The 70,255-nt window shown below is 54.4% G+C and overlaps 7 protein-coding genes across 8 annotated transcripts; 1 reads left to right on the plus strand and 6 right to left on the minus strand.

The window, feature by feature from the left end:
• Positions 1 to 13,497: 13,497 nt before the first annotated feature.
• LOC128680241 (uncharacterized) lies at positions 13,498 to 14,013 on the minus strand (the record flags this gene model as incomplete). The annotated part of the gene is made up of 1 exon (XM_053763263.1): positions 13,498 to 14,013. A coding segment is annotated over exon 1 (516 nt), but the record flags the coding sequence as incomplete, so codon positions are not given.
• Positions 14,014 to 16,962: 2,949 nt separating this feature from the next.
• Positions 16,963 to 17,478, minus strand: LOC128680240 (uncharacterized; the record flags this gene model as incomplete). The annotated part of the gene is made up of 1 exon (XM_053763261.1): positions 16,963 to 17,478. A coding segment is annotated over exon 1 (516 nt), but the record flags the coding sequence as incomplete, so codon positions are not given.
• A 13,354-nt stretch (positions 17,479 to 30,832) lies between these two features.
• On the minus strand, positions 30,833 to 31,348 carry LOC128680122 (uncharacterized; the record flags this gene model as incomplete). The annotated part of the gene is made up of 1 exon (XM_053762961.2): positions 30,833 to 31,348. A coding segment is annotated over exon 1 (516 nt), but the record flags the coding sequence as incomplete, so codon positions are not given.
• On the minus strand, positions 31,348 to 33,705 carry LOC128680123 (uncharacterized). Its single transcript, XM_053762962.2, has one exon. The coding sequence runs from the start codon at positions 33,703 to 33,705 to the stop codon at positions 31,348 to 31,350; it is 2,358 nt and encodes a 785-aa protein (XP_053618937.2).
• Positions 33,706 to 37,523: 3,818 nt separating this feature from the next.
• Positions 37,524 to 38,039, minus strand: LOC128680239 (uncharacterized; the record flags this gene model as incomplete). Its single annotated transcript, XM_053763260.1, has 1 exon — positions 37,524 to 38,039. A coding segment is annotated over exon 1 (516 nt), but the record flags the coding sequence as incomplete, so codon positions are not given.
• A 5,813-nt stretch (positions 38,040 to 43,852) lies between these two features.
• LOC128680125 (uncharacterized) lies at positions 43,853 to 46,117 on the minus strand. The gene has a single exon (XM_053762964.2). The coding sequence runs from the start codon at positions 46,115 to 46,117 to the stop codon at positions 43,853 to 43,855; it is 2,265 nt and encodes a 754-aa protein (XP_053618939.2).
• A 9,294-nt stretch (positions 46,118 to 55,411) lies between these two features.
• Positions 55,412 to 60,625, plus strand: LOC135309953 (uncharacterized). 2 transcript variants are annotated; one of them, XR_010370223.1, is made up of 4 exons: positions 55,412 to 55,470; positions 55,528 to 55,727; positions 55,819 to 60,473; positions 60,565 to 60,625. XR_010370223.1 is itself a non-coding variant. In XM_064436772.1 (2 exons), exon 2 carries the CDS (start codon positions 55,898 to 55,900, stop codon positions 57,020 to 57,022), a length of 1,125 nt encoding a protein of 374 aa, XP_064292842.1. In that variant the 5' UTR covers positions 55,492 to 55,727; positions 55,819 to 55,897; the 3' UTR covers positions 57,023 to 57,685. The 2 variants fall into 2 exon arrangements, 1 of the variants encoding a protein (XP_064292842.1); XM_064436772.1 differs by lacking the exons at positions 55,412 to 55,470; positions 60,565 to 60,625 and having other exon boundaries at positions 55,492 to 55,727; positions 55,819 to 57,685.
• The last annotated feature ends 9,630 nt before the right edge of the window (positions 60,626 to 70,255 follow it).

Genomic DNA, 70,255 nt, shown 5'->3' on the forward strand with positions numbered 1-70,255 from the left:
CCTAACCTAACCTAACCTAACCTAACCTAACCTAACCTAACCTAACCTAACCTAACCTAACCTAACCTAACCTAACCTAACCTAACCTAACCTAACCTAACCTAACCTAACCTAACCTAACCTAACCTAACCTAACCTAACCTAACCTAACCTAACCTAACCTAACCTAACCTAACCTAACCTAACCTAACCTAACCTAACCTAACCTAACCTAACCTAACCTAACCTAACCTAACCTAACCTAACCTAACCTAACCTAACCTAACCTAACCTAACCTAACCTAACCTAACCTAACCTAACCTAACCTAACCTAACCTAACCTAACCTAACCTAACCTAACCTAACCTAACCTAACCTAACCTAACCTAACCTAACCTAACCTAACCTAACCTAACCTAACCTAACCTAACCTAACCTAACCTAACCTAACCTAACCTAACCTAACCTAACCTAACCTAACCTAACCTAACCTAACCTAACCTAACCTAACCTAACCTAACCTAACCTAACCTAACCTAACCTAACCTAACCTAACCTAACCTAACCTAACCTAACCTAACCTAACCTAACCTAACCTAACCTAACCTAACCTAACCTAACCTAACCTAACCTAACCTAACCTAACCTAACCTAACCTAACCTAACCTAACCTAACCTAACCTAACCTAACCTAACCTAACCTAACCTAACCTAACCTAACCTAACCTAACCTAACCTAACCTAACCTAACCTAACCTAACCTAACCTAACCTAACCTAACCTAACCTAACCTAACCTAACCTAACCTAACCTAACCATATACCTATTTGTTCCCCTACATCCCAGTGAATTTTCTCTTTAGTGCATCTCGTGTATCCTTCAATATAACAAGTGTTTTCAGTGCAGTTTTCTCTATAATTTCTCTTTAAAAAATTCCTTTAGTTTCCGTGAACGCCATACTTAGGCGCTAACACTTAATAATTCTCTAAAACTTTTTCTCGCTATCCCTTGATCGTCTTTGGTTGTAGTTCTGTTTACTTACCTGTCTCCCGGCTCCCTGCGAAGTTTCGTCGCATTCCGTTGCAGTTTTCTTGCATTCTCACCTGTAACATAGAAATTTTTCATACAAATTTTAATAAAATCACACTTTTTCCCCTTTTTTCCAAATTTTTTCTATCGGACCCTCGCTAGCTTGTTACACCATCTTATCAGGCTAACGGAGGCGCATCTTTTGACGCCTCACACGTCTCGATAGGACCACCCATTTTTGAAATTTTCACCCACCACACCCGCCCAATTGTGTTCAGGTAGTAAAAGGGAATTCACTTGGGACACCCCATACCCAGATCTACTTCGCTTTTACCGCCACCTAGGGCCAAAAATTGTCACCTAAATTAACAGCTCCCTTAATAACAATAGATTAGGATTACTTTGCTAGTTCTACCCGTCCTCTACTTCGGAAAATTATCGCTTATTGTTACTCTCTCTTCTGTTGTTCTCCCTCGCCTCCTCAACTTTTACTTACATAGACGATATTCTAAAATTTTTTCATACTTTCTTCTAAACACTTTTCCGATTTAAGACAACATGGTCCTAGCCCATTCACCACCGCGTAAGGCGGCCAATACCCGCCCCCCAGACAGGAACCGCAGGAACCTCACCCGCATCTCCGAGACTCCTACGGACATTATAACACAGCAGAGTCCCCCGCCGCTACCCACCACCTCTAGAGCGGGGCATTCACGCTCTCACTCCCCGCGTATCTCCCCTCGGTCACCCCCGCCTAGGGGGAGGGCTCAAAGGCGATCGCCTCTACCCCCTCTGCCGCGAATAGATAGCAGATCCCCGACCGATCGGCAGCTGTCTACTCCTCCTCCGTCACCGTCTAGGGGGTGGATATCGCTTCCTAGCACCCCATCTAGCAGACAAAACTCACCTAACCCCCCACGCGGGGACGGAGAGGACGAGATCCCGGCTAGCTGGGAATCGCTCTCTCCTTCCTCGATGGCCACCCCCGCACTCGTGTACTCCCCACCCACGCTGATTCGTCGCTCTCCAAGCCCTACTACTGCACCAACGCCGGCAATTGCACCAACCCCAGAACCCGCCCCGGCCCCCCCGACCGCTCTTCAAACGGCGTTCATGCTCATCGTTGACTCCGCTAAGGAGATTATGGCCAAAATCTCGGAGGGGAAAAGCGTGACTAGCGCTAACAAGAAGCGCATCAAAGACCTCGCACAGAACATCATGGGCGCCGTAGAGATGGCCAAATACGACGAGCCGCCCGAACTCACCAAACCGGTATCTGACGCCGTCCTCCAAACGATCCGGGAAACCATCCGAGAGGAGCTCAAAGCGCAGGCCCCTCCCCTTCCCCCTCCAGCGCCTACTCCGGTGCCTCTTACAAAATCCTTCGCATCGGTGGCTGCAACCACCCCCCCACCCAAACGCCCCGCGCCGCGATCTCCCGTCCAACCGGCGATGATCATCAAAGCCAAGGCGACCGGCGAACATCAGCCGGTGGTCTACGACGAGTGGCGCAAAAAGATCACCTTCCGCAACAGCACTTTTGCGCCATCGCAAGTACGCACCCTGCGCAATAATACGGTAAAGGTGAATTTTGATAACGCCGCGCAAAGAGACGAAATTGTGGCAAGGGTGAACAGGATCCCGGGACTTGTGGCAGAGGAGTCAAGGCTCCGAAAGCCCCTCATCATACTGAAGGGGGTAAGCAAGGAAACGCCGAAAGAGGAGCTGCTGGATATAATCAGCAGCCAAAACCAGGTACCTGTCGACGACCTCCGTCTCTGCTTCCTTCTAAAGAACAGAAACGACAAATTCTACAATGTAGTCCTGGAAGTGGCACCGGCAGTTCGACGAACCTTCGTGGAGGAGGGCCGCGTCAACGTGGAGCATCAGAGGGTACACGTGGCGGACTTCAGCCGCTTCGTGCAGTGCCGGAAATGCCTACAGTTTGGGCACACCGGCAATAAATGCGAGGCGGAGTTCTACCCGTGCGCCCACTGCGGCTCCGCCGCGCACCATATCTCCACCTGCTCCCATAGAACCGACCCGACTAAAATGTGTTGCTACAACTGCAAACAAACAAACAGCACAAACACTAAACACTCCGCTCTTGACACTAAAGTTTGCCCAAAGATTCTGAAAGCCCAAAAATCCCTAAATGAATCAACCGACTATGGTTACTAACACAATAAACATCGTACAATGTAACCTTAACCGGTGCTATACATCCCAACAGGAATTTTTAGTGCACTTCCGCGATAACAACTTCGATGTGGCCTTGATATCGGAACCCTATGTGGGTAGTGGCCTAGAAGTCAGGCCCCCACCGGGAATTAACGTCTTCCAATTTTCAAATGGCTCCCGAGTCAGAGCTTGCATCCTTACCAAATCCACGGTGGCCGCCATTGGCGTCACGCAGCTATCCACCGCGAACCTGGCCGTCGCCCGCATCAACTTTGGTCCCAGATCCCTGGATGTCGCCTCAATTTATGTGGAACCCGACACAGACAAGGAATCCACACTGCCCAAATTAAACAACTTCTTGCGGACGACCAACTCCTCCTTGCGGCTGGTCGGCGGCGATGTCAATGGAAGCCATCAGGAATGGGGACATCGCGATGCGAATGACAGGGGAGAAGAAGTGGCCACCATCATGGCATCTAACAACATGGCAGTCTGCAATGTAGGCGATGAACCCACCTTTGAGGCGATAAGACATGGGAAACATTGTTCCTCCATTGTCGATGTTACCTACGCCTCACACAACCTTGCTGACAGTGTTAACAACTGGCGCGTCGACCGCGCGGTTTGCCCCTCCTCAGACCATAACGGCATCACCTACGTATTGAAACCGCCCCACAGAATGAACAAGTTAAAAAGTTCCTCGACTTTCAAATACTCCACCTATAGGGCGGACTGGAAACAATTCCGCGAGGAATTGGTGCCAGTCATGGCCCCGCTAGTGGGTCAAACAAACGTTGCCGCTCTCTCTGGGGAGGGGCTGGACCGCGTGGTGGACCAGCTTACCACCAACATTCAACGGGTCTGCAGCAGGGTTTTCCACCGAAACCGAAGCCCTAAATCCCACAACCCATGGTGGTCAGACGACCTCGAACATATGAAAAAGGAATGTATCCGCCTACATCACAGGCTACACTACTTAAAAAGAGCCAGCAGACCGCTCGGCGAAGCGATTATCAACTACCAGGAGGCAAAGAAGAACTACGCCCTGGCTATCTCGAAAGCGTCCACGGAACATTTCCGGAAATTCTGCGACACACAGGATAAAGAGGATGTATGGGCGGTCACCAACCGCATCATCAAAGAATCGCCTCTCAGAAGACCACCACAAACTTTAAAAATCAACAACACATACACAGACAATAGCCCCAACACCGCCCATGCACTTCTCAACCATTTTTACCCTGATGATACCCCGGATTCAACGAGCTGTCAAAGGGAAATGCGGAACAGAATGGATGACTTGCCGGACTCGGAGGATGACCTTCCGTTTACGGCCGAGGAGGTCCGGGAATGCCTGGCACATATCGGTCACAAGAAGGCCCCGGGAGGAGACCACTTGACCTCAGACATCTGCAAGGAGGTATTCGATGAGTATCCTGAAATTTTTACCAATCTGTACAATAGGTGCCTGGAACTGGGATACTTCCCGAAAACCTGGAAGAAGGCAGTGGTCAGGATCCTCCCGAAACCTGGCAAGACCGATATGGAGGAGCTCGGCTCCTATCGGCCTATAGGACTCATCCCCGTGTTCGGCAAGGTCCTAGAAAAGCTATTGATCAAACGGATCTCATACAAAGCGGAACGCGAAGAAACACTCTCCAATAGACAGTTCGGATTTAGAGAACAAACATCTACTACAGACGCTCTCGAGTTGGCCCTAAAGACTATAAACAACGCCAAGAATAACAAAAAGCAAGTTGTAGCAGTCTCGCTGGATATTAAAGCAGCGTTCGACAATGCTTGGTGGCCAGCACTCTTTCGGCGGCTTCGGCACATCAAATGCCCTAAGAACATCCACCGTATCGTCCGGAACTATGTTTCGAACAGGACCGTAACCCTGGACTACGCCGACAGCACGGCGTCCAAAGAGATGTCCAAGGGGTGCATCCAAGGGTCGGCCTGCGGACCAGTGTTTTGGAACATAGTCCTGGACGAACTCCTCACGTTGCCCCTACCTGACGGCGCACATATCCAAGCATTCGCGGATGATGTGTTGCTGATCGTCGAGGGACGAACACGTGAGGAGGTGGAAAAGATCTCCGAGCTATGTCTACAGGACATCCATTCCTGGGGCGAACGAGTCAAGCTACACTTTGGTCCCGACAAAACAAAACTCATTTCATTCACTAAACACACACAGACCGCCATCATCCGCATCAACAACACTCAAATACCAATCTCCGACACCATCAAACTTTTAGGAGTTATAATAGACAAGAGACTCACATTCATAAACCACACCAAATACATTATACACAAAGCGACCAAAGTGTACAAAAATCTCATACGGTTCGTTCGGCCCACATGGGGCGTCCACCCTGAAAATATCGACTGCATCTACAGACAGGTCGTGACCCCCATTATTACCTATGCGGCAGGGATATGGGGGTCCGCAACAAGATATCACCTGGTCCGCCGAGCGCTCCGGACATTTCAAAGGAAATTCGCGATCATGGCAATACGCGGATTTCATACAATATCTGCCGTCGCAGCCGACGCACTGGCACGATTTCCGCCCTTACACTTGGTGGTTGACGAGGTGCGTGAGACACACCGCATTAAACAGACCGGTATGTTGGACTCCCTCCCTGAGGACATTGGGCTGTACCGGCGTGTCCGGGTTAGGGACCTCCTGCATCCAGCCGAGCGGGTCACTATAGACTACAGCACGGCGACCACGCAGGAGGAAACCGACTACCTCATGAACCCGGAGGCACCCAATGTCTTCACGGACGGGAGCAAACACGACAATGGGGACACGGGGGCGGCATTTGTCATTGTCATGGAGGGACTGCCGGGGGGATCCGTGACCAGGAAATTTAAATTGTGCAGAACCGCTACTGTCTTCATGGCGGAACTGTACGCAATAGCCCAAGCCTTGGAGTGGCTTCGTCTTCGAGACCACTCCTCGGCCAAGATCTTTTCAGACTCACTATCCGCTATAAAGGCTATCCAGGACCACAGCAACACAGACTATCTCGTGAATCGTATTCACAGAGATCTGTTCTTGCTGCGGTCCAGGAACCAGGTGGTGGACTTTGTGTGGACGAAGGCTCACGTCGGGATAGTGGGAAACGAGATCGCGGACGCGACAGCCAAAGAGGCGGCATCTAAAAAGACAGCGTCCGAGGTCAATTTCTTCCCACTCTCCCACGCCAAGCGACTCCTAAAAGCGGCAACGCTCCAGGCTTGGCAGGCGGAGTACGAGTCGGCCACGCAGGGTGCCACCACCAAAGCCTTCTTCCCCTCATTAACAAACATCTTCTCCTTCCTTAGCACATTCAAAATCTCCTTTGCCCTTACGCAAATATTAACTGGTCACGGATACCATAAGGCGTACCTCCATCGCTTTAAGATCACAGACAATGACAAGTGCCCCTGCGACGACACTACAACGCAGGACGTACAACATATACTGATGAAGTGCCCAATATTCTCAAAAACACGTCACGATTACGTCGTGGCGTGCCAGAGCCATCAGATTGAGGAGTTCGATCTCCTACAATCAGCCCAAAAAGATGAAACAACGAAGACCCTCAATACTCATATAAATAAAATCATACAAAACCTAAAGACCATAAACGGGACATAAATAAACTCTTCTTCTTTCTCACCCCTACCTTGTATCACAAAACTTTTTCTTTGTAGTAAAACTGTACCATATAGCATTATTATTTTACATACCACATACTCTGTGGTGGGACTCCCTGCAAATTTTGTATCAATTAGCAAAAAAATAGCAGGGAGCCCAAACTGAGCCCATATATAAATGATACAAATATTTGACTATTATTCGCCCAATATATTAAATTCTAGCCTATGGAAAAAAAAAAAAAAAAACCTAACCTAACCTAACCTTTTTTTTTTTTTTTTTTTGTTTTCGCAGGGGAATGCATTTACGCACTGAGTGTGGGACTCCTGGGCCGCTATCCAGCCCAGACTACCCACTAAACCCCTGCGGGTGCCATCGGCCGCTTTACAGGGAGGCGCCTCGGATCTATCTAACACAAGACGCCTCAGCGACTGGCCGGTCTCTTTCGCCAGAGACCGGACTCACCATTCTCAGGGGCCCACCGACACCTGGTGGACCCCTGCCGTCGGGTGGGACTAGTCCCACCGATTTAGGGGGGCGCCTGCAGGCGCGCAAGGTAGCGCCTGCGTCGCACCCCCGTCCGCCTTCTGCGGATCGGCTCCGCGAGGGGGTGGTCCTCGCGGTTCCTTTCCTCGGCCTCCCTCTGTGACATAACAGTCTCACAGAAGGAGGCCACTGCCGCCCAGGCTCCGTCACTCCCGAGCATCGCATTGACGACACTCGGGAGCGACAGATCCACTCCACCGAGCACTGCCACCAGATCGTGGCGCTGCCGACTCCACCTGGGACACTGCTCTAGAACATGTTGAGCAGTGTCCCGAGCCTCGCCACAATCGTGGCAGACCGGCTCGGTCTCCCGCTGGGCCACGCGGTGCAAGTACTCACCGAAGCAGCCATGCCCGGTGAGCACCTGCGTCATGCGGAAGGTGAGAGGCTTGCGCCGCCTCAACATCCATCTCTCCAGGACCTGGCGCAGGGCCTCCACTGTGCGTACACCGTACGTTGCCCGCGCCAGGTCTGCCTCCCACCTCCGCATGAGTTCCGCTTGCCCTCGCAAGCGGACCCGCCGGACCATCTCAGGCGAGGGGTGCTCGCCGATTTCCCTCCTGTTCGCCACAAAGTGGTAAACCTCGGCGAGCACCTCCGCCACCAACTCCCACGGCGGGTCGCCCGCGAGGGCTGTGGCCGCAGAGAACGCCACTGTACGGTACCCCCGTATCGCCCTTACCGCGATCACCTTCTGCGCCTGCCGGAGAAGGCGCTTATTCTCCGCGGCAAGGGCGTCCACCCAAACGGGGGCGCCGTACATCGCCATACTCCGGCACACGCCGGAGTACAGCTTCCGTACAGCGTCGCTGGGCCCACCCAGATTGGGCAGGAGTCGGCCCAGCGACGCAGCCGTCCTGATGATCCTTTGCCCCAGCTCTCGGAAGTGGGGGACAAAGGACCATCTCCCGTCGAGGATGAGGCCCAGGTATTTCATCTGGGCACTCACCCTCAACTCCTCATGACCCACCTGGAGGCGCGCCCCTGGGGGAGGTCCTCGCGTCCGGGCCCCGCGGAAGAGGAGGACTTCGGTCTTATCCAGTCGGACCCGAAGCCCCAACCTCTCTATGCGGCCGACCAAAAGGGCGAGGCCCGTTTCGGCCAGCCGCGCCGCCTCACCGAAATTCGCACCCCGGGACGTGAAGAGAGTGTCATCCGCATAGCAGATGACACCCGTCCCGGGGGGAAGCCGGCACCGCAGGACCCAATCGTATGCGATGTCCCACAGGATAGGGCCGAGAATCGACCCCTGTGGGACACCGCACCCGACGCCCCGCCGGACCATTTGGCCTCCCCTGTCCTCGTACAGGACGACCCGCTCCTCCAGGTACGCCCCCAACAGCCCCCGCAGGTACGAGGGCACTCCGAAGTACCGGAGCGCCTCCCGTATTACACAGTGCGGGATACTGTTGAAGGCGTTGGCGATGTCTAACGACGTCGCCAGGGTCACCTCGCCTTCTCTGTCCGCCTCCTCCGTCACCGACCGCAGACGCCTGAGGGCGTCGATGGTGGACCTCTTGGCCCGGAATCCGTACTGCACGTCAGAGAGACGCGGTCCCGGGCCTTCCTCCACATGCCGAACGAGGCGAGAGGCCACAACACTCTCTAGGGCCTTCCCAGCCTCGCTCAGCAGGACCAGAGGTCGCACCGCCGAAGCCGAGTCCAAGGGCCGGCTCCCCTTCGGAATAAGGCAGAGCCGGCCCTCCTTCCATAATTTCGGGAACTGCCCCTCTCGCAGACAGCGGTTGAGCAGCCCCCGAAACTCCTCCCCGAGGTGCACGAGAATCAGCGCAAGCACTTTCCCGTGCACCCCGTCTGGACCCGGTGCCCTCTTCCTTGTCTGGAGGCGGTCGAGGACCACCTCCATTTCGACGTCGGTGACGGGAGGCGGATCCGCCTCCACCTCTTCTCCCTCCGCGTCAGGCGGCTGTCGGGCCATCCTCGGAGGAGAAAACCCTCGCGGATTGCCGGGGAATAGATCCCCGACAATCTCCCCCAGCAGAGCTGGCTGAAGGGTCTCCGTTAGCGGGGTCGCCTGTGGGCGCAATTTGTCTCGCGCCCACTTATACGGCCGGCCCCATGGGTCTCTTTCGATACCCTCCACCAGCTCCTCGAAGGCTTCCTCCTTGGCCCGACCGATGGCCAGCTGCAGCTCCTTACGGTTTTCCACATACACCGCATACAGCTGACCATCCCTCTCCTCGTCCCGGGGACTGCGCCGCCTGCTTCGACTATAGGCCCTTCGGGCCGCGTTGCAGGCGACGCGAAGGGCGGCAATCTCCGCCGACCACCAATAGACCGCCCGCCTAGGGGGGGCTCGACCTACGCTTGGCATGGCCGCCCGGCACACCGCTGTGAAAGCGTCGCCGAGACGGTCAGCCGCGTCGTCCACCCCCATTCCGTCTAGAGGCGGGAGGCTCCAGCGGCCGACGATGGCCGCCTCTTCCGCCAGCTCCCGGTCAAGCCGCGTAAGGGCCCAGCGCGGGAACCGGCTGCGCACCCGGGACGATGATGCCGCCTGACATTGGGGGGCGGCCGACACCTCGAACCGAATATACAAGTGGTCCGAGAGTGTCTCCACCCCCCCTTCCACCCTCCAGTCCGACACGGAGCGCGCGGCGGAGGGGGTGGCGAACGTCAGGTCCACCACCGATCTGCCCGTCCGTCGCACGCACGTGTGGGCTGTCCCCCTGTTTAGGAGAGACAGCCCCGCGGCCAGCGCCCACTCTTCCACCTTTCGCCCCTTGGGCTCCGTGGCCGGGTTCCCCCACGCCGTTGATTTGGCGTTGAAGTCACCGGCCACGAAGACCTTTAGGGGCGCTAACCGCCTTATTTCCGGCCCCAGAGCATCCAAGAACCGCTCCAGGGCCGGCAAATCCCGGTTCGGGGAGAAGTAAACACCAATTATGACGTACTCTCCCCGAACCGCCACCACAAAGCCGTTCCCTCTCTTCTTAATCGCGAGGGGAGGGGCGGCACCAGGCCTAGCCACGATGGCCACGAGGCCATCCAGATCCCCCGCCCAGTGGGGCAGGGAGGGAACCGCGTACGGCTCCGCGACCACCGCGACATCCAAATCCCACTCCGCCATGGATTGCAGGAGGAGATCCTGCGCCCTAGCGGAGTGGTTGAGGTTGGCCTGGAGGAAGGTGACCCCCATCACTCCTCCATAACCTAACCTAACCTTTTTTTTTTTTTTTTTGTTTTCGCAGGGGAATGCATTTACGCACTGAGTGTGGGACTCCTGGGCCGCTATCCAGCCCAGACTACCCACTAAACCCCTGCGGGTGCCATCGGCCGCTTTACAGGGAGGCGCCTCGGATCTATCTAACACAAGACGCCTCAGCGACTGGCCGGTCTCTTTCGCCAGAGACCGGACTCACCATTCTCAGGGGCCCAACCTAACCTAACCTAACCTTTTTTTTTTTTTTTTTTGTTTTCGCAGGGGAATGCATTTACGCACTGAGTGTGGGACTCCTGGGCAGATAATCGGCCCAGACTACCCACTAAACCCCTGCGGATGCCATCGGCCGCTTTACAAAGAGGCGCCTCGGATCTAACTAGCACAAGGCGCCTCAGCGACTGGCCGGTCTCTTTCACCAGAGACCGGACTCTCCACTCTCAGGGGCCCTCCGACATCTGGAGGACCCCTGCCGCCGGGTGGGACCTCTGTCCCACCGATTCAGGGGGGGCGCCCGCAGGCGCGCCCCCAACCACCAAGGCGAGCCGCACGCCATCCAGTCCGGAAGCAGACCGGAGGCAGCGGCTCTCCGTCTTATTCGGCCGCAGAGGATAGGGACAGCGGCGCACCGTAATACCGGCAGTCCTCCTCCTCTGCGGCCCCACCGACCACCATGCCTGCGCCATGGCCGCGCCTGGTCGCGGAGGATAGGGAGAGCGGCGCACCGTAATACCAACCCCTCCTCCTCCCCCGCGACCCCTACCACGGCTGTAAGAGTAGAGGGCTTAGCCCCCTTCTCTCACAGCCACTGAGCCAATTGGCTCTCCAACCTGGGTTACCCGACATGGGTAACCCACCACCAGTTGCCAGGACATTTGCCAACGGCTAACAAGACCCCTAAACGGGGAGTTATTAACCGTCACCCAGGGTGCACCAGCCCAATAACTTGTCAGCCGCCGCTATCACCGAATCAAAGATCAAGTGACAGAAGCAAACCTTCAAATCATCGAGCCAACGTGGAGGTTTCCTGACAGTAGCACCCCAACCTAACCTAACCTAACCTAACCTAACCTAACCTAACCTAACCTTTTTTTTTTTTTTTTTGTTTTCGCAGGGGAATGCATTTACGCACTGAGTGTGGGACTCCTGGGCCGCTATCCAGCCCAGACTACCCACTAAACCCCTGCGGGTGCCATCGGCCGCTTTACAGGGAGGCGCCTCGGATCTATCTAGCACAAGACGCCTCAGCGACTGGCCGGTCTCTTTCGCCAGAGACCGGACTCACCATTCTCAGGGGCCCACCGACACCTGGTGGACCCCTGCCGACGGGTGGGACTTTAGTCCCACCGATTACGGAGGCGCTTGCAAGCGCGCAAGGTAGCGCCTGCGTCGCACCCCCGTCCGCCTTCTGCGGATCGGCTCCGCGAGGGGGTGGTCCTCGCGGTTCCTTTCCTCGGCCTCCCTCTGTGACATAACAGTCTCACAGAAGGAGGCCACTGCCGCCCAGGCTCCGTCACTCCCGAGCATCGCATTGACGACACTCGGGAGCGACAGATCCACTCCACCGAGCACTGCCACCAGATCGTGGCGCTGCCGACTCCACCTGGGACACTGCTCTAGAACATGTTGAGCAGTGTCCCGAGCCTCGCCACAATCGTGGCAGACCGGCTCGGTCTCCCGCTGGGCCACGCGGTGCAGGTACTCACCGAAGCAGCCATGCCCGGTGAGCACCTGCGTCATGCGGAAGGTGAGAGGCTTGCGCCGCCTCAACATCCATCTCTCCAGGACCTGGCGCAGGGCCTCCACTGTGCGTACACCGTACGTTGCCCGCGCCAGGTCTGCCTCCCACCTCCGCATGAGTTCCGCTTGCCCTCGCAAGCGGACCCGCCGGACCATCTCAGGCGAGGGGTGCTCGCCGATTTCCCTCCTGTTCGCCACAAAGTGGTAAACCTCGGCGAGCACCTCCGCCACCAACTCCCACGGCGGGTCGCCCGCGAGGGCTGTGGCCGCAGAGAACGCCACTGTACGGTACCCCCGTATCGCCCTTACCGCGATCACCTTCTGCGCCTGCCGGAGAAGGCGCTTATTCTCCGCGGCAAGGGCGTCCACCCAAACGGGGGCGCCGTACATCGCCATACTCCGGCACACGCCGGAGTACAGCTTCCGTACAGCGTCGCTGGGCCCACCCAGATTGGGCAGGAGTCGGCCCAGCGACGCAGCCGTCCTGATGATCCTTTGCCCCAGCTCTCGGAAGTGGGGGACAAAGGACCATCTCCCGTCGAGGATGAGGCCCAGGTATTTCATCTGGGCACTCACCCTCAACTCCTCATGACCCACCTGGAGGCGCGCCCCTGGGGGAGGTCCTCGCGTCCGGGCCCCGCGGAAGAGGAGGACTTCGGTCTTATCCAGTCGGACCCGAAGCCCCAGCCTCTCTATGCGGCCGACCAAAAGGGCGAGGCCCGTTTCGGCCAGCCGCGCCGCCTCACCGAAATTCGCACCCCGGGACGTGAAGAGAGTGTCATCCGCATAGCAGATGACACCCGTCCCGGGGGGAAGCCGGCACCGCAGGACCCAATCGTATGCGATGTCCCACAGGATAGGGCCGAGAATCGACCCCTGCGGGACACCGCACCCGACGCCACGCCGGACCATTTGACCTCCCCTGTCCTCGTACAGGACGACCCGCTCCTCCAGGTACGCCCCCAACAGCCCCCGCAGGTACGAGGGCACTCCGAAGTACCGGTCAAGCCGCGTAAGGGCCCAGCGCGGGAACCGGCTGCGCACCCGGGACGATGATGCCGCCTGACATTGGGGGGCGGCCGACACCTCGAACCGAATATACAAGTGGTCCGAGAGTGTCTCCACCCCCCCTTCCACCCTCCAGTCCGACACGGAGCGCGCGGCGGAGGGGGTGGCGAACGTCAGGTCCACCACCGATCCGCCCGTCCGTCGCACGCACGTGTGGGCTGTCCCCCTGTTTAGGAGAGACAGCCCCGCGGCCAGCGCCCACTCTTCCACCTTTCGCCCCTTGGGCTCCGTGGCCGGGTTCCCCCACGCCGTTGATTTGGCGTTGAAGTCACCGGCCACGAAGACCTTTAGGGGCGCTAACCGCCTTATCTCCGGCCCCAGAGCATCCAAGAACCGCTCCAGGGCCGGCAAATCCCGGTTCGGGGAGAAGTAAACACCAATTATGGCGTACTCTCCCCGAACCGCCACCACAAAGCCGTTCCCTCTCTTCTTAATCGCGAGGGGAGGGGCGGCACCAGGCCTAGCCACGATGGCCACGAGGCCATCCAGATCCCCCGCCCAGTGGGGCAGGGAGGGAACCGCGTACGGCTCCGCGACCACCGCGACATCCAAATCCCACTCCGCCATGGATTGCAGGAGGAGATCCTGCGCCCTAGCGGAGTGGTTGAGGTTGGCCTGGAGGAAGGTGACCCCCATCACTCCTCCATAACCTAACCTAACCTTTTTTTTTTTTTTTTTGTTTTCGCAGGGGAATGCATTTACGCACTGAGTGTGGGACTCCTGGGCCGCTATCCAGCCCAGACTACCCACTAAACCCCTGCGGGTGCCATCGGCCGCTTTACAGGGAGGCGCCTCGGATCTATCTAACACAAGACGCCTCAGCGACTGGCCGGTCTCTTTCGCCAGAGACCGGACTCACCATTCTCAGGGGCCCAACCTAACCTAACCTAACCTTTTTTTTTTTTTTTTTTGTTTTCGCAGGGGAATGCATTTACGCACTGAGTGTGGGACTCCTGGGCAGATAATCGGCCCAGACTACCCACTAAACCCCTGCGGATGCCATCGGCCGCTTTACAAAGAGGCGCCTCGGATCTAACTAGCACAAGGCGCCTCAGCGACTGGCCGGTCTCTTTCACCAGAGACCGGACTCTCCACTCTCAGGGGCCCTCCGACATCTGGAGGACCCCTGCCGCCGGGTGGGACCTCTGTCCCACCGATTCAGGGGGGGCGCCCGCAGGCGCGCCCCCAACCACCAAGGCGAGCCGCACGCCATCCAGTCCGGAAGCAGACCGGAGGCAGCGGCTCTCCGTCTTATTCGGCCGCAGAGGATAGGGACAGCGGCGCACCGTAATACCGGCAGTCCTCCTCCTCTGCGGCCCCACCGACCACCATGCCTGCGCCATGGCCGCGCCTGGTCGCGGAGGATAGGGAGAGCGGCGCACCGTAATACCAACCCCTCCTCCTCCCCCGCGACCCCTACCACGGCTGTAAGAGTAGAGGGCTTAGCCCCCTTCTCTCACAGCCACTGAGCCAATTGGCTCTCCAACCTGGGTTACCCGACATGGGTAACCCACCACCAGTTGCCAGGACATTTGCCAACGGCTAACAAGACCCCTAAACGGGGAGTTATTAACCGTCGCCCAGGGTGCACCAGCCCAATAACTTGTCAGCCGCCGCTATCACCGAATCAAAGATCAAGTGACAGAAGCAAACCTTCAAATCATCGAGCCAACGTGGAGGTTTCCTGACAGTAGCACCCCAACCTAACCTAACCTAACCTAACCTAACCTAACCTAACCTAACCTTTTTTTTTTTTTTTTTGTTTTCGCAGGGGAATGCATTTACGCACTGAGTGTGGGACTCCTGGGCCGCTATCCAGCCCAGACTACCCACTAAACCCCTGCGGGTGCCATCGGCCGCTTTACAGGGAGGCGCCTCGGATCTATCTAGCACAAGACGCCTCAGCGACTGGCCGGTCTCTTTCGCCAGAGACCGGACTCACCATTCTCAGGGGCCCACCGACACCTGGTGGACCCCTGCCGACGGGTGGGACTTTAGTCCCACCGATTACGGAGGCGCTTGCAAGCGCGCAAGGTAGCGCCTGCGTCGCACCCCCGTCCGCCTTCTGCGGATCGGCTCCGCGAGGGGGTGGTCCTCGCGGTTCCTTTCCTCGGCCTCCCTCTGTGACATAACAGTCTCACAGAAGGAGGCCACTGCCGCCCAGGCTCCGTCACTCCCGAGCATCGCATTGACGACACTCGGGAGCGACAGATCCACTCCACCGAGCACTGCCACCAGATCGTGGCGCTGCCGACTCCACCTGGGACACTGCTCTAGAACATGTTGAGCAGTGTCCCGAGCCTCGCCACAATCGTGGCAGACCGGCTCGGTCTCCCGCTGGGCCACGCGGTGCAGGTACTCACCGAAGCAGCCATGCCCGGTGAGCACCTGCGTCATGCGGAAGGTGAGAGGCTTGCGCCGCCTCAACATCCATCTCTCCAGGACCTGGCGCAGGGCCTCCACTGTGCGTACACCGTACGTTGCCCGCGCCAGGTCTGCCTCCCACCTCCGCATGAGTTCCGCTTGCCCTCGCAAGCGGACCCGCCGGACCATCTCAGGCGAGGGGTGCTCGCCGATTTCCCTCCTGTTCGCCACAAAGTGGTAAACCTCGGCGAGCACCTCCGCCACCAACTCCCACGGCGGGTCGCCCGCGAGGGCTGTGGCCGCAGAGAACGCCACTGTACGGTACCCCCGTATCGCCCTTACCGCGATCACCTTCTGCGCCTGCCGGAGAAGGCGCTTATTCTCCGCGGCAAGGGCGTCCACCCAAACGGGGGCGCCGTACATCGCCATACTCCGGCACACGCCGGAGTACAGCTTCCGTACAGCGTCGCTGGGCCCACCCAGATTGGGCAGGAGTCGGCCCAGCGACGCAGCCGTCCTGATGATCCTTTGCCCCAGCTCTCGGAAGTGGGGGACAAAGGACCATCTCCCGTCGAGGATGAGGCCCAGGTATTTCATCTGGGCACTCACCCTCAACTCCTCATGACCCACCTGGAGGCGCGCCCCTGGGGGAGGTCCTCGCGTCCGGGCCCCGCGGAAGAGGAGGACTTCGGTCTTATCCAGTCGGACCCGAAGCCCCAGCCTCTCTATGCGGCCGACCAAAAGGGCGAGGCCCGTTTCGGCCAGCCGCGCCGCCTCACCGAAATTCGCACCCCGGGACGTGAAGAGAGTGTCATCCGCATAGCAGATGACACCCGTCCCGGGGGGAAGCCGGCACCGCAGGACCCAATCGTATGCGATGTCCCACAGGATAGGGCCGAGAATCGACCCCTGCGGGACACCGCACCCGACGCCACGCCGGACCATTTGACCTCCCCTGTCCTCGTACAGGACGACCCGCTCCTCCAGGTACGCCCCCAACAGCCCCCGCAGGTACGAGGGCACTCCGAAGTACCGGTCAAGCCGCGTAAGGGCCCAGCGCGGGAACCGGCTGCGCACCCGGGACGATGATGCCGCCTGACATTGGGGGGCGGCCGACACCTCGAACCGAATATACAAGTGGTCCGAGAGTGTCTCCACCCCCCCTTCCACCCTCCAGTCCGACACGGAGCGCGCGGCGGAGGGGGTGGCGAACGTCAGGTCCACCACCGATCCGCCCGTCCGTCGCACGCACGTGTGGGCTGTCCCCCTGTTTAGGAGAGACAGCCCCGCGGCCAGCGCCCACTCTTCCACCTTTCGCCCCTTGGGCTCCGTGGCCGGGTTCCCCCACGCCGTTGATTTGGCGTTGAAGTCACCGGCCACGAAGACCTTTAGGGGCGCTAACCGCCTTATCTCCGGCCCCAGAGCATCCAAGAACCGCTCCAGGGCCGGCAAATCCCGGTTCGGGGAGAAGTAAACACCAATTATGGCGTACTCTCCCCGAACCGCCACCACAAAGCCGTTCCCTCTCTTCTTAATCGCGAGGGGAGGGGCGGCACCAGGCCTAGCCACGATGGCCACGAGGCCATCCAGATCCCCCGCCCAGTGGGGCAGGGAGGGAACCGCGTACGGCTCCGCGACCACCGCGACATCCAAATCCCACTCCGCCATGGATTGCAGGAGGAGATCCTGCGCCTTAGCGGAGTGGTTGAGGTTGGCCTGGAGGAAGGTGACCCCCATCACTCCTCCATTTGGCCGATTGGCGCCTCCCCTTGCCTTCCCTCGCGCGGAGGAGGGGACGGTCCTTTCCCTCGTATCGGGGGTGGGTTGCAGGCCCTACCCCCCATCACGTGGCCCGCCGGCTTGCCGGCGTCGCGGCATACCGCGCAGCGGGGCTCCGCTGTGCAGGAGGCGGACAGATGCCCTGTCTCCCCGCACCTATAGCAGAGCCGGCTGCGGTCCGTCTGCGAGGGGCACAGCGATGCAGTGTGCCCCTTCCCCATGCACTTGTAGCAGTGCATGGGGCGCGCCTCCAGGTGCCGGAGCTGCACCCGGCTCCAGCCTACCGTGAGGCTGCCCGCCTCGATCAGCTTTTTGGCCGTCGTGACCGGGCAGCGCATCAGGGCAGAGCCAGAGCCCCGCCAGTCTGAGCGGATTTCACCCACCCAGACCTGGTCCTCCGTGCAGCTCCCGGCTTGCGCGACCGCAGCCTTTATCCGCTGCGCCGTTGCCGCATCATTCAGTCCCGTCACGCGGAAATCCGCAGTTTTGACGGGCCTGAAAACGTCCACGACGCCGGCCAGGGCCACCTTCAAGGCCGAAGCAAGTGCGTCCGCCTTGCCTGAGCTAGAGGAGCCGGGGACCTCAATTAATCTCGCTCCGGTCGCACTCGGGCGAATCCGAAGCGAGCCAATGCCCAGCTCCTCCAGGTTCACCTCTTGCTCGGCCTTGAGGAGGGCGGAACTGTATGTGGCCCCATTTTGCACTGCCTCCGGCTGTAACTTAAGAATTACAGCCGAGGAGCTAGGGGCCGACAGTTTTTTCACCACCCTCAGTGGCAGTCCTCAATGGCCGTCCTTGCAGCCCTCGCCACCTCGGAGTTGTCACCCGCCAGAGGTGGACGAGTGGCACTCCGAGGACACCCAGCCAGTCCTAGCGCTGCCAGACGGCCATCAATCAATCTGGCCATCCTCTGCTCCAGCTCATCCTCCACTGGAGCAGCCTGCCGCTGCACCGTCCGCGCAGCCTGAGCAGCCTCACGGCGAGCCTCCTCGAACCCCCGGCGGAGCGCAGCGACCTCAGCCTTCATAATGGCCACCTCCCTTTGGAGGCGACCATTATCGGCCTTAAGGCGTCGAACTTCGTCCGACTCGCTGCGCGCCACCAGGGTGTCCACGATATCCCTGATATCCGAGGAGGCCCGCATAATTTTGGAGCTGAAGCCCCCCTTGAGGGCGGCAGTCTTCCCGACGAGGCTGGTTATAATACCCAGCCTCTCCACCGCAGTGGCCATGAGTCCATCAGCACCCATGGCCCCAAAGTCCCGCGCATCAATGGGGGCCACCACCACATCATCGTCCCCACCATTCAGGGGTCCTCCCCTCCGGAAGGCCCGAGCCCCTAGAGAGGCCGAGAAGGAAGCCTCGGCATCCTCCTCCTGACTCCTCCTCGCTTCAGCCCGGGCCCTCGTCAGGTGCGAGGCACCCCGAGCCTTGCCCCTCTTCGCCACTGACTGTGCCCGTGGCACACCGACCTCAGTGTCGGTGCCGGAACCAGTCGCCACCTCAGAATAGAGGCGCTTGTTGCCCAGCACCGACTCCGACAACGAGGTGATGGAGCCCGCACTTCCCAACAGGCTCCCCATCCTCTCTTGGCCCACAGCGAGGCCACTCCCGTCAGTTTCCTCCCCAGCGGAATGTTCAGACCCTGAACATTCCATTTCCCCCCTTCCCTTTGTTTGGCCCTGAGAAGGGCCTTTTGGGTGGCCCTGAGAAGGGCCTTTTGGGTGGCCCTGAGAAGGGCCTTTTGGGTGGCCCTGAGAAGGGCCTTTTGGGTGGCCCTGAGAAGGGCCTTTTTTCAGGAAACGCCCGCGGGCGTCCCTCATTATTTGGTCATTAGACGACATTCTTCACAGTTCGCAAATTGCTCCTTCTGCACAGTGCACTTTAGCCGTCGGCCTAACCACTCCGTTACGGTGGTTAGGACGCGACGTTGCCCGGGGAACGCGACGTGGACGCAAGCACTGTGGGGTGGTTCCCCAACCTAACCTTTTTTTTTTTTTTTTGTTTTTTTTTTTGTTTTCGCAGGGGAATGCATTTACGCACTGAGTGTGGGACTCCTGGGCAGCTAATCAGCCCAGACTACCCACTAAACCCCTGCGGATGCCATCGGCCGCTTTACAAAGAGGCGCCTCGGATCTAACTAGCACAAGGCGCCTCAGCGACTGGCCGGTCTCTTTCACCAGAGACCGGACTCTCCACTCTCAGGGGCCCTCCGACATCTGGAGGACCCCTGCCGCCGGGTGGGACCTCTGTCCCACCGATTCAGGGGGGGCGCCCGCAGGCGCGCCCCCAACCACCAAGGCGAGCCGCACGCCATCCAGTCCGGAAGCAGACCGGAGGCAGCGGCTCTCCGTCTTATTCGGCCGCAGAGGATAGGGACAGCGGCGCACCGTAATACCGGCAGTCCTCCTCCTCTGCGGCCCCACCGACCACCATGCCTGCGCCATGGCCGCGCCTCATTCGGCCGCAGAGGATAGGGACAGCGGCGCACCGTAATACCGGCAGTCCTCCTCCTCTGCGGCCCCACCGATCACCATGTTTGCGCCATGGCCGCGCCTGGTCGCGGAGGATAGGGAGAGCGGCGCACCGTAATACCAACCCCTCCTCTTCCCCCGCGACCCCTACCACGGCTGTAAGAGTAGAGGGCTTAGCCCCCTTCTCTCACAGCCACTGAGCCAATTGGCTCTCCAACCTGGGTTACCCGACATGGGTAACCCACCACCAGTTGCCAGGACATTTGCCAACGGCTAACAAGACCCCTAAACGGGGAGTTATTAACCGTCGCCCAGGGTGCACCAGCCCAATAACTTGTCAGCCGCCGCTATCACCGAATCAAAGATCAAGTGACAGAAGCAAACCTTCAAATCATCGAGCCAACGTGGAGGTTTCCTGACAGTAGCACCCCTCCCCAACCTAACCTTTTTTTTTTTTTTTTGTTTTCGCAGGGGAATGCATTTACGCACTGAGTGTGGGACTCCTGGGCCGCTATCCAGCCCAGACTACCCACTAAACCCCTGCGGGTGCCATCGGCCGCTTTACAGGGAGGCGCCTCGGATCTATCTAACACAAGACGCCTCAGCGACTGGCCGGTCTCTTTCGCCAGAGACCGGACTCACCATTCTCAGGGGCCCACCGACACCTGGTGGACCCCTGCCGTCGGGTGGGACTAGTCCCACCGATTTAGGGGGGCGCCTGCAGGCGCGCAAGGTAGCGCCTGCGTCGCACCCCCGTCCGCCTTCTGCGGATCGGCTCCGCGAGGGGGTGGTCCTCGCGGTTCCTTTCCTCGGCCTCCCTCTGTGACATAACAGTCTCACAGAAGGAGGCCACTGCCGCCCAGGCTCCGTCACTCCCGAGCATCGCATTGACGACACTCGGGAGCGACAGATCCACTCCACCGAGCACTGCCACCAGATCGTGGCGCTGCCGACTCCACCTGGGACACTGCTCTAGAACATGTTGAGCAGTGTCCCGAGCCTCGCCACAATCGTGGCAGACCGGCTCGGTCTCCCGCTGGGCCACGCGGTGCAAGTACTCACCGAAGCAGCCATGCCCGGTGAGCACCTGCGTCATGCGGAAGGTGAGAGGCTTGCGCCGCCTCAACATCCATCTCTCCAGGACCTGGCGCAGGGCCTCCACTGTGCGTACACCGTACGTTGCCCGCGCCAGGTCTGCCTCCCACCTCCGCATGAGTTCCGCTTGCCCTCGCAAGCGGACCCGCCGGACCATCTCAGGCGAGGGGTGCTCGCCGAAACCTAACCTTTTTTTTTTTTTTTTTTTTTTTTGTTTTCGCAGGGGAATGCATTTACGCACTGAGTGTGGGACTCCTGGGCAAACGGCCCAGACTACCCACTAAACCCATGCGGATGCCATCGGCCGCTTTACAAAGAGGCGCCTCGGATCTAACTAGCACAAGGCGCCTCAGCGACTAGCCGGTCTCTTTCACCAGAGACCGGACTCTCCACTCTCAGGGGCCCTCCGACATCTGGAGGACCCCTGCCGCCGGGTGGGACCTCTGTCCCACCGATTCAGGGGGGGCGCCCGCAGGCGCGCCCCCAACCACCAAGGCGAGCCGCACGCCATCCAGTCCGGAAGCAGACCGGAGGCAGCGGCTCTCCGTCTTATTCGGCCGCAGAGGATAGGGACAGCGGCGCACCGTAATACCGGCAGTCCTCCTCCTCTGCGGCCCCACCGACCACCATGTCTGCGCCATGGCCGCGCCTCATTCGGCCGCAGAGGATAGGGACAGCGGCGCACCGTGATACCGGCAGTCCTCCTCCTCTGCGGCCCCACCGACCACCATGTTTGCGCCATGGCCGCGCCTGGTCGCGGAGGATAGGGAGAGCGGCGCACCGTAATACCAACCCCTCCTCTTCCCCCGCGACCCCTACCACGGCTGTAAGAGTAGAGGGCTTAGCCCCCTTCTCTCACAGCCACTGAGCCAATTGGCTCTCCAACCTGGGTTACCCGACATGGGTAACCCACCACCAGTTGCCAGGACATTTGCCAACGGCTAACAAGACCCCTAAACGGGGAGTTATTAACCGTCGCCCAGGGTGCACCAGCCCAATAACTTGTCAGCCGCCGCTATCACCGAATCAAAGATCAAGTGACAGAAGCAAACCTTCAAATCATCGAGCCAACGTGGAGGTTTCCTGACAGTAGCACCCCGCCGAAACCTAACCTAGTTAGGTTGGGTTGGGTTAGGTTAGGTTAGCCGAAACCTAACCTAACCTTTTTTTTTTTTTTTTTTGTTTTCGCAGGGGAATGCATTTACGCACTGAGTGTGGGACTCCTGGGCAGATAATCGGCCCAGACTACCCACTAAACCCCTGCGGATGCCATCGGCCGCTTTACAAAGAGGCGCCTCGGATCTAACTAGCACAAGGCGCCTCAGCGACTGGCCGGTCTCTTTCACCAGAGACCGGACTCTCCACTCTCAGGGGCCCTCCGACATCTGGAGGACCCCTGCCGCCGGGTGGGACCTCTGTCCCACCGATTCAGGGGGGGCGCCCGCAGGCGCGCCCCCAACCACCAAGGCGAGCCGCACGCCATCCAGTCCGGAAGCAGACCGGAGGCAGCGGCTCTCCGTCTTATTCGGCCGCAGAGGATAGGGACAGCGGCGCACCGTAATACCGGCAGTCCTCCTCCTCTGCGGCCCCACCGACCACCATGCCTGCGCCATGGCCGCGCCTCATTCGGCCGCAGAGGATAGGGACAACGGCGCACCGTAATACCGGCAGTCCTCCTCCTCTGCGGCCCCACCGACCACCATGTTTGCGCCATGGCCGCGCCTGGTCGCGGAGGATAGGGAGAGCGGCGCACCGTAATACCAACCCCTCCTCCTCCCCCGCGACCCCTACCACGGCTGTAAGAGTAGAGGGCTTAGCCCCCTTCTCTCACAGCCACTGAGCCAATTGGCTCTCCAACCTGGGTTACCCGACATGGGTAACCCACCACCAGTTGCCAGGACATTTGCCAACGGCTAACAAGACCCCTAAACGGGGAGTTATTAACCGTCGCCCAGGGTGCACCAGCCCAATAACTTGTCAGCCGCCGCTATCACCGAATCAAAGATCAAGTGACAGAAGCAAACCTTCAAATCATCGAGCCAACGTGGAGGTTTCCTGACAGTAGCACCCCAACCTAACCTAACCTAACCCAACCCAACCTAACCTAACCTTTTTTTTTTTTTTTTTTGTTTTCGCAGGGGAATGCATTTACGCACTGAGTGTGGGACTCCTGGGCAGCTAATCGGCCCAGACTACCCACTAAACCCCTGCGGATGCCATCGGCCGCTTTACAAAGAGGCGCCTCGGATCTAACTAGCACAAGGCGCCTCAGCGACTGGCCGGTCTCTTTCACCAGAGACCGGACTCTCCACTCTCAGGGGCCCTCCGACATCTGGAGGACCCCTGCCGCCGGGTGGGACCTCTGTCCCACCGATTCAGGGGGGGCGCCCGCAGGCGCGCCCCCAACCACCAAGGCGAGCCGCACGCCATCCAGTCCGGAAGCAGACCGGAGGCAGCGGCTCTCCGTCTTATTCGGCCGCAGAGGATAGGGACAGCGGCGCACCGTAATACCGGCAGTCCTCCTCCTCTGCGGCCCCACCGACCACCATGCCTGCGCCATGGCCGCGCCTCATTCGGCCGCAGAGGATAGGGACAGCGGCGCACCGTAATACCGGCAGTCCTCCTCCTCTGCGGCCCCACCGACCACCATGTTTGCGCCATGGCCGCGCCTGGTCGCGGAGGATAGGGAGAGCGGCGCACCGTAATACCAACCCCTCCTCTTCCCCCGCGACCCCTACCACGGCTGTAAGAGTAGAGGGCTTAGCCCCCTTCTCTCACAGCCACTGAGCCAATTGGCTCTCCAACCTGGGTTACCCGACATGGGTAACCCACCACCAGTTGCCAGGACATTTGCCAACGGCTAACAAGACCCCTAAACGGGGAGTTATTAACCGTCGCCCAGGGTGCACCAGCCCAATAACTTGTCAGCCGCCGCTATCACCGAATCAAAGATCAAGTGACAGAAGCAAACCTTCAAATCATCGAGCCAACGTGGAGGTTTCCTGACAGTAGCACCCCAACCTAACCTAACCTAACCTAACCTAACCTAACCTAACCTAACCTAACCTAACCTAACCTAACCTAACCTAACCTAACCTAACCTAACCTAACCTAACCTAACCTAACCTAACCTAACCTAACCTAACCTAACCTAACCTAACCTAACCTTTTTTTTTTTTTTTTGTTTTCGCAGGGGAATGCATTTACGCACTGAGTGTGGGACTCCTGGGCCGCTATCCAGCCCAGACTACCCACTAAACCCCTGCGGGTGCCATCGGCCGCTTTACAGGGAGGCGCCTCGGATCTATCTAACACAAGACGCCTCAGCGACTGGCCGGTCTCTTTCGCCAGAGACCGGACTCACCATTCTCAGGGGCCCACCGACACCTGGTGGACCCCTGCCGTCGGGTGGGACTAGTCCCACCGATTTAGGGGGGCGCCTGCAGGCGCGCAAGGTAGCGCCTGCGTCGCACCCCCGTCCGCCTTCTGCGGATCGGCTCCGCGAGGGGGTGGTCCTCGCGGTTCCTTTCCTCGGCCTCCCTCTGTGACATAACAGTCTCACAGAAGGAGGCCACTGCCGCCCAGGCTCCGTCACTCCCGAGCATCGCATTGACGACACTCGGGAGCGACAGATCCACTCCACCGAGCACTGCCACCAGATCGTGGCGCTGCCGACTCCACCTGGGACACTGCTCTAGAACATGTTGAGCAGTGTCCCGAGCCTCGCCACAATCGTGGCAGACCGGCTCGGTCTCCCGCTGGGCCACGCGGTGCAAGTACTCACCGAAGCAGCCATGCCCGGTGAGCACCTGCGTCATGCGGAAGGTGAGAGGCTTGCGCCGCCTCAACATCCATCTCTCCAGGACCTGGCGCAGGGCCTCCACTGTGCGTACACCGTACGTTGCCCGCGCCAGGTCTGCCTCCCACCTCCGCATGAGTTCCGCTTGCCCTCGCAAGCGGACCCGCCGGACCATCTCAGGCGAGGGGTGCTCGCCGATTTCCCTCCTGTTCGCCACAAAGTGGTAAACCTCGGCGAGCACCTCCGCCACCAACTCCCACGGCGGGTCGCCCGCGAGGGCTGTGGCCGCAGAGAACGCCACTGTACGGTACCCCCGTATCGCCCTTACCGCGATCACCTTCTGCGCCTGCCGGAGAAGGCGCTTATTCTCCGCGGCAAGGGCGTCCACCCAAACGGGGGCGCCGTACATCGCCATACTCCGGCACACGCCGGAGTACAGCTTCCGTACAGCGTCGCTGGGCCCACCCAGATTGGGCAGGAGTCGGCCCAGCGACGCAGCCGTCCTGACGATCCTTTGCCCCAGCTCTCGGAAGTGGGGGACAAAGGACCATCTCCCGTCGAGGATGAGGCCCAGGTATTTCATCTGGGCACTCACCCTCAACTCCTCATGACCCACCTGGAGGCGCGCCCCTGGGGGAGGTCCTCGCGTCCGGGCCCCGCGGAAGAGGAGGACTTCGGTCTTATCCAGTCGGACCCGAAGCCCCAGCCTCTCTATGCGGCCGACCAAAAGGGCGAGGCCCGTTTCGGCCAGCCGCGCCGCCTCACCGAAATTCGCACCCCGGGACGTGAAGAGAGTGTCATCCGCATAGCAGATGACACCCGTCCCGGGGGGAAGCCGGCACCGCAGGACCCAATCGTATGCGATGTCCCACAGGATAGGGCCGAGAATCGACCCCTGTGGCACACCGCATTCGACGCTCCGCCGAACCATACGACCCCCCCCGTCCTCGTACAGGACAACACGATCCTCCAGGTACACCCCCAACAGCCGCCGCAGGTACGAGGGCACCCCAAAGTACCGGAGTGCCTCCCGTATTACACTGTGCGGGATGCTGTTGAAGGCGTTGGCGACGTCTAAAGACGTCGCCAGGGTCACATCGCCTTCTCGATCCGCCTCCTCCGTCACCGACCGCAGACGCCTGAGGGCGTCGATGGTGGACCTCTTGGCCCGGAATCCGTACTGAACGTCAGAGAGACGCGGTCCCGGGCCTTCCTCCACATGCCGAACGAGGCGAGAGGCCACAACGCTCTCTAGGGCCTTCCCAGCCTCGCTCAGCAGGACCAGAGGTCGCACCGCCGAAGCCGAGTCCAAGGGCCGGCTCCCCTTCGGAATAAGGCAGAGCCGGCCCTCCTTCCATAATTTCGGGAACTGCCCCTCTCGCAGACAGCGGTTGAGCAGCCCCCGAAACTCCTCCCCGAGGTGCACGAGAATCAGCGCAAGCACTTTCCCGTGCACCCCGTCTGGACCCGGTGCCCTCTTCCTTGTCTGGAGGCGGTCGAGGACCACCTCCATTTCGACGTCGGTGACGGGAGGCGGATCCGCCTCCATCTCTTCTCCCTCCGCGTCAGGCGGCTGTCGGGCCATCCTCGGAGGAGAAAACCCTCGCGGATTGCCGGGGAATAGATCCCCGACAATCTCCCCCAGCAGAGCTGGCTGAAGGGTCTCCGTTAGCGGGGTCGCCTGTGGGCGCAATTTGTCTCGCGCCCACTTATACGGCCGGCCCCATGGGTCTCTTTCGATACCCTCCACCAGCTCCTCGAAGGCTTCCTCCTTGGCCCGACCGATGGCCAGCTGCAGCTCCTTGCGATTTTCCACATACACCGCATACAGCTGACCATCCCTCTCCTCGTCCCGGGGACTGCGCCGCCTGCTTCGACTATAGGCCCTTCGGGCCGCGTTGCAGGCGACGCGAAGGGCGGCAATCTCCGCCGACCACCAATAGACCGCCCGCCTAGGGGGGGCTCGACCTACGCTTGGCATGGCTGCCCGGCACACCACTGTGAAAGCGTCGCCGAGACGGTCAGCCGCGTCGTCCACCCCCATTCCGTCTAGAGGCGGGAGGCTCCAGCGGCCGACGATGGCCGCCTCTTCCGCCAGCTCCCGGTCAAGCCGCGTAAGGGCCCAGCGCGGGAACCGGCTGCGCACCCGGGACGATGATGCCGCCTGACATTGGGGGGCGGCCGACACCTCGAACCGAATATACAAGTGGTCCGAGAGTGTCTCCACCCCCCCTTCCACCCTCCAGTCCGACACGGAGCGCGCGGCGGAGGGGGTGGCGAACGTCAGGTCCACCACCGATCCGCCCGTCCGTCGCACGCACGTGTGGGCTGTCCCCCTGTTTAGGAGAGACAGCCCCGCGGCCAGCGCCCACTCTTCCACCTTTCGTCCCTTGGGCTCCGTGGCCGGGTTCCCCCACGCCGTTGATTTGGCGTTGAAGTCACCGGCCACGAAGACCTTTAGGGGCGCTAACCGCCTTATCTCCGGCCCCAGAGCATCCAAGAACCGCTCCAGGGCCGGCAAATCCCGGTTCGGGGAGAAGTAAACACCAATTATGGCGTACTCTCCCCGAACCGCCACCACAAAGCCGTTCCCTCTCTTCTTAATCGCGAGGGGAGGGGCGGCACCAGGCCTAGCCACGATGGCCACGAGGCCATCCAGATCCCCCGCCCAGTGGGGCAGGGAGGGAACCGCGTACGGCTCCGCGACCACCGCGACATCCAGATCCCACTCCCCATCACTCCTCCATTTGGCCGACTGGCGCCTCCCCTTGCCTTCCCTCGCGCGGAGGAGGGGACGGCCCTTTCCCTCGGATCGGGGGTGGGTTGCAGGCCCTACCCCCCATCACGTGGCCCGCCGGCTTGCCGGCGTCGCGGCATACCGCGCAGCGGGGCTCCGCTGTGCAGGAGGCGGACAAATGCCCTGCCTCCCCGCACCTATAGCAGAGCCGGCTGCGGTCCGTCTGCGAGGGGCACAGCGATGCGGTGTGCCCCTTCCCAACCTAACCTAACCTTTTTTTTTTTTTTTTTTTTTTTTTTTTTGTTTTCGCAGGGGAATGCATTTACGCACTGAGTGTGGGACTCCTGGGCCGCTATCCAGCCCAGACTACCCACTAAACCCCTGCGGGTGCCATCGGCCGCTTTACAGGGAGGCGCCTCGGATCTATCTAACACAAGACGCCTCAGCGACTGGCCGGTCTCTTTCGCCAGAGACCGGACTCACCATTCTCAGGGGCCCACCGACACCTGGTGGACCCCTGCCGTCGGGTGGGACTAGTCCCACCGATTTAGGGGGGCGCCTGCAGGCGCGCAAGGTAGCGCCTGCGTCGCACCCCCGTCCGCCTTCTGCGGATCGGCTCCGCGAGGGGGTGGTCCTCGCGGTTCCTTTCCTCGGCCTCCCTCTGTGACATAACAGTCTCACAGAAGGAGGCCACTGCCGCCCAGGCTCCGTCACTCCCGAGCATCGCATTGACGACACTCGGGAGCGACAGATCCACTCCACCGAGCACTGCCACCAGATCGTGGCGCTGCCGACTCCACTTGGGACACTGCTCTAGAACATGTTGAGCAGTGTCCCGAGCCTCGCCACAATCGTGGCAGACCGGCTCGGTCTCCCGCTGGGCCACGCGGTGCAAGTACTCACCGAAGCAGCCATGCCCGGTGAGCACCTGCGTCATGCGGAAGGTGAGAGGCTTGCGCCGCCTCAACATCCATCTCTCCAGGACCTGGCGCAGGGCCTCCACTGTGCGTACACCGTACGTTGCCCGCGCCAGGTCTGCCTCCCACCTCCGCATGAGTTCCGCTTGCCCTCGCAAGCGGACCCGCCGGACCATCTCAGGCGAGGGGTGCTCGCCGATTTCCCTCCTGTTCGCCACAAAGTGGTAAACCTCGGCGAGCACCTCCGCCACCAACTCCCACGGCGGGTCGCCCGCGAGGGCTGTGGCCGCAGAGAACGCCACTGTACGGTACCCCCGTATCGCCCTTACCGCGATCACCTTCTGCGCCTGCCGGAGAAGGCGCTTATTCTCCGCGGCAAGGGCGTCCACCCAAACGGGGGCGCCGTACATCGCCATACTCCGGCACACGCCGGAGTACAGCTTCCGTACAGCGTCGCTGGGCCCACCCAGATTGGGCAGGAGTCGGCCCAGCGACGCAGCCGTCCTGATGATCCTTTGCCCCAGCTCTCGGAAGTGGGGGACAAAGGACCATCTCCCGTCGAGGATGAGGCCCAGGTATTTCATCTGGGCACTCACCCTCAACTCCTCATGACCCACCTGGAGGCGCGCCCCTGGGGGAGGTCCTCGCGTCCGGGCCCCGCGGAAGAGGAGGACTTCGGTCTTATCCAGTCGGACCCGAAGCCCCAACCTCTCTATGCGGCCGACCAAAAGGACGAGGCCCGTTTCGGCCAGCCGCGCCGCCTCACCGAAATTCGCACCCCGGGACGTGAAGAGAGTGTCATCCGCATAGCAGATGACACCCGTCCCGGGGGGAAGCCGGCACCGCAGGACCCAATCGTATGCGATGTCCCACAGGATAGGGCCGAGAATCGACCCCTGTGGCACACCGCATCCGACGCTCCGCCGAACCATACGACCCCCCCCGTCCTCGTACAGGACAACACGATCCTCCAGGTACACCCCCAACAGCCGCCGCAGGTACGAGGGCACCCCAAAGTACCGGAGTGCCTCCCGTATTACACTGTGCGGGATGCTGTTGAAGGCGTTGGCGACGTCTAAAGACGTCGCCAGGGTCACATCGCCTTCTCGATCCGCCTCCTCCGTCACCGACCGCAGACGCCTGAGGGCGTCGATGGTGGACCTCTTGGCCCGGAATCCGTACTGCACATCAGAGAGACGCGGTCCCGGGCCTTCCTCCACATGCCGAACGAGGCGAGAGGCCACAACGCTCTCTAGGGCCTTCCCAGCCTCGCTCAGCAGGACCAGAGGTCGCACCGCCGAAGCCGAGTCCAAGGGCCGGCTCCCCTTCGGAATAAGGCAGAGCCGGCCCTCCTTCCATAATTTCGGGAACTGCCCCTCTCGCAGACAGCGGTTGAGCAGCCCCCGAAACTCCTCCCCGAGGTGCACGAGAATCAGCGCAAGCACTTTCCCGTGCACCCCGTCTGGACCCGGTGCCCTCTTCCTTGTCTGGAGGCGGTCGAGGACCACCTCCATTTCGACGTCGGTGACGGGAGGCGGATCCGCCTCCATCTCTTCTCCCTCCGCGTCAGGCGGCTGTCGGGCCATCCTCGGAGGAGAAAACCCTCGCGGATTGCCGGGGAATAGATCCCCGACAATCTCCCCCAGCAGAGCTGGCTGAAGGGTCTCCGTTAGCGGGGTCGCCTGTGGGCGCAATTTGTCTCGCGCCCACTTATACGGCCGGCCCCATGGGTCTCTTTCGATACCCTCCACCAGCTCCTCGAAGGCTTCCTCCTTGGCCCGACCGATGGCCAGCTGCAGCTCCTTGCGATTTTCCACATACACCGCATACAGCTGACCATCCCTCTCCTCGTCCCGGGGACTGCGCCGCCTGCTTCGACTATAGGCCCTTCGGGCCGCGTTGCAGGCGACGCGAAGGGCGGCAATCTCCGCCGACCACCAATAGACCGCCCGCCTAGGGGGGGCTCGACCTACGCTTGGCATGGCCGCCCGGCACACCACTGTGAAAGCGTCGCCGAGACGGTCAGCCGCGTCGTCCACCCCCATTCCGTCTAGAGGCGGGAGGCTCCAGCGGCCGACGATGGCCGCCTCTTCCGCCAGCTCCCGGTCAAGCCGCGTAAGGGCCCAGCGCGGGAACCGGCTGCGCACCCGGGACGATGATGCCGCCTGACATTGGGGGGCGGCCGACACCTCGAACCGAATATACAAGTGGTCCGAGAGTGTCTCCACCCCCCCTTCCACCCTCCAGTCCGACACGGAGCGCGCGGCGGAGGGGGTGGCGAACGTCAGGTCCACCACCGATCCGCCCGTCCGTCGCACGCACGTGTGGGCTGTCCCCCTGTTTAGGAGAGACAGCCCCGCGGCCAGCGCCCACTCTTCCACCTTTCGCCCCTTGGGCTCCGTGGCCGGGTTCCCCCACGCCGTTGATTTGGCGTTGAAGTCACCGGCCACGAAGACCTTTAGGGGCGCTAACCGCCTTATCTCCGGCCCCAGAGCATCCAAGAACCGCTCCAGGGCCGGCAAATCCCGGTTCGGGGAGAAGTAAACACCAATTATGGCGTACTCTCCCCGAACCGCCACCACAAAGCCGTTCCCTCTCTTCTTAATCGCGAGGGGAGGGGCGGCACCAGGCCTAGCCACGATGGCCACGAGGCCACCCAGATCCCCCGCCCAGTGGGGCAGGGAGGGAACCGCGTACGGCTCCGCGACCACCGCGACATCCAGATCCCACTCCGCCATGGATTGCAGGAGGAGGTCCTGCGCCCTAGCGGAGTGGTTGAGGTTGGCCTGGAGGAAGGTGACCCCCATCACTCCTCCATTTGGCCGACTGGCGCCTCCCCTTGCCTTCCCTCGCGCGGAGGAGGGGACGGCCCTTTCCCTCGGATCGGGGGTGGGTTGCAGGCCCTACCCCCCATCACGTGGCCCGCCGGCTTGCCGGCGTCGCGGCATACCGCGCAGCGGGGCTCCGCTGTGCAGGAGGCGGACAAATGCCCTGCCTCCCCGCACCTATAGCAGAGCCGGCTGCGGTCCGTCTGCGAGGGGCACAGCGATGCAGTGTGCCCCTTCCCCATGCACTTGTAGCAGTGCATGGGGCGCGCCTCCAGGTGCCGGAGCTGCACCCGGCTCCAGCCTACCGTGAGGCTGCCCGCCTCGATCAGCTTTTTGGCCGTCGTGACCGGGCAGCGCATCAGGGCAGAGCCAGAGCCCCGCCAGTCTGAGCGGATTTCACCCACCCAGACCTGGTCCTCCGTGCAGCTCCCGGCTTGCGCGACCGCAGCCTTTATCCGCTGCGCCGTTGCCGCATCATTCAGTCCCGTCACGCGGAAATCCGCAGTTTTGACGGGCCTGAAAACGTCCACGACGCCGGCCAGGGCCACCTTCAAGGCCGAAGCAAGTGCGTCCGCCTTGCCTGAGCTAGAGGAGCCGGGGACCTCAATTAATCTCGCTCCGGTCGCACTCGGGCGAATCCGAAGCGAGCCAATGCCCAGCTCCTCCAGGTTCACCTCTTGCTCGGCCTTGAGGAGGGCGGAACTGTATGTGGCCCCATTTTGCACTGCCTCCGGCTGTAACTTAAGAATTACAGCCGAGGAGCTAGGGGCCGACAGTTTTTTCACCACCCTCAGTGGCGCCGCCTTGGGGGACTCCTTGGGCACAGACGTAGGCGCCTCCGCGGGCGCCGCCGTAGGCTTGGGCACAGACTTAGGCGCCCCCGTGGGCGCCGCCGTGGGCTTGGGCACGGTTGAGGGGGCCCCCTTGGGTACCGCCTCGGGCTTGGGCTTGGATTTTTTGCCCTTTCCCTTCCCTTTGCTCCTCCTCCCAACCTCAACCCAGGGGAGCTCCGGGGATCCGTCGACCAGAATTGCCGAGGTCGTCGGCCCATCCTCAACTCCAGGGAGCTCCGGGAACTCGTCCGGAACTGCAGAGGTCGACGGCCCCCACTCCATCCCCTCCTCAGCACTTTCCCTTCTACGGCCTTCCATTCCCGTCCGCTTAGGCAGCAGCGCCGGACTCAATCCGGAGGCCTCCGCAATGGCCGCCCTAGTGGCCCTGGCCACCCTCGAACTGTCACCCGCCAGAGGTGGGCGGGTGACCATCCGAGGGAGGCAAGTCTTCAGCTCTGCTAGGCGGCCATCTATCATTTTGGCTATGGAAGCCTCCAGCCTCTCCATCAGCCTCTCTTCCTCTGCAGGTGCACCTGCCCGCTGTTCCGCAGCTCGCGCAGCCTGGTTGACCTCGCGGCGAGCCTCCTCAAACCCGCTGCGGAGCGCAGCGACCTCTGCCCTCATATTGGCCACCTCTCTTTGGAGGCGACCATTATCAGCCCTGAGGCGCCGTACTTCGTCCGACTCGTTACGCGACACCAGGGTATCCATGATATCCCTGATGTCCGTAGAGGCACGCAGAATCTTCGCGCTGAAGCCCCCCTTGAAGGCGGTGGTCTTTCTGACGAGGCTGGTTATAATTCCCAGCCTCTCCACCGCAGTAGCCATAAGTCCGTCAGCACCCAAGGCACTGAAGTCCCGTACCTCAATGGGGGCCACATCCGACCCCTCGTCCCCACTCGGGTGTTCTCCCCTCCGGAAGGCCCGAGTTCCCAGAGTGGCTGAGAAGGAGGCCTCCACATCCTCCTCCCGACTCCTTCGCGTTTCAGCCCGGGCTCCCGTCATATTCGAGGCACCTCGAGCCTTCCCTCTTTTTGCCTTCGGCAATATTTCCGGCCGTGTCCAATCAACCTCCGTGTCCGAACCGGATCCGGACCCACTCGCTACCTCCGAGTAGAGGCGCTTGGCACCCAGCACCGATTCGGACAGCGAGGTGATGGAGCCCACACTTCCCAACGGGTTCCACAGCCTTCCTTGGACCGTAGCCACACCACTCTCATCCGCCATTGTTTCCCCTTCCGATCCACCGCGACTTTCTTCATGTTCGGACCTGGACCGCTCCTTATCAGTTCCGTCCTTCCCGCCCGAACTTTTCTCTCCCCCCACCGAAATCTTCCCCCCACGCTTTCCACTCCTTCCCTTTAGTTGGCCCTGAGAAGGGCCGTTTGGGTGGCCCTGAGAAGGGCCGTTTGGGTGGCCCTGAGAAGGGCCGTTAGGGTGGCCCTGAGAAGGGCCCTTTTTCAAGAAACGCCCGGAGGCGTCCCGCAGTTGAGTACCATTCATTTTAGCGAGTTGCTCCTACTGCACAGTGCACTTTAGCCGTCGGCCTAACCACTCCGTTACGGTGGTTAGGACGCGACGTTGCCCGGGGAACGCGACGTGGACGCAAGCACTGTGGGGTGGTTCCCCAACCTAACCTAACCTAACCTAACCTAACCTTTTTTTTTTTTTTTGTTTTCGCAGGGGAATGCATTTACGCACTGAGTGTGGGACTCCTGGGCCGCTATCCAGCCCAGACTACCCACTAAACCCCTGCGGGTGCCATCGGCCGCTTTACAGGGAGGCGCCTCGGATCTATCTAGCACAAGACGCCTCAGCGACTGGCCGGTCTCTTTCGCCAGAGACCGGACTCACCATTCTCAGGGGCCCACCGACACCTGGTGGACCCCTGCCGACGGGTGGGACTTTAGTCCCACCGATTACGGAGGCGCTTGCAAGCGCGCAAGGTAGCGCCTGCGTCGCACCCCCGTCCGCCTTCTGCGGATCGGCTCCGCGAGGGGGTGGTCCTCGCGGTTCCTTTCCTCGGCCTCCCTCTGTGACATAACAGTCTCACAGAAGGAGGCCACTGCCGCCCAGGCTCCGTCACTCCCGAGCATCGCATTGACGACACTCGGGAGCGACAGATCCACTCCACCGAGCACTGCCACCAGATCGTGGCGCTGCCGACTCCACCTGGGACACTGCTCTAGAACATGTTGAGCAGTGTCCCGAGCCTCGCCACAATCGTGGCAGACCGGCTCGGTCTCCCGCTGGGCCACGCGGTGCAAGTACTCACCGAAGCAGCCATGCCCGGTGAGCACCTGCGTCATGCGGAAGGTGAGAGGCTTGCGCCGAACCTAACCTAACCTAACCTAACCTAACCTAACCTAACCTAACCTAACCTAACCTAACCTAACCTTTTTTTTTTTTTTTTTGTTTTCGCAGGGGAATGCATTTACGCACTGAGTGTGGGACTCCTGGGCAGCTAATCGGCCCAGACTACCCACTAAACCCCTGCGGATGCCATCGGCCGCTTTACAGGGAGGCGCCTCGGATCTATCTAGCACAAGACGCCTCAGCGACTGGCCGGTCTCTTTTGCCAGAGACCGGACTCACCATTCTCAGGGGCCCACCGACACCTGGTGGACCCCTGCCGACGGGTGGGACTTTAGCCCCACCAATTACGGAGGCGCTTGCAAGCGCGCAAGGTAGCGCCTGCGTCGCACCCCCGTCCGCCTTCTGCGAATCGGCTCCGCGAGGGGGTGGTCCTCGCGGTTCCTTTCCTCGGCCTCCCTCTGTGACATAACAGTCTCACAGAAGGAGGCCACTGCCGCCCAGGCTCCGTCACTCCCGAGCATCGCATTGACGACACTCGGGAGCGACAGATCCACTCCACCGAGCACTGCCACCAGATCGTGGCGCTGCCGACTCCACCTGGGACACTGCTCTAGAACATGTTGAGCAGTGTCCCGAGCCTCGCCACAATCGTGGCAGACCGGCTCGGTCTCCCGCTGGGCCACGCGGTGCAAGTACTCACCGAAGCAGCCATGCCCGGTGAGCACCTGCGTCATGCGGAAGGTGAGAGGCTTGCGCCGCCTCAACATCCATCTCTCCAGGACCTGGCGCAGGGCCTCCACTGTGCGTACACCGTACGTTGCCCGCGCCAGGTCTGCCTCCCACCTCCGCATGAGTTCCGCTTGCCCTCGCAAGCGGACCCGCCGGACCATCTCAGGCGAGGGGTGCTCGCCGATTTCCCTCCTGTTCGCCACAAAGTGGTAAACCTCGGCGAGCACCTCCGCCACCAACTCCCACGGCGGGTCGCCCGCGAGGGCTGTGGCCGCAGAGAACGCCACTGTACGGTACCCCCGTATCGCCCTTACCGCGATCACCTTCTGCGCCTGCCGGAGAAGGCGCTTATTCTCCGCGGCAAGGGCGTCCACCCAAACGGGGGCGCCGTACATCGCCATACTCCGGCACACGCCGGAGTACAGCTTCCGTACAGCGTCGCTGGGCCCACCCAGATTGGGCAGGAGTCGGCCCAGCGACGCAGCCGTCCTGACGATCCTTTGCCCCAGCTCTCGGAAGTGGGGGACAAAGGACCATCTCCCGTCGAGGATGAGGCCCAGGTATTTCATCTGGGCACTCACCCTCAACTCCTCATGACCCACCTGGAGGCGCGCCCCTGGGGGAGGTCCTCGCGTCCGGGCCCCGCGGAAGAGGAGGACTTCGGTCTTATCCAGTCGGACCCGAAGCCCCAGCCTCTCTATGCGGCCGACCAAAAGGGCGAGGCCCGTTTCGGCCAGCCGCGCCGCCTCACCGAAGTTCGCACCCCGGGACGTGAAGAGAGTGTCATCCGCATAGCAGATGACACCCGTCCCGGGGGGAAGCCGGCACCGCAGGACCCAATCGTATGCGATGTCCCACAGGATAGGGCCGAGAATCGACCCCTGTGGCACACCGCATTCGACGCTCCGCCGAACCATACGACCCCCCCCGTCCTCGTACAGGACAACACGATCCTCCAGGTACACCCCCAACAGCCGCCGCAGGTACGAGGGCACCCCAAAGTACCGGAGTGCCTCCCGTATTACACTGTGCGGGATGCTGTTGAAGGCGTTGGCGACGTCTAAAGACGTCGCCAGGGTCACATCGCCTTCTCGATCCGCCTCCTCCGTCACCGACCGCAGACGCCTGAGGGCGTCGATGGTGGACCTCTTGGCCCGGAATCCGTACTGCACGTCAGAGAGACGCGGTCCCGGGCCTTCCTCAACATGCCGAACGAGGCGAGAGGCCACAACGCTCTCTAGGGCCTTCCCAGCCTCGCTCAGCAGGACCAGAGGTCGCACCGCCGAAGCCGAGTCCAAGGGCCGGCTCCCCTTCGGAATAAGGCAGAGCCGGCCCTCCTTCCATAATTTCGGGAACTGCCCCTCTCGCAGACAGCGGTTGAGCAGCCCCCGAAACTCCTCCCCGAGGTGCACGAGAATCAGCGCAAGCACTTTCCCGTGCACCCCGTCTGGACCCGGTGCCCTCTTCCTTGTCTGGAGGCGGTCGAGGACCACCTCCATTTCGACGTCGGTGACGGGAGGCGGATCCGCCTCCATCTCTTCTCCCTCCGCGTCAGGCGGCTGTCGGGCCATCCTCGGAGGAGAAAACCCTCGCGGATTGCCGGGGAATAGATCCCCGACAATCTCCCCCAGCAGAGCTGGCTGAAGGGTCTCCGTTAGCGGGGTCGCCTGTGGGCGCAATTTGTCTCGCGCCCACTTATACGGCCGGCCCCATGGGTCTCTTTCGATACCCTCCACCAGCTCCTCGAAGGCTTCCTCCTTGGCCCGACCGATGGCCAGCTGCAGCTCCTTGCGATTTTCCACATACACCGCATACAGCTGACCATCCCTCTCCTCGTCCCGGGGATTGCGCCGCCTGCTTCGACTATAGGCCCTTCGGGCCGCGTTGCAGGCGACGCGAAGGGCGGCAATCTCCGCCGACCACCAATAGACCGCCCGCCTAGGGGGGGCTCGACCTACGCTTGGCATGGCCGCCCGGCACACCACTGTGAAAGCGTCGCCGAGACGGTCAGCCGCGTCGTCCACCCCCATTCCGTCTAGAGGCGGGAGGCTCCAGCGGCCGACGATGGCCGCCTCTTCCGCCAGCTCCCGGTCAAGCCGCGTAAGGGCCCAGCGCGGGAACCGGCTGCGCACCCGGGACGATGATGCCGCCTGATATTGGGGGGCGGCCGACACCTCGAACCGAATATACAAGTGGTCCGAGAGTGTCTCCACCCCCCCTTCCACCCTCCAGTCCGACACGGAGCGCGCGGCGGAGGGGGTGGCGAACGTCAGGTCCACCACCGATCCGCCCGTCCGTCGCACGCACGTGTGGGCTGTCCCCCTGTTTAGGAGAGACAGCCCCGCGGCCAGCGCCCACTCTTCCACCTTTCGCCCCTTGGGCTCCGTGGCCGGGTTCCCCCACGCCGTTGATTTGGCGTTGAAGTCACCGGCCACGAAGACCTTTAGGGGCGCTAACCGCCTTATCTCCGGCCCCAGAGCATCCAAGAACCGCTCCAGGGCCGGCAAATCCCGGTTCGGGGAGAAGTAAACACCAATTATGGCGTACTCTCCCCGAACCGCCACCACAAAGCCGTTCCCTCTCTTCTTAATCGCGAGGGGAGGGGCGGCACCAGGCCTAGCCACGATGGCCACGAGGCCATCCAGATCCCCCGCCCAGTGAGGCAGGGAGGGAACCGCGTACGGCTCCGCGACCACCGCGACATCCAAATCCCACTCCGCCATGGATTGCAGGAGGAGATCCTGCGCCCTAGCGGAGTGGTTGAGGTTGGCCTGGAGGAAGGTGACCCCCATCACTCCTCCATTTGGCCGACTGGCGCCTCCCCTTGCCTTCCCTCGCGCGGAGGAGGGGACGGCCCTTTCCCTCGGATCGGGGGTGGGTTGCAGGCCCTACCCCCCATCACGTGGCCCGCCGGCTTGCCGGCGTCGCGGCATACCGCGCAGCGGGGCTCCGCTGTGCAGGAGGCGGACAAATGCCCTGCCTCCCCGCACCTATAGCAGAGCCGGCTGCGGTCCGTCTGCGAGGGGCACAGCGATGCAGTGTGCCCCTTCCCCATGCACTTGTAGCAGTGCATGGGGCGCGCCTCCAGGTGCCGGAGCTGCACTCGACTCCAGCCTACCGTGAGGCTGCCCGCCTCGATCAGCTTTTTAGCCGTCGTGACCGGGCAGCGCATCAGGGCAGAGCCAGAGCCCCGCCAGTCTGAGCGGATTTCACCCACCCAGACCTGGTCCTCCGTGCAGCTCCCGGCTTGCGCGACCGCAGCCTTTATCCGCTGCGCCGTTGCCGCATCATTCAGGCCCGTCACGCGGAAGTCCGCGGTTTTGACGGGCCTGGAAACGTCCGCGACGCCGGAAAGGGCCGCCTTCAAGGCCGATGCAAGCGCATCTGCCTTGTCTGAGTTGGAGGGGCCAGAGACCTCGATTAGCCTCGCTCCGGTCGCACTCGGGCGAATCCGAAGCGAGCCGATTCCTAGCCCCTCCAGGCTCACCGCCTGCTCGGCCTTGAGGAGGGCGGAGCTGTATGTGGCCCCTTTTTGCGCTGCCTCTGGCTGTAACTTGAGAATTACAGCCGAGGAGCTAGGGGCCGACAGCTTGGCCGCCCTCGCTGGCGCCGCCCTGGGGGGTGCCTTGGGCGCCGTTGCAGTGGCCTTTGTTGGGGCCGCCGCCGGTCGCTCCGCAGGTTTGGGCTGGGACTTCTTTCCCACGCCCTTCCCCTTCCCCCTCCTCCCCCGGACTTCGACCCAGGGGAGCTCCGGGCATTCGTCGACCACAGCTGTTGAGGTCGACGGCCCGAAGGGCCCCCACTCTGTCACTCCCCCAGCACCTACCCCCTTACAACCCCGCCTCTCAGAGGCCGGGCGTGCAGGGGCCCGAACCTCCAACTCCACCACCGGCTGCTCAAGCCGCGGCGCCGGACCCAGACCGGAGGCCTGATCAATGGCCGTCCTTGCAGCCCTCGCCACCTCGGAGTTGTCACCCGCCAGAGGTGGACGAGTGGCACTCCGAGGACATCCAGCCAGTCCTAGCGCTGCCAGACGGCCATCAATTAATCTGGCCATCCTCTGCTCCAGCTCATCCTCCACTGGAGCTGCCTGCCGCTGTACCGTCCGCGCAGCCTGAGCAGCCTCACGGCGGGCCTCCTCGAACCCCCGGCGGAGCGCAGCGACCTCAGCCTTCATAATGGCCACCTCCCTTTGGAGGCGACCATTATCGGCCTTAAGGCGTCGAACTTCGTCCGACTCGCTGCGCGCCACCAGGGTGTCCACGATATCCCTGATATCCGAGGAGGCCCGCATAATTTTGGAGTTGAAGCCCCCCTTGAGGGCGGCAGTCTTCCCGACGAGGCTGGTTATAATACCCAGCCTCTCCACCGCAGTGGCCATGAGTCCATCAGCACCCATGGCCCCAAAGTCCCGCGCATCAATGGGGGCCACCACCACATCATCGTCCCCACCATTCAGGGGTCCTCCCCTCCGGAAGGCCCGAGCCCCTAGAGAGGCCGAGAAGGAAGCCTCGGCATCCTCCTCTTGACTCCTCCTCGCTTCAGCCCGGGCCCTCGTCAGGTGCGAGGCACCCCGAGCCTTGCCCCTCTTCGCCACTGATTGTGCCCGTGGCACACCGACCTCAGTGTCGGTGCCGGAACCAGTCGCCACCTCAGAATAGAGGCGCTTGTTGCCCAGCACCGACTCCGACAACGAGGTGATGGAGCCCGCACTTCCCAACAGGCTCCCCATCCTCTCTTGGCCCACAGCGAGGCCACTCCCGTCAGTTTCCTCCCCAGCGGAATGTTCAGACCCTGAACATTCCATTTCCACCCTTCCCTTTGTTTGGCCCTGAGAAGGGCCTTTTGGGTGGCCCTGAGAAGGGCCTTTTGGGTGGCCCTGAGAAGGGCCTTTTGGGTGGCCCTGAGAAGGGCCTTTTGGGTGGCCCTGAGAAGGGCCTTTTTTCAGGAAACGCCCGCGGGCGTCCCTCATTATTTGGTCATTAGACGACATTCTTCACAGTTCGCAAATTGCTCCTTCTGCACAGTGCACTTTAGCCGTCGGCCTAACCACTCCGTTACGGTGGTTAGGACGCGACGTTGCCCGGGGAACGCGACGTGGACGCAAGCACTGTGGGGTGGTTCCCCAACCTAACCTAACCTAACCTAACCTAACCTTTTTTTTTTTTTTTTTTTTTTTTTTTTGTTTTCGCAGGGGAATGCATTTACGCACTGAGTGTGGGACTCCTGGGCCGCTATCCAGCCCAGACTACCCACTAAACCCCTGCGGGTGCCATCGGCCGCTTTACAGGGAGGCGCCTCGGATCTATCTAACACAAGACGCCTCAGCGACTGGCCGGTCTCTTTCGCCAGAGACCGGACTCACCATTCTCAGGGGCCCACCGACACCTGGTGGACCCCTGCCGTCGGGTGGGACTAGTCCCACCGATTTAGGGGGGCGCCTGCAGGCGCGCAAGGTAGCGCCTGCGTCGCGCCCCCGTCCGCCTTCTGCGGATCGGCTCCGCGAGGGGGTGGTCCTCGCGGTTCCTTTCCTCGGCCTCCCTCTGTGACATAACAGTCTCACAGAAGGAGGCCACTGCCGCCCAGGCTCCGTCACTCCCGAGCATCGCATTGACGACACTCGGGAGCGACAGATCCACTCCACCGAGCACTGCCACCAGATCGTGGCGCTGCCGACTCCACCTGGGACACTGCTCTAGAACATGTTGAGCAGTGTCCCGAGCCTCGCCACAATCGTGGCAGACCGGCTCGGTCTCCCGCTGGGCCACGCGGTGCAGGTACTCACCGAAGCAGCCATGCCCGGTGAGCACCTGCGTCATGCGGAAGGTGAGAGGCTTGCGCCGCCTCAACATCCATCTCTCCAGGACCTGGCGCAGGGCCTCCACTGTGCGTACACCGTACGTTGCCCGCGCCAGGTCTGCCTCCCACCTCCGCATGAGTTCCGCTTGCCCTCGCAAGCGGACCCGCCGGACCATCTCAGGCGAGGGGTGCTCGCCGATTTCCCTCCTGTTCGCCACAAAGTGGTAAACCTCGGCGAGCACCTCCGCCACCAACTCCCACGGCGGGTCGCCCGCGAGGGCTGTGGCCGCAGCGTACGCCACGGTACGGTACCCCCGTATCGCCCTTACCGCGATCACCTTCTGCGCCTGCCGGAGAAGGCGCTTATTCTCCGCGGCAAGGGCGTCCACCCAAACGGGGGCGCCGTACATCGCCATACTCCGGCACACGCCGGAGTACAGCTTCCGTACAGCGTCGCTGGGCCCACCCAGATTGGGCAGGAGTCGGCCCAGCGACGCAGCCGTCCTGACGATCCTTTGCCCCAGCTCTCGGAAGTGGGGGACAAAGGACCATCTCCCGTCGAGGATGAGGCCCAGGTATTTCATCTGGGCACTCACCCTCAACTCCTCATGACCCACCTGGAGGCGCGCCCCTGGGGGAGGTCCTCGCGTCCGGGCCCCGCGGAAGAGGAGGACTTCGGTCTTATCCAGTCGGACCCGAAGCCCCAGCCTCTCTATGCGGCCGACCAAAAGGGCGAGGCCCGTTTCGGCTAGCCGCGCCGCCTCACCGAAATTCGCACCCCGGGACGTGAAGAGAGTGTCATCCGCATAGCAGATGACACCCGTCCCGGGGGGAAGCCGGCACCGCAGGACCCAATCGTATGCGATGTCCCACAGGATAGGGCCGAGAATCGACCCCTGCGGGACACCGCACCCGACGCCCCGCCGGACCATTTGACCTCCCCTGTCCTCGTACAGGACGACCCGCTCCTCCAGGTACGCCCCCAACAGCCCCCGCAGGTACGAGGGCACTCCGAAGTACCGGAGCGCCTCCCGTATTACACAGTGCGGGATACTGTTGAAGGCGTTGGCGATGTCTAACGACGTCGCCAGGGTCACCTCGCCTTCTCGATCCGCCTCCTCCGTCACCGACCGCAGACGCCTGAGGGCGTCGATGGTGGACCTCTTGGCCCGGAATCCGTACTGCACGTCAGAGAGACGCGGTCCCGGGCCTTCCTCCACATGCCGAACGAGGCGAGAGGCCACAACACTCTCTAGGGCCTTCCCAGCCTCGCTCAGCAGGACCAGAGGTCGCACCGCCGAAGCCGAGTCCAAGGGCCGGCTCCCCTTCGGAATAAGGCAGAGCCGGCCCTTCTTCCATAATTTCGGGAACTGCCCCTCTCGCAGACAGCGGTTGAGCAGCCCCCGAAACTCCTCCCCGAGGTGCACGAGAATCAGCGCAAGCACTTTCCCGTGCACCCCGTCTGGACCCGGTGCCCTCTTCCTTGTCTGGAGGCGGTCGAGGACCACCTCCATTTCGACGTCGGTGACGGGAGGCGGATCCGCCTCCACCTCTTCTCCCTCCGCGTCAGGCGGCTGTCGGGCCATCCTCGGAGGAGAAAACCCTCGCGGATTGCCGGGGAATAGATCCCCGACAATCTCCCCCAGCAGAGCTGGCTGAAGGGTCTCCGTTAGCGGGGTCGCCTGTGGGCGCAATTTGTCTCGCGCCCACTTATACGGCCGGCCCCATGGGTCTCTTTCGATACCCTCCACCAGCTCCTCGAAGGCTTCCTCCTTGGCCCGACCGATGGCCAGCTGCAGCTCCTTACGGTTTTCCACATACACCGCATACAGCTGACCATCCCTCTCCTCGTCCCGGGGACTGCGCCGCCTGCTTCGACTATAGGCCCTTCGGGCCGCGTTGCAGGCGACGCGAAGGGCGGCAATCTCCGCCGACCACCAATAGACCGCCCGCCTAGGGGGGGCTCGACCTACGCTTGGCATGGCCGCCCGGCACACCGCTGTGAAAGCGTCGCCGAGACGGTCAGCCGCGTCGTCCACCCCCATTCCGTCTAGAGGCGGGAGGCTCCAGCGGCCGACGATGGCCGCCTCTTCCGCCAGCTCCCGGTCAAGCCGCGTAAGGGCCCAGCGCGGGAACCGGCTGCGCACCCGGGACGATGATGCCGCCTGACATTGGGGGGCGGCCGACACCTCGAACCGAATATACAAGTGGTCCGAGAGTGTCTCCACCCCCCCTTCCACCCTCCAGTCCGACACGGAGCGCGCGGCGGAGGGGGTGGCGAACGTCAGGTCCACCACCGATCCGCCCGTCCGTCGCACGCACGTGTGGGCTGTCCCCCTGTTTAGGAGAGACAGCCCCGCGGCCAGCGCCCACTCTTCCACCTTTCGCCCCTTGGGCTCCGTGGCCGGGTTCCCCCACGCCGTTGATTTGGCGTTGAAGTCACCGGCCACGAAGACCTTTAGGGGCGCTAACCGCCTTATCTCCGGCCCCAGAGCATCCAAGAACCGCTCCAGGGCCGGCAAATCCCGGTTCGGGGAGAAGTAAACACCAATTATGGCGTACTCTCCCCGAACCGCCACCACAAAGCCGTTCCCTCTCTTCTTAATCGCGAGGGGAGGGGCGGCACCAGGCCTAGCCACGATGGCCACGAGGCCATCCAGATCCCCCGCCCAGTGGGGCAGGGAGGGAACCGCGTACGGCTCCGCGACCACCGCGACATCCAAATCCCACTCCGCCATGGATTGCAGGAGGAGATCCTGCGCCCTAGCGGAGTGGTTGAGGTTGGCCTGGAGGAAGGTGACCCCCATCACTCCTCCATTTGGCCGACTGGCGCCTCCCCTTGCCTTCCCTCGCGCGGAGGAGGGGACGGTCCTTTCCCTCGGATCGGGGGTGGGTTGCAGGCCCTACCCCCCATCACGTGGCCCGCCGGCTTGCCGGCGTCGCGGCATACCGCGCAGCGGGGCTCCGCTGTGCAGGAGGCGGACAGATGCCCTGTCTCCCCGCACCTATAGCAGAGCCGGCTGCGGTCCGTCTGCGAGGGGCACAGCGATGCAGTGTGCCCCTTCCCCATGCACTTGTAGCAGTGCATGGGGCGCGCCTCCAGGTGCCGGAGCTGCACCCGGCTCCAGCCTACCGTGAGGCTGCCCGCCTCGATCAGCTTTTTGGCCGTCGTGACCGGGCAGCGCATCAGGGCAGAGCCAGAGCCCCGCCAGTCTGAGCGGATTTCACCCACCCAGACCTGGTCCTCCGTGCAGCTCCCGGCTTGCGCGACCGCAGCCTTTATCCGCTGCGCCGTTGCCGCATCATTCAGTCCCGTCACGCGGAAATCCGCAGTTTTGACGGGCCTGAAAACGTCCACGACGCCGGCCAGGGCCACCTTCAAGGCCGAAGCAAGTGCGTCCGCCTTGCCTGAGCTAGAGGAGCCGGGGACCTCAATTAATCTCGCTCCGGTCGCACTCGGGCGAATCCGAAGCGAGCCAATGCCCAGCTCCTCCAGGTTCACCTCTTGCTCGGCCTTGAGGAGGGCGGAACTGTATGTGGCCCCATTTTGCACTGCCTCCGGCTGTAACTTAAGAATTACAGCCGAGGAGCTAGGGGCCGACAGTTTTTTCACCACCCTCAGTGGCGCCGCCTTGGGGGACTCCTTGGGCACAGGTGTAGGCGCCCCCGTGGGTGCCGCCGCAGGCTTGGGCACGGTCGCGGGGGGCCCCTTGGGTACCGCCGCAGGCTTGGGCTTAGATTTTTTGCCCTTTCCCTTTCCTTTACCCCTCCTCCGAACTTCAACCCAAGGGAGCTCCGGGGATTCGTCGACCAGAGTTGCCGAGGTCGTCGGCCCAACCTCAACTCCAGGGAGCTCCGGGAACTCGTCCGGAACTGCAGAGGTCGACGGCCCCCACTCCATCCCCTCCTCAGCACTTTCCCTTCTACGGCCTTCCATTCCCGTCCGCTTAGGCAGCAGCGCCGGACTCAAGCCGGAGGCCTCCGCAATGGCCGCCCTAGTGGCCCTCGCCACCCTCGAACTGTCACCCGCCAGAGGTGGGCGGGTGACCATCCGAGGGAGGCAAGTCTTCAGCTCTGCTAGGCGGCCATCTATCATTTTGGCTATGGAAGCCTCCAGCCTCTCCATCAGCTCTTTCTCCGCAGGTGCACCTGACCGCTGTTCCGCAGCTCGCGCAGCCTGACTGGCCTCTCGGCGGGCCTCCTCAAACCCACTGCGGAGCGCAGCGACCTCTGCCCTCATGTTGGCCACCTCTCTTTGGAGACGACCGTTATCGGCTCTGAGACGCCGGACCTCATCCGACTCACTACGCGACACCAGGGTGTCCATAATATCCCTGATGTCCGTAGAGGCCCGCAAAATTTTTGCGCTGTAGCCCCCTTTGAGGGAGGTGGTCTTTCTGACGAGGCTGGTTATAATTCCCAGCCTCTCCACCGCGGTGGCCATAAGTCCCTCAGCACCCAGGGCACTGAAGTCCCGTACCTCAATGGGCGCCACATCCGACCCTTCGTCCCCACTCGGGTGTTCTCCCCTCCGGAAGGCCCGAGTCCCCAGAGTGGCTGAGAAGGAGGCCTCCACATCCTCCTCCCGACTCCTTCGCGTTTCAGCCCGGACTCCCGTCATATTCGAGGCACCTCGAGCCTTCCCCCTTTTTGCCTTCGACAATATTTCCGGCCGTGTCCACTCAACCTCCGTGTCCGAACCTGATCCGGACCCACTCGCCACCTCTGAGTAGAGGCGCTTGGTACCCAGCACCGATTCGGGCAGCGAGGTGATGGAGCCCACACTTCCCAGCGGATTCCACAGCCTTCCTTGGACCGTTCCTTCCCCTTCCGATCCACCGCGACTTCCTTCATGTTCGGGCCTGGACCGCTCCTTATCACTTCCGTCCTTCCCGCCCGAACTTTTCTCTCCCCCCACCAAACTCTTCCCCCCACGCTTTCCACTCCTTCCCTTTAGTTGGCCCTGAGAAGGGCCGTTTGATTGGCCCTGAGAAGGGCCGTTTGGGTGGCCCTGAGAAGGGCCCTTTTTCAGGAAACGCCCGGAGGCGTCCCGCAATTGAGTTCCGTTCATTTTAGCGCAACGATTGCTCCTTCTTGCACAGTGCCAATTAGCCGTCGGCCTGCCACTCCGTTACGGTGGTCAGGACGCGACGTTGCCCAGGGGACGCGACGAGGACGCTAGCACTGTGGGGTGTCCCCCAACCTAACCTAACCTAACCTAACCTAACCTAACCTAACCTAACCTAACCTAACCTAACCTAACCTAACCTAACCTAACCTAACCTAACCTAACCTAACCTAACCTAACCTAGTCTCCCCGCTGCGCGCGAGCTGAACGCACACGGTCCACGTCGCTCCGCGCAAAAAATTCCCCATTTTTCGTTTAAAAAATTAATACCTCCGGATCTAAAAGTGCTACAGCTAAGTGAGATACCTTAAAAAATGCGTGCTTATTAGTGCTATAAACTGTGTGTAGTGTTATAAGTGTAGATTTTTAGTAACTATTTTTAAAAGTGCAAAAACTCTAAATTTTCGTTGACTTTTTTCATATTAAAATCAATAAAAAAACCCAGTGGACAGATATCTTTATGATTCATATACCAAATTAAAGGTTACAATAGTGCGCAACTTTTGACATATAGTACAGTGATATTAAGACAATAGTGTAACAACAGGAAACCCAAACATTTTCACTTTTAAAAATTTTAAACTTCAAAAAATTTTTTCTCTGGAATAAGATCGATAACCCCACTTTTTTGAACTGCTATCTTAGGTGTAAAATCAGTGACCACAATTTCACCAAATTTGAGACATTTCTGCTGAGCCATCAGGTGGCTATCACAGAAAAACGATTACAGCCAATCAGCGGTTTTCTTGTGTTTGCGGCTAAACCCATGCACCTACGCTAGTGGTTCAACTGCCTCCTGAAGTGCGGTAAGAAGACGCATCTGAAGGCAGTTTCACCAAGTTCCTGGGATCCCGCGTTCCTGAGATACAGCCGTTTTTCCTGCCGAAATTCAACATCTGGCGACTTCGCGTCATCACACACCAGGACCCTGGAGCCCCAGAGCTAAGTGACATAGTTGAGCCCCTAGTGCATCTATCTGACCATAATTGTGCCAAATCTGAGAATTTTCCCTGCCATAGTTTCTGAGATATACCGTCCTAACCAAAAAAGAGAACATTTTCTCGACGACTTTACGTAATTTCAAACTGAAAAATCACTTTTCTCCTACGGGATTTTTGGACAAACCAACATCATACATCCATAGTCTAGACCTAAAAAATAAGTTTCACGCTGTTTTTGGAATTTTATACCCAGTACTTTCTGAGATATTAAGCTCGTAAAATCGGAAATTTTCACTACTTTTTCGCATTTTTGGTCAAAATTGCACTCTTTTCCAATAGATTAGACCCACAGAAGTGCACCTACGCCATTTTTGAAATCTTTTCTCAACTAGTTCCTAAGATATTAATTTATAAAGTTAAAATATTTCTCTTATCTTTTTTTTTTTTTTTTATAAAGTCATTCTTTCTTTCATTTACCATGGCTAGCGTTAAAGCCACCTTGCCCACCCCCCCGACCCTCCCCAATTTGTCAGAAAACCCCACAGAAAAAATATATCAGCTAGCAAACATCATTATTGAAGCAATTAATCAAGGAAAAAGCGTCACAGCACCCAATAAGAAATTAATAGTAGAAGCAGCAGAAGCTATCAAGAGCACTACGATAAGAATCACATCGAGCAATAGTGAGAAAAGCTCTCAGGACACCCCTAACCCCCTAACCCCAAACCCCACTATTCAGGAAGACACACTCAGACGGGTTTTTAGGGAGGAGCTTGAGGCGTTCCATACCCTCTCTACTCCCTCCAAGGCCCCCACATATGCCTCTTTGACCGCCAAGACCCCCACTAAACCAGCTATTCTTGTCAAGACCCCAACCCCCGACGGCGATAACGCCAAACCAGCTATACAGACTCTGAGAGAACAAATCTCATTTAAAGATAAGAACTTCGCCCCTAGCAAAATAACCCAGATTACAAAAGACAAACTTATAATAGAAGTTGAAAACCCACAACAACAGAAAGAAACATTAGAGTACATTAACCAGTTCGAACACCTGCAAGCCTCTATACCAAAGAAACGTAAACCACTAATTATTGCAAAGGGAATCCATAGCCGAATAAAAAGAGAAGAACTCATACAAATCATTACAACACAAAACACTCTCCCAACAGAATCAATCAGGCTGTGCTACTTGACTAACAACAGGAACCCTAAACTATACAACGCCGTACTAGAAGTCGACCCCTCTGTTTACGCCCGTATCATCGGACTAGAGAGGATCGCTGTTGACTTGCAACGAGTGCACGTAGCCCCCCAAACAAGATTTATACAATGCCACTCGTGCCTCCAATTTGGACACACGAAAAACAAGTGCACATCCAAAACTAAACCGTGCGCACACTGTGCATCCCCTGACCATCAGATTGACACCTGTCCAACCAAGAACGCTCCAGAGTCAGCCTGCTGTTACAATTGCGCAGGCAAAGGCCAAATAAGGAACATCCAAGACACACAACTCAACCTAAACCACTCCGCAACCGACCATAAGCTGTGCCCTAGAATAAGGGCAGCCAAAAACAGAATAGAAGAAGCCACTGACTTTGGATATTAAACAGAAACGAAATTCCTCCAAATAAACCTCATGAAGAGCCATCACATTAACAAATTCTTCCCAGAACTTAGAACAATTAAGAAAATTTACAGAAAAAAAAAAAAAAAAAAATATAGCACCGAAATTTGAAACTACTCAACTTATAACCTAGCATACAACCCATGAAACACCTAACAGAACACCAAAATTTTACAAATCAAGAAACGAACATGAAAAAGTAGCCAGGATCTACAAAATAGACCCATATGACCTCAATCAAATTCATCACCGAGACTCCACCATCAAGACATTAGCAAACCGTTTACACAGCATACTAACTAACTTGAAAAAATTTAACCTACAATTGTAACTAGATTAATAATTAAGTGATTATAAAATAAACGCCACTGTATCAAATCGCAGAGGCAACAAAACTGTAAAATCAAAGACAATTGCTTATGTAAAACTCCGATATATATTATGTAAGAAACTCTGTAATAATGCTCGATAATAAATTCCTCCCGGATGTCGTGTAGCATCCAGGAGAAATCTAAAAAAAAAAAAAACCTAACCTAACCTAACCTAACCTAACCTAACCTAACCTAACCTAACCTAACCTAACCTAACCTAACCTTTTTTTTTTTTTTTTTTTTTGTTTTCGCAGGGGAATGCATTTACGCACTGAGTGTGGGACTCCTGGGCCGCTATCCAGCCCAGACTACCCACTAAACCCCTGCGGGTGCCATCGGCCGCTTTACAGGGAGGCGCCTCGGATCTATCTAACACAAGACGCCTCAGCGACTGGCCGGTCTCTTTCGCCAGAGACCGGACTCACCATTCTCAGGGGCCCACCGACACCTGGTGGACCCCTGCCGTCGGGTGGGACTAGTCCCACCGATTTAGGGGGGCGCCTGCAGGCGCGCAAGGTAGCGCCTGCGTCGCACCCCCGTCCGCCTTCTGCGGATCGGCTCCGCGAGGGGGTGGTCCTCGCGGTTCCTTTCCTCGGCCTCCCTCTGTGACATAACAGTCTCACAGAAGGAGGCCACTGCCGCCCAGGCTCCGTCACTCCCGAGCATCGCATTGACGACACTCGGGAGCGACAGATCCACTCCACCGAGCACTGCCACCAGATCGTGGCGCTGCCGACTCCACCTGGGACACTGCTCTAGAACATGTTGAGCAGTGTCCCGAGCCTCGCCACAATCGTGGCAGACCGGCTCGGTCTCCCGCTGGGCCACGCGGTGCAAGTACTCACCGAAGCAGCCATGCCCGGTGAGCACCTGCGTCATGCGGAAGGTGAGAGGCTTGCGCCGCCTCAACATCCATCTCTCCAGGACCTGGCGCAGGGCCTCCACTGTGCGTACACCGTACGTTGCCCGCGCCAGGTCTGCCTCCCACCTCCGCATGAGTTCCGCTTGCCCTCGCAAGCGGACCCGCCGGACCATCTCAGGCGAGGGGTGCTCGCCGATTTCCCTCCTGTTCGCCACAAAGTGGTAAACCTCGGCGAGCACCTCCGCCACCAACTCCCACGGCGGGTCGCCCGCGAGGGCTGTGGCCGCAGCGTACGCCACGGTACGGTACCCCCGTATCGCCCTTACCGCGATCACCTTCTGCGCCTGCCGGAGAAGGCGCTTATTCTCCGCGGCAAGGGCGTCCACCCAAACGGGGGCGCCGTACATCGCCATACTCCGGCACACGCCGGAGTACAGCTTCCGTACAGCGTCGCTGGGCCCACCCAGATTGGGCAGGAGTCGGCCCAGCGACGCAGCCGTCCTGACGATCCTTTGCCCCAGCTCTCGGAAGTGGGGGACAAAGGACCATCTCCCGTCGAGGATGAGGCCCAGGTATTTCATCTGGGCACTCACCCTCAACTCCTCATGACCCACCTGGAGGCGCGCCCCTGGGGGAGGTCCTCGCGTCCGGGCCCCGCGGAAGAGGAGGACTTCGGTCTTATCCAGTCGGACCCGAAGCCCCAGCCTCTCTATGCGGCCGACCAAAAGGGCGAGGCCCGTTTCGGCCAGCCGCGCCGCCTCACCGAAGTTCGCACCCCGGGACGTGAAGAGAGTGTCATCCGCATAGCAGATGACACCCGTCCCGGGGGGAAGCCGGCACCGCAGGACCCAATCGTATGCGATGTCCCACAGGATAGGGCCGAGAATCGACCCCTGTGGCACACCGCACCCGACGCTCCGCCGAACCATACGACCCCCCCCGTCCTCGTACAGGACAACACGATCCTCCAGGTACACCCCCAACAGCCGCCGCAGGTACGAGGGCACCCCAAAGTACCGGAGTGCCTCCCGTATTACACTGTGCGGGATGCTGTTGAAGGCGTTGGCGACGTCTAAAGACGTCGCCAGGGTCACATCGCCTTCTCGATCCGCCTCCTCCGTCACCGACCGCAGACGCCTGAGGGCGTCGATGGTGGACCTCTTGGCCCGGAATCCGTACTGCACATCAGAGAGACGCGGTCCCGGGCCTTCCTCCACATGCCGAACGAGGCGAGAGGCCACAACGCTCTCTAGGGCCTTCCCAGCCTCGCTCAGCAGGACCAGAGGTCGCACCGCCGAAGCCGAGTCCAAGGGCCGGCTCCCCTTCGGAATAAGGCAGAGCCGGCCCTCCTTCCATAATTTCGGGAACTGCCCCTCTCGCAGACAGCGGTTGAGCAGCCCCCGAAACTCCTCCCCGAGGTGCACGAGAATCAGCGCAAGCACTTTCCCGTGCACCCCGTCTGGACCCGGTGCCCTCTTCCTTGTCTGGAGGCGGTCGAGGACCACCTCCATTTCGACGTCGGTGACGGGAGGCGGATCCGCCTCCATCTCTTCTCCCTCCGCGTCAGGCGGCTGTCGGGCCATCCTCGGAGGAGAAAACCCTCGCGGATTGCCGGGGAATAGATCCCCGACAATCTCCCCCAGCAGAGCTGGCTGAAGGGTCTCCGTTAGCGGGGTCGCCTGTGGGCGCAATTTGTCTCGCGCCCACTTATACGGCCGGCCCCATGGGTCTCTTTCGATAAACCTAACCTAACCTAACCTTTTTTTTTTTTTTTTTTTTTTTTTTTTTTTTTTTTTTTTTTTTTTTTTTTTTTTTTTTTTTTTTTTTTTTTTTTTTTTTTTTTTTTTTTTTTTTTTTTGTTTTCGCAGGGGAATGCATTTACGCACTGAGTGTGGGACTCCTGGGCAGCTAATCGGCCCAGACTACCCACTAAACCCCTGCGGATGCCATCGGCCGCTTTACAAAGAGGCGCCTCGGATCTAACTAGCACAAGGCGCCTCAGCGACTGGCCGGTCTCTTTCACCAGAGACCGGGCTCTCCACTCTCAGGGGCCCTCCGACATCTGGAGGACCCCTGCCGCCGGGTGGGACCTCTGTCCCACCGATTCAGGGGGGGCGCCCGCAGGCGCGCCCCCAACCACCAAGGCGAGCCGCACGCCATCCAGTCCGGAAGCAGACCGGAGGCAGCGGCTCTCCGTCTTATTCGGCCGCAGAGGATAGGGACAGCGGCGCACCGTAATACCGGCAGTCCTCCTCCTCTGCGGCCCCACCGACCACCATGCCTGCGCCATGGCCGCGCCTCATTCGGCCGCAGAGGATAGGGACAGCGAACCTAACCTAACCTAACCTAACCTAACCTAACCTAACCTAACCTAACCTAACCCAACCAACCAACCAACCAACCAACCAACCAACCAACCAACCAACCAACCAACCAACCAACCAACCAACCAACCAACCAACCAACCAACCAACCAACCAACCAACCAACCAACCAACCAACCAACCAACCAACCAACCAACCAACCAACCAACCAACCAACCAACCAACCAACCAACCAACCAACCAACCAACCAACCAACCAACCAACCAACCAACCAACCAACCAACCAACCAACCAACCAACCAACCAACCAACCAACCAACCAACCAACCAACCAACCAACCAACCAACCAACCAACCAACCAACCAACCAACCAACCAACCAACCAACCAACCAACCAACCAACCAACCAACCAACCAACCAACCAACCAACCAACCAACCAACCAACCAACCAACCAACCAACCAACCAACCAACCAACCAACCAACCAACCAACCAACCAACCAACCAACCAACCAACCAACCAACCAACCAACCAACCAACCAACCAACCAACCAACCAACCAACCAACCAACCAACCAACCAACCAACCAACCAACCAACCAACCAACCAACCAACCAACCAACCAACCAACCAACCAACCAACCAACCAACCAACCAACCAACCAACCAACCAACCAACCAACCAACCAACCAACCAACCAACCAACCAACCAACCAACCAACCAACCAACCAACCAACCAACCAACCAACCAACCAACCAACCAACCAACCAACCAACCAACCAACCAACCAACCAACCAACCAACCAACCAACCAACCAACCAACCAACCAACCAACCAACCAACCAACCAACCAACCAACCAACCAACCAACCAACCAACCAACCAACCAACCAACCAACCAACCAACCAACCAACCAACCAACCAACCAACCAACCAACCAACCAACCAACCAACCAACCAACCAACCAACCAACCAACCAACCAACCAACCAACCAACCAACCAACCAACCAACCAACCAACCAACCAACCAACCAACCAACCAACCAACCAACCAACCAACCAACCAACCAACCAACCAACCAACCAACCAACCAACCAACCAACCAACCAACCAACCAACCAACCAACCAACCAACCAACCAACCAACCAACCAACCAACCAACCAACCAACCAACCAACCAACCAACCAACCAACCAACCAACCAACCAACCAACCAACCAACCAACCAACCAACCAACCAACCAACCAACCAACCAACCAACCAACCAACCAACCAACCAACCAACCAACCAACCAACCAACCAACCAACCAACCAACCAACCAACCAACCAACCAACCAACCAACCAACCAACCAACCAACCAACCAACCAACCAACCAACCAACCAACCAACCAACCAACCAACCAACCAACCAACCAACCAACCAACCAACCAACCAACCAACCAACCAACCAACCAACCAACCAACCAACCAACCAACCAACCAACCAACCAACCAACCAACCAACCAACCAACCAACCAACCAACCAACCAACCAACCAACCAACCAACCAACCAACCAACCAACCAACCAACCAACCAACCAACCAACCAACCAACCAACCAACCAACCAACCAACCAACCAACCAACCAACCAACCAACCAACCAACCAACCAACCAACCAACCAACCAACCAACCAACCAACCAACCAACCAACCAACCAACCAACCAACCAACCAACCAACCAACCAACCAACCAACCAACCAACCAACCAACCAACCAACCAACCAACCAACCAACCAACCAACCAACCAACCAACCAACCAACCAACCAACCAACCAACCAACCAACCAACCAACCAACCAACCAACCAACCAACCAACCAACCAACCAACCAACCAACCAACCAACCAACCAACCAACCAACCAACCAACCAACCAACCAACCAACCAACCAACCAACCAACCAACCAACCAACCAACCAACCAACCAACCAACCAACCAACCAACCAACCAACCAACCAACCAACCAACCAACCAACCAACCAACCAACCAACCAACCAACCAACCAACCAACCAACCAACCAACCAACCAACCAACCAACCAACCAACCAACCAACCAACCAACCAACCAACCAACCAACCAACCAACCAACCAACCAACCAACCAACCAACCAACCAACCAACCAACCAACCAACCAACCAACCAACCAACCAACCAACCAACCAACCAACCAACCAACCAACCAACCAACCAACCAACCAACCAACCATCTTTCTCTTTTCTTTGGGGTCTTTTTATTTGAAAACATCTCTATAGCGCGTTTCAACTACGTAAGAGAGCCATCTAGTGTGTCCGTTTTTGTATTTTTTTTGTTGCTTTTGTTTTATTTCCGTGACGCTGTGATGCTGTCTTTGAATAAAAAAAAAAAAAAAAAAAAGTATATCGGGTTTTTGAAAATATTAAACGTACTAAATATTTTTATTTATCGCAAGACTTGTCTTCATCGCTGTGAGTGAGACAATAAGATTACTACGATTGAGCGTCTCCGTCTAAATTCAAACTTTCAATTTAAATGTAAATGCAGAGTTCATAAAACTGTCATCAGTAAGTTCTCAGCTCAGCGCGGGGTGCGGGGAACGTGTAGGGGGTGACTCTTCCATTCTCCGGAATATAAAACAATTTGTTCGAGCACAAAAGGGCCGTTCGCTCCGGACTTCTGTTCACTATCCTCTCGAATTTACATAATATTACGGCTGAGAAAGATTTTGTGTGAAATCTGGAATTGCGCCGGACGTTAACTGCGACAAGTCGCCGTCCTCGCGACCTTCTGGCCTGCGCTTGTCTCCCACCACGTCTGAGGCGTCTTCTATCTAAATATTTGTCATAATAGTAATAAAAGTATCACACAAAAAAAAATATAAAAGACTACTTTTATGATAATGGACAAAATGTGATACTACTACCGATTTATTAATATATATATATTTTTTAAACATAAAGTACTACTTTTATGATAATGGACAAAATGTGATACTACTACCGGTTTATTAATATATATATATATATATATATATATATATATGTAAAGAAATAAGATTATTATTTCTTCATTTTGAATTTGCCGCGCTTTGCGTTGTCGACAAAGCAGCATGGTAAAGTTGGTAAAACAGTAATTTGCCGCGCTTTGCGTTGTCGACAAAGCAGCATGGTAAAGTTGGTAAAACAGTTCTGTTATTTAAATTTGCCGCGTTCAGTCACGTCAATGTCAAGTCGATAGACGTCAGACAGAATAATTTAAAAATATAGGAGGTGGTAAAATAATTTGTTGATGATTGTATTGTGAAATAAATTGGTGGATATAATTTTGATAAAAAGTGTAAGAAATAAACTTTATTGTCGTTTCTTTGTTTACAGGTATGTACCTTTATGTTTTAAAATGTTAGTTTAAGTCGATAGTAAGAAATAGTGAATGTTAGTTAATACAAAATAAAAACTTTGTTTACAGCAACACAAGAGTTTATTTCCAACACTCCTGAAGAAATAAGATAAGATCTTATAAAACGACAATCTTGTTTTAATGAAAAATGGAGAAACTTCAATTTAAATTTACATTATTGCCCGGAAGTGATGGAAAGTCAAATGTGTATTCTATAACCTCAATAACCACTAAGGACAACAAAGTGTATGCAATACCTGAGGAGTTTCAGGCGGTTGGCCATCACAAAGAAATCATTAAAACCTCTGCATATAATAAAGTGAAGAATAGCTTAAAAAAAAGGTTCCAAACAAGAAGAGTCTGGATAACAATGACACAAGAATTGGCTGGAATTTATTTAGATGAAGACGGAAACGTGCAATTTGGAGATCAATTTTTAGAAGAAATAATAGAAGAAGAAGTGGCGCAGAAGAACGAGTCAGGTACACTAGAAAAATTATTTGAAAAGTTTATAGAAACCACGCAAGCAAATAGGCAGCAAAGTTTAAAATCAATTGCAGAAAAATTTGTATTAGAAAAATTTACTAGTAAAAATGCCAACGCAAATCTGTGGATTGACATTTTTGAAAAAGAATGTTTGCGATGTGAGGTAACATCGGATGAAAAAAAAATTGAAATACTCAGATTGTTTTTGGATAAGACCTGCGCTGACTGGTATAGTTCTATGATTATGAAATTGTCATTCAAATCTGAATGGTCTATATGGAAAAGCAAATTTTGTGAGACATTCGCCAATAAGGGATGGAACCCAGTCACTTACGCACTGTTTTTTAAATACAAAGATGGTTCTTTACTAGAATACGCTATAAAAAAGGAAAAACTTCTGCTGGAGATGAGACCATCAATTGATACAGGTACTTTGACAGATCTTATTGCAGCGGGATTACCAGAATTCATTTTAAACAAAATAGACCGAGAAATTCTAAAAGATACAATGGATTTATTTAATGAGCTGAATAAGCATGAACACTCGATGAATAAAAGAAATTTTGTGGCCAAGAGAAATTATGGAAATCAGAAGTCTTATGTTAAAACCGAAACAAAAATTCCATGCAAAATATGTGAAAAATTAAATAAGGGCTCGCGTTATCATTCTGAAAATTTATGCTGGTTTAAAGAAAAAGAAGAGGAAAAAATTAAGAAAAATTCCATTAGGCATGTCAATAATTCAGTAATTGAAGCAGAATTAAACGAGGCTGATCAAAAAAACTAATAGTAACACCATTGATAACTGTCAAACTAATTATAAATGATAAATTACAAATAAACGGAGTCTATGACTCAGGCTCTAATGTCTCTTTGATAAATTCAAAATTATTGAAGTTAAAAAAGAACGAGAACAATACTTATACAAATGAAGCAAATTTAATAACAATTAATGGTGTTCAAAAGACAAGTGGTTTGACAAGCTTAAAAGTAAAGATTTTTGGATTAGAAAAACAAGTTGATGTGTACATTATTGATGGAAAAAATTTTAAGTATGACTTTTTAATTGGATTAGATTTAATAAAAATATTTAAACTTATTCAAACTGAAGACTTAGAAATTATACAGAAAAGGTATCCAAATAATGATAAAGTCGATAAAGTAGAAGAATTTAGTACAACTTTTAATTACACATCAGGAAAAGAAAAAGAAAACAGTAGTATCTTAAAAAAATACGAAATAAATTTCAATGAACATGTAAATGAAGAAGACTTTGAAATGAAAATAAATCATTTAGATGAAGATAAAAAGGAAAATATAAATAAGTTGATAAATGAATACAAATCTGTCTTTGCAAAAGATAAATACGATGTTGGTACTGTTAATGGGTATGAAGCGAGAATAGACTTATCAGTGGAAAAATACTGCAGTAAAAGGCCTTATAAATGCACTATGGAAGATAAAAAAGAAATAGAACATCAAATAGCAAAATTATTAGATAACAAGCTAATAGAAGAATCTTACAGTCCTTTTGCAGCACCCGTAACACTAGCATTTAAAAAAGAGGATAACAAGAAATCAAGATTATGTATAGACTTCAGGGATCTGAACAAAATTGTGGTACCTCAAGCTCAACCTTTCCCTTTAATTGAAGACTTAGTAATTAAGACTAGAAACTGTACTTTTTTTTCAACCTTAGATATAAATTCTGCGTTCTGGTCTATTCCCTTGCGGATAGAAGACAGAAAGAAGACAGGATTCGTAACTCAAGAAGGTCATTTTCAGTGGACCTGCTTACCCTTTGGTTTAAAAACATCCCCAGCAATTTTCCAAAGAATTTTAAGTAATATTCTAAGAAAATACAATCTTTCAGAATTTGCTGCTAATTTTATAGACGATATTTTGGTTTTTTCAAGGAGTTTTGATGAACACATTAATCATTTGACGCAATTACTGGACGCTATAAAAAAAGAAGGATTTAGACTAAAATTCACAAAATGCACATTTGCGTCAAACTCGGTTAAATATCTCGGTCATATAATTCAAAATAATTCAGTTCAGCCAGTCAAAGACAATGTCATTTCCATTAAGAATTTTCCTATTCCCAAAACTCAAAAGCATATAAGACAGTTTCTTGGGAAAATTAATTTTTACCACGAATACATACCGAGGAGCGCTATAGTATTAGATCCTTTGCACAATTTATTAAGAAAAAATCAGAAGTTTGTTTGGTCTGATGAATGTCAAAAATCGTTTGATATGGTAAAAAATCTATTATGCTCTCAACCGATTCTAGAAATATTTGACAAAAATTTGCCTATCAATATTTACACTGATGCTTCTATAGAAGGCGTAGGCGCTATTTTAAAACAGGTACAACTAGATGGAAAAGAAAAACCAGTAGCTTATTTCTCAAAAAAACTAAACGAAGCCCAGAAGAAAAAGAAAGCTATATATTTAGAATGTTTAGCTATAAGAGAAGCTGTTAGATACTGGCAATATTGGTTATTGGGTAGGTCATTTACAGTGTACTCAGACCACAAACCTTTAGAAAATATGAATTTAAAATCAAGAACTGATGAGGAACTGGGAGATTTGACATATTATTTGTCGCAATACGAATTTAAAATAAAATACGCTCCTGGGAAAAATAATCTCGAGGCGGACTGCTTAAGCCGAAACCCAGTATTGGAGATAAATGAAAATACAGATGAGCAATTAAAAGTAGTGAATTTGATAAATTTGGAAGATATTATAGAAGATCAAGAAAGTAATACAGAAATACAAAAGAATAAAAATAAATTAATAAAAAAGGAAAATCTATACTACAAAAAAGTTGGAAACAAGGAAAAGATAATTTTATCAGAAAGATTCAGTTTAAAACTTCTTAAAAATGTCCACGAAAGCTTATGTCATATTGGTGTCGGACAAATGCAGAAAATGGTTGGTCCTCTCTTTTCTACAAATGAAATGTCAGCAAACATCAGAAAGATTTGTAGGAACTGTACGACTTGTATAAAAAATAAATCAAGAGGACATGGCAAATTTGGACACTTGTCTCATCTAGGACCAGCCACAAGACCTTTTGAGATAATTTCTATAGACACAATAGGAGGTTTCGGAGGCTCAAGATCTACAAAAAAATATCTTCATTTGTTAGTAGATCATTTTACCAGGTACGCGTTTATTCTTACTTCGAAGACTCAAACTGCAAATGATTTCATAAAGCTTGTCAAGAATATATCGGAAACAGAGGTCATAGGTATGATTCTCACAGACCAATACCCAGGTATAAATTCTTATGAATTCAAAAAGTTTTTGGATGACAAACAGATACCAATAGTATTTACAGCAGTAAATGCACCATTCTCTAATGGTCTTAATGAAAGACTAAACCAAACATTAGTGAATAAAATTAGATGTCGAATCAATGAAAGTGAGAAAAAGCAGGCTTGGACATCCATAGCTCAAGAATGTGTAAGCATATACAATAAAACTGATCACTCAGTTACTGGATTTTCACCATCTTATCTGTTGTATGGTACAAATGTATCAATTCTACCAGAACAACTCAAGCAAGAAGTATCACATAATGATTGGATAAGGGATAAAAATATTGCATTTGCAAATACTATAAAATCACATGAATACAATAAAAGATTATTTGACAAAAAACGAAAACCTTGGATATTTAATGTTGGAGATATGGTCTTTGTGGAAAATGGGAATAAATTAAACAGGAAAAAACTAGATGAATTGAAAATTGGGCCATATAAGATAATTGAAAAAATTTCTAACTCAATTTATAGAGTAGATACAGGTCACAAGAAAATAGAATCAAATCTTTTCCACATAACAAAGCTTATTCCTGTCCCAGGTAAAGAGGAGTTACTACAAGAATAAGAAGAGTGATATCATATGATAGAAATTTCGAGAAGAAATTTCCTCCGAGGGGGGGAGATGTAAAGAAATAAGATTATTATTTCTTCATTTTGAATTTGCCGCGCTTTGCGTTGTCGACAAAGCAGCATGGTAAAGTTGGTAAAACAGTTCTGTTATTTAAATTTGCCGCGTTCAGTCACGTCAATGTCAAGTCGATAGACGTCAGACAGAATAATTTAAAAATATAGGAGGTGGTAAAATAATTTGTTGATGATTGTATTGTGAAATAAATTGGTGGATATAATTTTGATAAAAAGTGTAAGAAATAAACTTTATTGTCGTTTCTTTGTTTACAGGTATGTACCTTTATGTTTTAAAATGTTAGTTTAAGTCGATAGTAAGAAATAGTGAATGTTAGTTAATACAAAATAAAAACTTTGTTTACAGCAACACAAGAGTTTATTTCCAACACTCCTGAAGAAATAAGATAAGATCTTATATATATATATATATATATATATATATATTTGACATTTTTAATAATGATGTAAATTCGTTCTCCCAATTTTCAATATATGTAATAATAAGACCTATATTTGTTAATTGATGTCCTTGACGAAAAGGCTGCGGTGAAGTTTGTCCGCTTCTTCTTCACCTGCGCTTTGGAAGCCGGTAGTAGATTTAGTTTAAGTAATTTTTTTGACGTCAATAAGTGATGTATATCATCCTAAATTGAATAAAGAATTTTGAATTTGAATCTGATCTGAATGATTTTACGATGTTTATTGTTAAGATTGAAAATTGATATGAATGATATGTGCAGTTTTAATACAGATTTTTTAAAATAAAACATGCGAAACTCAATTTGCTGTTTGCCGATAGAACGTGAAAAAATCCCAAAGCTCATCTGGAAAATAAGGTTTTCTCACCTTTTATCGCTATATAATATTCATTTTCATTTAAAGCCGTAAGAAATATTATGAAAGCCTAGAGATGAATATCAGCGTGTGGGGCGCGAGCGCCGACTTCGGCAACTTTTTATTAGCAAAGTTTGAGATGCGGCAGGAACTAAAAAGAGGTGCGTTGATGAAGTTTTTTAATCAACGAGTACTTGCGCCACTGATAACAGTCCGGTTAACAGCTCTATCTCGCGAACAATGAGAGCTAAATATTGTCACTAGCCGCGCGCTGGCCGGGTCTCCTAAAGAACTTTCTTTCTTCTTTTGATGCCATTAGGGAATGGACTTCATTAATTAAATTTAATGCAGAATTTTAGAAATTCACTGCTTATTTCTGGAGCTAAACTCAAGTTCAGGACGTGTATAGCAGACGGAGTCAACCACACCACCATGAGTACGATTGTTCTGAAGCGTTTGATAATTGAACATTAAAAAAATCATTTAAATAGATGTAACACATATTGAAAACCTAGTAACCCTGCTTCATCTTTTAAAAACAAGTTATGGATCGGCTTACATTTCGTTAACACTTTAAATCAAAAATCAAGAGCATTTGAAAGTTTCATTTTTAATGAAGATTTCATAAAAATTTTAACAATAAGAAATAATGATCTTTCTTAGGTTTAATGATAAAAATAATGACAAGAGAATGGAATTCTCACGGGTGACCGGAGGAGGCGCGCCGAGCTCGTTACGCGCGCATTCATTACCACCGCCTTAAATAAATATTCGCTAAAAAGAAAACACTTCTTTTGTCTACCTTTTTACTGCTAAGGACTTGAAAAGATTGTGGAATAACAGCAGGCCGCTAGCGCGGTGCTGGCGACAGCGGTGTCGGAGCTTCACATTCCCTAGCTTTTGTTTAACTTGCAATGTAACAGTTTTGAAGTAAATATCATCCGATTGAGCTGAAATGTTGTACATGCGTTTAGTTTGGATGACAATGCATTATTATGATAAGCATGAACTGATAGTGCAACTAGGAATGGCTTCAAACGTGAGGACTCCTCAGTGGTTTACTGTACGGATATGATTTTATTGTCACATCGAATGCGGAAAGTTCTCTCTGTCAACAATAATAGCTGTCATTTTGTAAAAAAACTTATTGTTTGTGTCTCATAGAATAATTGACTATTTCGGCCGGTTAGAAATTGGAACACAGTAACGAATGTCCGCCTCCATATATAATGTGCTGTTTGCATCGCTGCGCCAGCGCCAGCCCGTTGTCTCAGATTCTCCCGTGTCATGATGTTGCGTCACAAAGCTCAAGGTGGAAGCAACGCCCTCTCGCACATTGCGCATGATGTCGTTTCAAGTTTGCTTCTCTTATAAAACCTAAATATTTTATATTTCTCTTGTGCTTGATGGTGCTGTTCTTATGAATGTTGGGAATGAAAAAGCGGTACTGTATACACTTTATATTTTTTATAAAACCTTATACCCACTACTAATTAAGTTTGCTTTCTTCTATTCTGCTATGGATGAATACCTTATTGATCCCGCTCCGCTCGTGGCAGTGATCCGCTGCGCACGTGGCAGTGACCCGCTCCGCTCGTGGCAGTGAAGTGACCCGCTGCGCTCGAAGCTGGATATTTTTCAGGAAATTGCCTTGCGCTGTCGCGAGCTGAATCATTTCGTCGCGGACATTTTAAAGCTTTAATTATAGAAGGATTTCGTGCGTGCGACTTATTTCCGCGGCGCTGTGGAGGTGTCGCCGCCCCTACAAAGACGTCACGTCCCTCAGTTATCTAATAGGTAGCGATAATATTCCATATTTTGGAAACTACTTTTTATTTACACTCAGAATTTAGCTATAATGAGATAACGCCAAAGAGGGTCAATGACATTATTTATTAGTTTTGCATTAGGCACCCTTGTTTAAACCTATTCTAAAATATTGTATCGTTAATATTTTCATTGTGATGCTCAATATCTTTCCAGACTGATACATCATCCGTGTGGTGTGTTCAACACCCGTGTCACCTGTCGGAGTCGTGCACAAGCTTCACCTGACATCGGTCACACCGGCGGCGGTCAGCGGTCACTGCCACAATCACTTCGCGACAGGACGCGGGTCACGGTGCTGGGAATTGAAAGGAGACAGGAAATTCGAATACCCATTGCGAGGAAATGACGGCGGTGTATTAAGATCATGATATATTTTAAACTTTCTTTCTTTTGATGCAACTTATACTTTACACCTAGGTTTATTTATGAGTCTATATGTATTTTATATAATTAAAAGAGACAAAAACATGATTGCATAAATTATGAATTACGCAATCAATTGACATATTATTTTCTCTTAGTACGTGTGATTCCCTGACCACGGTTTATGATAAACCTTTGGAATCGGAGAATTAGTTAATCTTTACCGAGTGTAGTGTGTCATCGATTGGTCGCAATAGAGCAGGCAGATCACGTACAGCGTCGCGGCTGATTAGCGCTCGAACACTCCGCCATTGGAAGTTGGCGCGGCGCTGCTGGCGGCGTCCGCGCCGATGCGACGCTGAATGTAAGCTATCTTAAACGTGAATAACAAACAACTTTAATCAAACATCGACAATTCTGATGAAACATTGATGAAGACCATTACGAAAGGATATACATTTTAGTCTTCTTATTGTCTTCTAACTTGTGGCTAGGAAGATGCAATATGGCTACTACATAAATAATACTTAAAAAGTAATTATTACATTTAAAAATGAAACTCTGGCTGAACTTTAGTCACCCGACTATCAATTATTTTCATTGTGTGGCGCAATTTTAAAAATTTCGTCCCATTATCAATGGATTTAACTCGAGAAAATTTTCGTACGATTATTAAAATATGATATACGTGGTCTAACTCAACAGCAGTTTATCGAGCAGTAACTCAGTTCGACTTTAGGGGATCAAGCATCATCTAAGACCGCTGTGTATCACTGGTTTAGTGAGTTCAATAGTGGACGTGGTAAGGGACGAAACTAAAGATATTACACGAACAATTGGCCGCAAGAAAAGTTTGTTCGCTTTGGTTTCCGCACAACTTGGCAACTGTTTATAATATCTACACAGATGATGATTCCTGAACTTATGATTATGACTCCGAAACTAAGCAACCCGATAAAGGTTGCTCGTGTGAAAAGCACAAAAGAAAAAGATCCAAATGATCGCCTGTTTTCTTGATATTAATGGACCCGTGGCTGCTGTGCCACTAGAATACCGTGAATCTCTTAATTCGACCGTGAAGATTAAATCATCTATTTTCAACCCAAGAAGAAGCATTTAAAAATCTAGTTTTGGAGATGCCGTCTTCCGATATATTTAATAGTAAATTATACTTTTTTTTAAATTTTATTCCGGATATATAAATAGCAGCCTATGTACATATTGTACATATCATATAGTAAATTATTTATAATATAAATAAGCTACAATGAAACATACTATAAGTATTTCAGATTGTTCGAAATTCCCTTTTCGCTGACAAACGTGAAAAGTAAACATATCACTAAAATTAATATTTAAGGGAACAGTTTCTCTCCCTTGGTTCCCCTCGCGCAGGTAGATTCCTGCGCGAGGCTCGAATTTATGATGATTTATGTTGTGGAAATTTCGTTTTTATTTTCTCTTATAAATTGTTTCCCAGATTCCAGAAGTAATCCATCAGCAGCCCCGAGATCGGCTTATGAATAGATTGCCACATGCGCCCGCTCTCACCTACGTACCTCTCAAACTTGTACCAAAATTAAAAGCTTTTTCTTCCCACGCTTTACTTACTTTCACTTTTAAATATATGTCGACAATACATTAATAATAAAAAATAAATAAAAATAATTAAATGAATTTCTGTGTAAATATTAATCTATTGCACATTTGCAAAAACTGGACTTCATATTTTACTTATCCCGTTACAAAGAAACACTTCAAATAAGGCTGGCTGATAGAATTATTAGCGTGTGCCGATCCTCACATACGGCGCGATAGCTCGGCGCGACCTCAGGTGGCTGTGGTGCACAATGCCTCTCGGTCCCGGTGTATTGGGCTGTCATCAAAGAGACGCGACAATGAGCTGCTCTCGCTAATTCGCGATGTTTGGTGTCTGTCTGTCAGCGCCTGCGGTCGTACTCCACACATCACGTTGTGTTTGTGTGTGTTAGCTAATTAGCGAAGACATCACACGTTATTATCTGTTTACCATTAGCGAGTTCAAAGGCACGATACAGCATGTTTGAGGTGTTCATATCTGGTAATTGAGACATTGTGCCGGTGAATACTTAGTTTGATATACGACTACAATACAATATTAAACAATAGCTTTCAGACTGTTCTATAATCTAAAGCCTCGCAATATGCAACTCAATAAAATAGAAGTGTTTGCAGCATCAAATTAACAGAAAAGCTACTCGGAGTTTTATATAAAAGATTGAAAACAATTTTTCATGGCTATACTGCTGCAAAAACATTGCCGATAATAAAACCCAGCTATATGAAACAATTTTAATTTGAGCAATTTTTACTAAATACGAAAGACGTTGTTGTCTGACGGAAGATGATCGCACCGCTCGCGCGAGCGGCGCCCGCGGCTGCTGCGCGCTCTTATCTCCCTTACGGTTATTGTTCTACTTTGTAACTGCGATGCGAAGATAAAATGCTATTTGTTCCTTCAATGTAGCTGATACAGGATATTTAGCAGATCCATCGACTAATCTTGCTTTACGTGCATTGTGAAATTTGTTTTTTGTTAGAAATCAGAGATATAGGGTCGCCATACACAATATACCGATAGCCAAACGAAGCTATACTGTATAAAGAATTCGCTACGAACTGCTAACAAAGTTCTACATCGATCTACGCTTCGCTCCAATCTGCTACGACGAGTACTGATTGTGCTACGCCGTAGAGGCTCGATGCGTAGAGTGTCTACGATCCGCTACGGAGGTGCTACGACAGTCATCAGTACGGTTGATTATACAAGATATTATTAATATTATATTGTGAAAGTAAAGGGATGGGTTGCAACAGTCAACTTTGATGTTTACTTTATCTTGCGCAGAACAACGCAAAGTACGCCACTTTAATCGGCGGCTGTGCGCAGGTTAAAGTCAACGTAAAAATTAACAGCACAAAATGTAACAGTTCAGATAATTATCTAATCTTAAGATTCAAAATCCTATCACCGTCCTTCTAAATGATAACAATATCAATTATCCCTCCTCCCTCAACGGTGTGAGTGAGACAGCAATCTTCGTTGTCACTTCACCGCTTTATCGTTTACGATCGGAATTATAATTCAAAACGTCAGAAGTTTGGACAGAGATAATAAAACGTAACGTGTCGGCGTCGGCGCGCGGCGCGGAGCTCTGAATTCCAGACGTTTCGCCAAGTTTTTTTCGTAAATAGATTACTCTCTTCACATTTTTTAATTTCCTTTATTTGTAAGCGAAAATAAAAAATATGTATTAACAAATTATACCACACTACGTAAAGAATTTTAGAAGAAAGTACCTATTATTGTTTTCTGTAATACAATGTGGTAGACTAAAAGGAATTTTGTGGCCACCGTTTTCGATTTAGTCAACAGTGACTTATGCATTTCATATCATATATAAATAATTCTTAGTATAATTTTTAATCTAGTTTCGCTGAGAAATATAATAAATTAATAAAAATGTGCGGTGGTGCTAGTGTGCTGGGAGCACTCGCTTCAAACGGTTAATCCTCGTCGGGATAGGAACGTATTTCCAAATATTTGTTAGTGGTGGAATAATAAACTAATATTGTTAAAATATAACAAACACCTAAGTTCAATATTCTGAATTCAATATTCGAAAGATAACAAAAAATACGAAATTGAATCATAATAGGTAATAAAAACATTTTGTCAGTCTTAGAATACGCGATAAAAGAAAAACTGAAATTTTACTTCGATTCCTTTTAAGAACTGAAATTCACACGTGCGAAGCCGCGGGTAAACCTAGTTCTGTATATAATAAATTGAAACTATAATAGATTACAAAGTTAGTATAATGATTCAAATCTGGCTCCATATTTAAACTTTATTTTCTATATGTTTGTGCTCCAGTATGTCACAGGTAATGAGAGTCGCCGTAGGGTACTTCCTCACTCCGCATGATTCTGATTGCATTCGGGGCTGCGACTCCACGACTTCCACATCCATGCCCCTCCCATCCGAAGCCACATCCGGGGCGCGCGGCTCCGGCGCTAAGTTTTAATTGTAAAACTTCAATCATTCGCGGACTTTGCACGTTTTATCTCATCGCTGCTAATTGCCCCGCCCCCCTCGCCGCTCTACCTCCTGCCCCTCACCCCCGCACTCGCCTCCGAACTCTCCAAACCCTCAGTACTCAGTAATATATTCATCATTCAATCGGAATTCAAAGAGATAAAATGAATCATCTTTGGAACTGTTTATGAGCCTTATTTTATTGAATTCGGAAAGCTTTCACTCCTAATGACTTTTGGACAATTAAGACATTATAATTATCATGGAACATTGTATGGACCGTTCAAAACATTATTTGAGTGATACTTGTTTTACAATGTGCTCTGCTTTGGAAGTAGAATTGTTTGGTTATAGTTTAGTAATTTAGTCCATCCTAAACTTAAAATAAATATTTTGACTTTTCCGGTAGCTAAGGTTAACTAGACAACAGTTCATAAAGCACATGCGTTATCAGTAGACCTGCGCACCCGCAGGCGACGAGTTTGTCTGCAGAGAATCCTAAACGCCTGTGCGTTTAGGATTCTCTGCAGACTCTCAATTAGATAATATCATCATACTGTTATGATGATATTATCTAATTGAGAGGATAAAGTATTATCTTTTTCGTTATCTGTTAATTCTGCAGCTTCGTGTGAATCCGATTTCATGAATATATAAGCATCAAAGTTTCTATATCCACGGGAAGTATTTTAGTGGATAATTTTTTGATTATCATATTTCGACTTTCTGGGTCGGCAAAATCCTGACTAATATTATACAATGTGAAAATACGTTTTGTTTGTTTATTTGTTTATTACCTCTTCACGCGTTTTCTACTCAACCAATCTTCTTGAATTTTCACATATACGAGTACATCATTAAGATTATGGAGAAGAACATAGGGTGCCATTCAACCCGAAAAGAAACTATTGTTCTCGTGGGATTTGCGAAAAACTTGTATTCTATTGTAGGTGGTACTAAACGCATGTTTTATAACGTTTTATAAAAACACTAGATGGCGCTGTGTGTATTTTAAATGCACTATGGATATTTTATCCCAATATCGCAATTTCATTTTAATACGAAGAAAAAACTGTTCTCGAGAGCATGTAAGCGGGCGGAGCCCTCATCAAGTTTTATTAATATTCATATATAGCTTTGGCATGGCAACCAGAATAATAATAGTTGCTACGAATATTTACCAACAATGTAATTTACACATATTAAAACCATTTTTACGCATTCAGAAGTTCAACGGTAATTATGTGGTACGGTAATGAAACTGGCCTTTAATTATGTGGAAAATGATTATATTACAAATTGATGAAACCAAAGTATTGTTTGTCGGTAGTACGTAGTTCTACCGTGGTCCCAGCTCAGAGCATCGTCGGCGCGAGCGGCGGGCCCGGCACACTGGCCGAGTTCCACGGCGTAGTGGTCTGTCCGTTTTTTAGGATATTATGTCACTTATTTTTAAACGGTTCTATATTTACTTCTATTACAAGTAATGATTATCCCAAAACAATTAGCAGTTTCTTCTTGAGAATTAATTTTTAGTTTTAAGAAATGTGAAAAAAATTGGCCCTCAACTGGTCGTGCGTGAACTCTGTCCCGCTCGGATTTGTTTGCGTCAATCAGAGCCCGTATTTGCATATCGCATGTCGAGGTTGTTCGGCGACGGCGAGCTCAGCGCTTGCGCGACTGATTGAGATGGAGACTCCCAACTTTGTGGGTCGTCGCGACGCACGCAGATAGCGTTTTATTGAGACTTCGGAACGCAATATAAATAAAGCACATTTTTGTGGGTACTCGCATCAAGTATCAACTTTGTTTTGTACGGGAATTAGGGCTTCACTTCCCAATTTAGGAGATTTTTATGCTTCTAATGATATACGACTGCGATAACGATTTATCCAAGATTCATGTGCCGATTTCATAAATACTTTTTCCATTTTCCTACGTATAAACGTGAGAGTTTGTAAGAATGGATGTATGACTGATGTTTGTTAAACTTTAAATAAAACTTTGAACAATCGAAGTTTTACTCTCTGATTTGCGATAATCCGGTAATCCTTACATAATATAAAACAAAGTCCAGTGCCGCGTGTGTCTGTCTGTTGGCGATAAACTCAAACACTAATGCATGCATTTTCATGCGGTTTTCAACAATAGATAATGTGATTCCAGAGGAAGGCTTAGGTGTATAATTTATTATGTTTTTACACATGTGAAGCCGGGACGGTGCGCTAGTTATTAGTTATATAATTTATTTAAGCAATTTCGCGGGCTTAGTTAATCCAACTTCACTAGTACTATTTTAATACGTTTAAACTGAAAAATAAAATGATGATCATCATAAGCTTAGATTTTACTAAGTGGCCATCAACTGGCGATTGAACGCTGTCAGTGCGGTGTGTTGGCGAGCACCGGCACAGGACCGGCGGGAGAGTGGCGGCGTGGCTCCGCCGCGGATCTAAAAATAATTTGGATAAAAGCCCAATCGAAAATATTGTACGATTACGTGTGACCCGCCCGATGATAAAAACACTTTACTGCAGAGTGATTCAGTCGGAGTTCATTGCTTTTAAATTTAACAATAAAATTAAATTGCTTCATAACTGTATTAGTTATGAATTCATGGTAACTGAAACTATTCATTTTTAATTCAATACACCAGTGTGGTGGACCAGATTCATGTAAAGCCTAGTGTCGACGTCAGTGTGAATGCAAAGCAGTCACAATAAATATTCATACAACGCGCTTTTAACATGGTGACACCTGCTCACTCTTGACAGAGCTGGTAGTAGGTCATGAATTTCATTAAAACTTGTTGAGAACAAAATTACGTCATTTTTTTCTTCAAAATTTTGCATCAGATACAGCTTTTCAGTCGACGAACTACCCCCAGTAGTCTCCCGCTAATATTTTGCATTAGCAATCATAACTTTTAACAGAAAGTTGACCAGACCTA

This window comes from Plodia interpunctella, chromosome 23 (genome assembly GCF_027563975.2).
Source record: "Plodia interpunctella isolate USDA-ARS_2022_Savannah chromosome 23, ilPloInte3.2, whole genome shotgun sequence".
Lineage (NCBI taxonomy): Eukaryota > Metazoa > Arthropoda > Insecta > Lepidoptera > Pyralidae > Plodia > Plodia interpunctella.

Bases quoted from the DNA above. Each gene is read 5' to 3' on its own strand.
- LOC135309953 (XM_064436772.1), top strand. From the start codon at position 55,898: ATGGAGAAACTTCAATTTAAATTTACATTATTGCCCGGAAGTGATGGA.
- LOC128680123 (XM_053762962.2), bottom strand. From the start codon at position 33,705: ATGAATGGTACTCAACTGCGGGACGCCTCCGGGCGTTTCTTGAAAAAG.
- LOC128680125 (XM_053762964.2), bottom strand. From the start codon at position 46,117: ATGAACGGAACTCAATTGCGGGACGCCTCCGGGCGTTTCCTGAAAAAG.